General features: G+C 39.9%; 3 protein-coding genes across 3 annotated transcripts in view; all 3 read right to left on the bottom strand.

The window, feature by feature from the left end:
- LOC108990544 (eukaryotic translation initiation factor NCBP) overlaps positions 1-5,113 on the bottom strand; it is a 6,143-nt gene extending 1,030 nt beyond the window's left edge. Inside the window, exons 1-4 of the mRNA XM_018964541.2 lie at positions 4,794-5,113; positions 1,473-1,568; positions 1,263-1,367; positions 1,068-1,145 (exon numbers count right to left, since the gene is read on the bottom strand). Coding sequence (XP_018820086.2) covers positions 1,068-1,145; positions 1,263-1,367; positions 1,473-1,568; positions 4,794-4,988 — 474 coding nt within the window. The 5' untranslated portion in view covers positions 4,989-5,113. The remainder of the gene's footprint in view (positions 1-1,067; positions 1,146-1,262; positions 1,368-1,472; positions 1,569-4,793) is intronic.
- Positions 5,114-19,734: 14,621 nt separating this feature from the next.
- LOC108990542 lies at positions 19,735-25,078 on the bottom strand. Its single transcript, XM_035689152.1, has 6 exons — positions 24,959-25,078; positions 21,291-21,732; positions 20,956-21,196; positions 20,490-20,889; positions 20,091-20,354; positions 19,735-19,788 (listed from the first exon to the last, which is right to left on the bottom strand). The coding sequence occupies exons 1-6, from the start codon at positions 25,076-25,078 to the stop codon at positions 19,735-19,737; spliced, it is 1,521 nt and encodes a 506-aa protein (XP_035545045.1).
- Positions 25,079-50,878: 25,800 nt separating this feature from the next.
- Positions 50,879-61,604, bottom strand: LOC108990545 (poly [ADP-ribose] polymerase tankyrase). The gene is made up of 6 exons (XM_018964542.2): positions 61,286-61,604; positions 52,115-52,206; positions 51,939-52,017; positions 51,756-51,850; positions 51,366-51,461; positions 50,879-51,283 (listed from the first exon to the last, which is right to left on the bottom strand). The coding sequence occupies exons 1-6, from the start codon at positions 61,455-61,457 to the stop codon at positions 51,200-51,202; spliced, it is 618 nt and encodes a 205-aa protein (XP_018820087.1). The 5' UTR covers positions 61,458-61,604; the 3' UTR covers positions 50,879-51,199.
- Between the last annotated feature and the right edge of the window lie 10,485 nt (positions 61,605-72,089).

The raw sequence follows: 72,089 nt of genomic DNA, 5'->3' as shown, positions 1-72,089 counted from the left end.
AGTAAGAGTAAGATCCCCAAAGGTATAAACAGTGAAAAGATGCTACCAAAGTTTGTATGTTATCTTGGACTGAGTTTCCATGCTTCTACCATAGGTTCAATTAACTAAGAATCTTGAAAAAAACAAAATACTGGAAATGGAGCAAGCAATCGTGCACGAAGCTCATGATTACTAAAACTTGTTCACTACAATAGATACTACACATGTTTTGATAGATATGTCTGCAGGCCATAAGCATCATGGAAGACATACATGCAAAGTTAACAAAGCCCTCATATGCATACCACATAAGAGTGGCAGACAACTGAAAGTCTCCGGATTACAAGAAAGACAAGGAGAAACAGAAGTTGAAGCCAAGAAAACACACTGAAAGTTGCTAGATTATGTTTCTATCCTGATCCAAAGATCAGTGTATCAAAACACTTCACATTTGCCCATCTAGAGCTAGTTCTTATATGTGCAATTGTGCAAACAGGTCTCCATTGTCTTTGAAATTTCATGATAAATTCAGTTTACTGAAACCGGCACTGCTTGTAAATTGGCATAAGTCAGTTCCAATTATTAAATGATTTTCTTGGGACACAGGAATTGTAACGTCCCAATGGAAGACCCAAGTCACATGACCTATATTCCAAAAGGACTAGTGAATGATACGATACAATTGAAGTCCCATTGGAACCTTATAAAGAGCAAGAACCTCTCATTCTCAAGCAATGTGGGATCCCATACACCACCGGCTTATCATATGGGATATCACAGGAATAAAGTTCCAAAGATCAATATCAGTAAGTGCAAAAACAAAATAGTACTAAATTAAGAGTAAATCATATTCTGAAAGAACAGTCAAAATTGGGAACCCAAAACAAATATTTGTTGACAAAAACCATTTGGAACTTATAATAGCAGCATGGCAACAACAAAAAATTATGAAAATATATTTTTTTGAAAGGTGAAAGAAAAACAGTTTTGGTTGTTGCGAAAGAAAGGCAATTAACTTCTAATACAGATATAGCGTGACAAACTGTACACTTGAGAAGAAAGAAAATTAAATCAGGCCTTCCCCTTACCAAGTCTTCCCAGAAGCGCCCTGATACAACCTTTTTGAATCGAATTATCCACTTACCCCCATTACAGTTAGCAGAGTCCTGAGAAACAACAAATCTTGCTCAGGTTGTGCGCACTTCTGATAAATTCTTTACAAATAAATAATCATAAATAAAGAGAGAAACAAAATAATTCTAGCTTAGGCTTTATATGTACACCTCCCATAGAGGGCGGATTCCCTCCTTGAAAAGATGCAAATCTGTTGGACTTGGCAAGGAGGAAGGGCGAGCTAAATGGCAATAGCAGACCCAGAAACCTTCAACCTGTGAAGGAATAATGTTAAAAGTGCAAATGAAAACAATGGGTCAAGAAAGTAAATTTAACATGAGGTAGTATTCAAACCTCATCTGCATTTGTCAAGATCTTACCGTACTGAAGTCAACAATCTTCTTTATGTTGTCCTCGTATGATGTTTGCGTTCTAACTCCAGGGGTTCGGCGAGTGTACCAAAATACAAACTTGTACTGATCACAAAGATATGAAAGAAAAATAAACACTACTATACCATTGCGAAAAAAAGTTGACAAAAAGAAAGTTTTAAAGGATGCTTGGGGAATGAAATGAGATGAAATGAGAATTTTGTGGATAGTAGTAAGATGATTTGTGAATAGTAGCAAGATAGTTTGAGTTAAGTATTTATTGGGTTTTGAGAAAGGAGAGAGAAAAAGTTGAATAAAAATATTATAAAATTAAAATATTGTTAGAATATAAATTTTTTAATATTATTTTTATTTTGAGATTTGAAAAAATTGAATTGCTTTTTATTTTTTATTTTAAAGTTTGGGAAAGTTGTAATGATTAGTTTGAAAAAGATGTAATGATTAGTTTGAAAGTGGTTGTGTTTGAATGATGTTTGGGAAGGAAATGAGATGGGATGAGATGAAAAACTTTTCCAAATAACCCCTTAGATCTCAGACATGAAAAGAATAACAACATCATATATAAGTACTTAGTCAAGCATTCAGTCAAACCTTTTAGAATAAATTTCAAAGCAAATTAGAAATCTTTATAGGGGATAATTATAGTCAAATTGAACCTCTAAGATAGCAAAATATAATCTATCTATAGGAGAGGCAATGAAGAGCCACCTTAGTTGCCTGTTCTTGGTAAAGTTCCCATTTCGGAACTTTCATTGGTATAGGGTTTAATAATTAAAAGTGTTTTAGTTCAAAAAATAAAAATAAAGAAGTTTTGTTCTATGTATGAGAGAGAGAGAGAGAGAGAGAGAAGATGGAAATGGTTAACATGATGCTAATATATCCTTGCTTTATAAACAAAATTTAAGAATAACAGCGACAAAGGCAAAAAATAATGACAATGATAATAAAGTCCTCACTTGAGAGCCATACGTAACCTCTAAAAGTTTTTTTTTATAAGAATTTATTAATCCACATGATTCGGCAAAGCCCAAGTACACAAACATGTAACCTCTAAAAGTAAGATGAATGCATATGCTTTGTGAAATATGTAAACAAATGCATATGAGCAAGGTTGAAAAGAATAACTAATTTAATTCAGGATGCAAATGGGCAGGACATAATGGATCCTTGCTTGTTGCACCTATACCACATAAATGAAAAGAAATTCATATCATGAAACTTTTAGTGGTGCGACTAGATTCACAGAGTTAGTGTAAATATATTATTAGGACAATTATCAATTTCAGGCTGATTACCCAAAGTCATCATCTTACATCATAAACGGCAGGACAGATTTAGAACAGGTCACCTAATCTAAATTAGACATATCCCTATGGTCATTACAATCTCTAAGGGGTTGTCTTCTCAGAACTGTAAAATGATGTTACAAGTTAAATTCAATTTATTCCAAACACATTTAAATGACCTTACAGTTCTAGTTCAATTATTAGGAAAATTTAGTTTCCATGTCTGCTTAATATGCAGATATAAAGCAAAATGTTAAAAAAAGAAAAAGGAAAAGGATTTTTTCCCAGTCTGTCTATTTAAAAACCAAGATAAACCTTTTTTGTTCGATGGGGACTAACCAAGATAAACCCTCACATTCGAAAGCACATGCATAAATTTCAAAGCTTCCAAACTGAATGAGTTCTCAATAGCTCAAGATCTAAGGCCTAAGCGTCACACAAATTAAAACTCTCAGTTCCCAAGATTTTTTTTTTGATAAGGAATAATCATTTCATTAAACACTAAGTCCTTGTTTGGGAACACAAACCGTCTCATCTCAAAATTTCTCATAATTTCCTTTCCAACCATCACTCAAACACAAACACTTTTCAATTTCAAATCTACAACTTTTTCATCAAATCATTACAACTTCTCAAACTTCTAAACAAAACACAAAAAACAATACTCTTTTTCAAAATTCAAAACAAAAATTATATTAAAAAATTATATTCTAAACAATATTTTAACTTTACAATATTTTTATTCAACTTTTTCTCTCTCATTTTCCAAAACCTAATAAAACATCTTAACTCAAACCATTTCACTACTATTCACAGAATTATCATCTCATCTCATTCTCCAAACACCCCCTAAAATGCGCAATTGATGAACAAGGTGTTTGCAAGAGAGTCATCAATGTAGAAATAGAAAGGGATACAAGAAAATCATGTACAGTGAACATTAAAGTCTATGGATGTTGTCCAGAGAAGTAGAGTGCTGAAAAAAAGAGCCATGAGTTCCACTATCGTTTGTACCGATTCTCAAAGTTCCTACCACTCCTCTCCCTCCAGATACACCAAATGAGACAAGTAGGAACCCTTTTTCACACTAGAATTTGCGACACCTATTCCTCTCGTGAGTCAAAAAGATCTACTATGCTTCTAGGCATAACCCACCTAACCTGACTGAAGATAATTCCATGGAGTACTAGCCATCTGACAGTGTAATAAAGATGGTCCACAGACTCATTGCTCCATTGTTCATGAATTGCAACTGCATTACAAGGGATTGTATCCCTCTCTCCAGAAGACCAAGTACTGTCTCCTCATATTATCCATGGTAAGAATCTCCCAAGAGATGCTAAACAAGCAAAAACTGAGCTCTTGGCAGTACTTTTGCCTTCCATATTTTCTTCCATCGAGTTCCCAAAAAATATAAAATTTAAAAACAAGCAAAGAGAAAAGTTAAAACTTAAGGTTTGCCTTGACCCACATCCTAGGATGAGAATTGCATATTTTCGAGCTTAGTTCTTCAACTAAACACTTGCATCTTGGACCCTCACCTCAAGGGAAAACCCCTCAAGGGAAAACCTCACGTACTTCCTAAACCAGCAATTCGGTCCCCTCCCCCTATCGTCTATTTACTGAATATCCGTAACAGTTCAATACGAAAGACTTGGGTTTCGAAACAACAGAAAGCTCCTAAGCTCCCACAGACGTGAAGGTATTCCAGCGTGTGTATAGTAAAACTACGTTACTTCATACATAAGATTAGCAAACAATCCAATCTCTGAATGAACTAACAAATCTTCCTAGGTCAACGCTGAAATTGGGTTTGAAAAAAGCCCAAATATCATAAAATTGTCAACCATACAGCCTAGCATTAGTCCTTTTCAAGCATTACTTGAAACCAAATCCGAGGCTATTGTAGAGCACGAAGAAGAGTTTGCAACAAAATAATTCAGTTATTACACGACATATACGTGTGTGCGTAGTGAGAGAGAGAGAGAGAGAGAGAGAGAGGCAGGGGCGACGGAGCGGAAACCTTGAGGGGATGAAGGCCAGCTTTGAGGTCGCGAGCTTGGCGTTCCTGGGCTTCTTTACTGATACTGTTGCTGGTATTAGTGTTATCAGTAGTTGCCGACAACGAAGAAGAAGAATAATCTAGAGTTTGCTGGGTATTTTCACCGTTGCTGTCGTTGAGGATCTCCGATTCCTTCTTCTCTGCTACCGATTCCATTTTCAGCTCTCTCTCCACGAGCCCTAGTTCTTTCTCTCTCCTCCCTCTAATAACCACGGAGAACTCTAGATTAAAAAAACAAAACAAAACAACAAAAAAAAAAAAATCCACAGAGAGTTAGGTTTGGAGAGTGTGTCGTGATTGAGTTGAGATAAAACATAAAAATTAAATAAATTATTATTATTTTAAGATTTAAAAAAATTAAATTATTTATTATATTTTATATAAAAATTTGTAAAAATTATAATAATGAGATGAGTTGAAAGTATTTCTTAATCCAGCCGAATAGTTGAATATTTAAAAAGTACAATTTTAAAGATAATATGATTTTTCTTTTATTTTTGACCCATTATTCCCAAAGATTAATTATTTTATTTTAATTTGTGTTTGGGTGGCAAATCTACTTCAATTTATTTTAAATTAATTATTAATAGGATCTACTACTTTTTTAACTTTCTATAAAATTAATTATTTGGACAACAGCCCAATCTAAATCATAGAAAGCTCGTAGTTGTAGCTTGGATGAACTGGGAAAGAAAATGCCTTGTCCAGGTGTGGATTTAAGATAGCTCAAGACCCTCTGAACTGCAGTAAAATGAGGTTGGCGTGGCTGAGCAAGAAACTAACTTAGAGTGTTAACTGAGTATGCTATGTCAGATCTAGTAGTAGTCAAATACAACAGTCTGCCTATAAGCCTCCTGTAAGATCCCAGGATCTTATAGGTGAGAGTTTTAAATTTTGCTCTATAGGAAATTTGAAAGGCTTGGTGGCTAACAAACCAAAACCAACAAGAATCTCCAATGTATATTTGCATTGGCAAATGGAAATGCCAACAGTGGATCTAGCCACTTAAAGACCAAGAAAGTACTTGAGGATCCAAGATCCTTGAGCTTGAATTTGGATTGTAGAAAAGATTTCAAAGAACTCACAGCATTTAAATCATTATAAGCAATGACAATATCATCCACATACACAAGAAGAGCTATGAATATGTAAGAACATGATTTTGTAAACAAAGAATAATCTAACTTTGATTGAGTAAATCCATATTATAGCAAGGTTGATGTAAACTTTGAAAATCATTGCCTGGAAGCTTGTTTTAATCCATAAATGGATTTGTGTAGTTTGCAAACCCATGTATCTCCTGGTTTTGCAAAACCTGGTGGCACTTGCATGTATACTTTCTCATTCAATTATCCATGAAGAAACACATTATTTACATCAAGTTGATATAAATACTAATTATATATAGCTGCCAAAGCTAGAAGACATCGAATGGTAACAATATTTGCAACATGGGAGAAGGTATCAAAATAATCATTACCTTCTAGTTGAGTGTACCCATTTGCAACTAATCTAGCTTTATAACGTTCTAGAGTCCCATATGAGTTAAATTTGCATTTGTACACCCACTTACAGTCAATTGCTTTCTTACCAGATGGTAAATTAGTTAAAAACTAGGTTTATTTTCTTCAAGAGCATTTATTTCAGCAACCATTGCTTCTTTCCAATGTGAGTGTTTAATAGGTTGACTACAGTTTTGGGTTCAGAATGGGAGGAAATTGATAAGGTAAAAGCACGATGAATAGTAGATAGCTTTGAATTGGAGAGAGTAGAAGAGATCAGATATATTATACCTGTGTTATGTGAACCATCTCCTATGATGATTCTACCACCATCTGTTGTCTTCTATGTAAAATCGACCTTCTTTGTGTAGGAGAAGGATCATTATTATTGTTAGATGGTAATGACTGAAAATAAATATCTTCTATAATAGGTGTAGACTAAAAATGAATATCTTCTATAATAGGGGAATGAATGACTAAGAATGGATCTGAAGATGAAAGTGGTAATGATAAATGAAAAGGAAAAAAATCCTAATGAAAAATAACATCTTTGGAATTGAAAACCAATTTGGTAGAAAGGCCAAGTACTTTATATCCTTTTATTCCTAGAGGATAACCAAAAAAGACACAAGATTCTGCCCTTGCATCAAATTTTGAACGATGAGAAGCAGGTATAGATGCATAACAGAGGCATCCAAAGACGTTAAGGTGATTATATGAGGGTGGTTTCTAAAATAAAGTTTCCAAAGGTGATTTATTTGACAGTAATGGAGTGGGTAGTCTATTTATGATGTAAATTGAATTAAGGATATAATCAGACCAAAAACAAAGTGGAATATTTGATTGAAATTTGAGAGCTCTAGTAACATTTAAGATGTGTTGAATTCTATCATATTGAATTCATAGCCATTATCAGATCGTAGAGCTTTGATTTTGGAATTGAACTGTGTTTCTACAAGCTGAAAAAAAAAATTGGATATATTGTCTGGTGTCAGATTTATGTTTCATGATACACCCAAGTGTAATGACTAAAATCATCTACCATAAAAATGAAATAATGAAAACCTTGGTACGAGAGGTGGAAAAGGGACCCCATATATCACACTGAATGAGATCAAAGATAGAAGTAGATTTTGTAATACTATTTGGAAAGGAAGTTGTTTTTGCTTAGCAAGAGGACAAATATTACAATGGGTATTATTTGAAAATCTAAATGCTAGAAAAACAGAATGTAAAAGCTGCATTCTAGAAGAAGATAGGTGGCCAAGTCTACAACACAACATACGGTGAGTATTATTAACAGAATTGAAAGTACATGAAGACGCCAAAGAATGAGAAGATATTGTTCTTGTAGAAGGAGCCAAATCTTGCAGCAAGTAGTATAAGCCTTTAAAAGATTTAGCCACTCTAATCATCTTCCAGTTGAAGTGGTTCTGCACAAAATAGTATTGACAAAAGAAAAGCAAACAACAAAGTGAATTTGGGGTTAGTTTGCTTACATAAATGAGGTTAAATTTGAAAGAAGGGACACATAATATATTCTTGAGTATTAAGGAGGCAGAGATTCGAACTATGCCTCTATGAGTGTAATGCCCGTCTTTGTGGTGGGACTTTTTTCAAAATATTTTTATAAAAAGGACGACAGGAATTACCATCATGTTTAAAACTTTTCACTTGCATACCCAGGGTGCGAGACTCCACGTTTATAAATAAAATGTGCTTTGATAATAAAAGACGGTTACAGCGAAAAACATAAATCTTATAATAAAAAGACCTCTCGTACGTTTAAAACTCGTGCCTAGACTTCCGTGCTCTTCCCCATAGGCCGTGTCCGTCCCGATCATGCAATTCCTATGGGGGGGACATGTATAAAAACTAAAATGAGTCGAAGACTCGTAAGCATTACTTCATACAGTTAAAATATAACAACATAGGTTTTCATTCATGCATTCATTATTCATACATACTATTACGTGCGTGCCTACGTGTCTTGTATGCGTTCATTTGAAAATGTCACTGGATGTGGCTTTTCTTTCAAAAGGCTTTCCTTTATTTAAAACGTGTCCCCCGTCAGTGTCTTCATTTCTTCAAGAGCCGCTGTCCGGGGTTTTACTTTAAAAAAAGGCTTTCTTGTCGTAAAACATTTCCCCCGTCAGTGGCTTCATTTCTTAAAGAGTCTGTGCTCTTGTGCTCTTGTGCATACATGTGCATTTGTGCGTTCGTGCAAGCGTGCATACATCCATTCTTTCTTATCACTTTCATAGGCCAGTACACACTATTACACCCCGTGTGTCTAAGGTTAGCGGTCTTCCTTTGGACCTGGATTCCGCCCGTGGCCACGTGTTGGGAATCCCTTTTCATAGGGGGTAGCACTGGGTGCACTTCCAGCACTACTTACCCGGCATTGCAACCTGCCCATTCATCGGTACCCTTTTTATTCATGTCATGTGGCCGTTACGTGTCTTCATACATTCATTCTTTCATTTCTTTCTTTCTTGCTTTTCATTCATTCGTTCATGTCAGCTCGAAAGAGCTGAAGCTTTCGTTCAGTTCGTTCTTTCATTTAACAGTCCTTTCTTTTTATGAGAAAACATTTCTTTTCGTGAGAAAATATCGTTTGGGGCGTGAGCCCGAAAATGATATTTTCGTCTTTCAGTTCATTTCAGTTCTATCCTCTCTTTAACAGTTCGTTCATGGAAAACTTTGTTTAAGAACATACATGGGCTAAAATGTTAGCTTTCGTGGTATCCATAAGCGTCACCTTGAATGTCGTCAATCATGGCATCCACGAGTGTTACCTCATAGCGCACATGAGAGCGTCGGTTCGTAGGATTCACAAAAACATCAGTTGTAATGCCTTTCATGCATCTTCATCAGTTTATAAATTTTCTTAGAAAATACAAACAATAGATACAGCGTATAGTCATCCATTCACATGCGTACAATTAATACTTTGGATGCGTAAAAAGGGGCTGCCAAGGAGGGGCCGTACATACTTATACCTTTGAACACTTAGCATTTTATTTCTTAAAGCATCTTTTGTTTCTTTTCGTGAGCATCTTAAGGGAAAAACGTTTCTTGTATCTTTGAAGACTCTAGAAGAGGATGAACGTAACACTTACCTGGACTCCATGCTACTTGCATGTCATTCAGTCCGTTCATGTGCTTGTCAGATGGCAACCTACATGCATACACATAACCTTAGCATCATTCTCTATCTAATGCATAAGTAACTTAAACTATAAATAGAACTATGCTATACTTAGAACACTCTCCTTCTATCCCGTGCACTTACGTGCCCTTCACTATGTTAAACCCTTCGGGGACCACTTACGATCACTACAACTTCTAATTCAAAGTCTTGCCTCGAGTGCTCAACCACTAAGGTGAATCCATTATTCACCTTAGGATTAAGACACTAAGACATTCGTCTTACTCTTCTTACAACCACATTCGACGCATGATTCCGACCGATGGAATCACACATCTCAATCCTAACGATGCATCCGTCACTACCTTCATGCATCTTAGTCCACACTAAATCCTCATTCCCATCCATACAAGACACATGGCTCTAAGCCAACTCTGAGGCTTAAGCACCGTGCAACTATGCTCATGACAGATTACCCATTACATATGGTGAATCCGTCCGGCACGTGTCTCTCACCATATTACACAGGTACCTTACCCCTTTATAACCTAAGATCAACATATATAACACGATCACTTGCTCGTAGGGACAAGGGCCATACTCCGATACCAATTTTCTTTTAACCCGACTAGCATGACTCTTCACGCTACCCGTTCCTTTTGACAGTTCATCCCAACACTTAACATGACAAGACTCCATTCATAACTACATTTCATGTCACGTTATATAGCCCATGATTGCTCCAGAGCTACACTGTGACCTTGTCGTGTTATCCAACATTCTACTACATCGACTCCTGACTCATCACGAGTACGGTTCCTCACGTACTCCCATCACATCGTGACATCTCGTCACTTTCCCGTTACAACATTTCTACATTTTAACACTTCACCCATCATAAGCATGACTTCCAATAACCGCGTCACTTCGTGATGTTGCCCAGTCATGCTTCCGCTGCGTACTCTTACACTTATTTTACTACTTCGCCCATCACAAGCATGACTGTCAATAGTCATGTCACTTCGTGACATTCCTCAGTCATACTTCCACTGCGCACTCTTATACTTGTTCTGATACTTCACGCATACTCCTAGCCATAAGTTCATCACAGTGACACTTGTCACCTCAGACTATAGGCTATATCATAACTACTTCGGGACACTGTTCCACGCTCATCAAACACATAACCATCATTATCTCTACGACATGCCATACAGAGTGTCGCTGCCACGTGGAGTACACTCCATGTATACTCCCTTCATACACTCTACGACACATCACCATTATGGCATCCCTGCCATATGGTGCATCACTATATCACATGGAGTACATTTCACATGTACTCCCCACATATACAATCACACCACATCACCACTATGGCATATACGCCATATGGTGCATCTCACCATCACATGGAGTACATTCCATTTGTACTCCCCACATATACCATACCCCAACATGGAGTACACTCATCGTGTACTCCCTTCATACACACTACGACACATCACCATTATGGCATATCCGCCATACGGTACATCATTCAACTACATGGAATACGCTCTGCATATACTCCATGCACGTTACGCCACATCACTACTATGACATACATGCCATATGGTGCATCTCACCATCTCATGGAGTACATTTCATTTGTACTCCTCACATATACAACACGCCACATCGCCACTATGGCATATCCGCCATATGGTGCGTCACTATATCACATGGAGTACACTCCTTGTGTACTCCATCCACATGCATTACGCCACATCACCATTATGGCATACACGCCATATGGTGCATCACTCCACCACATAGAGTACATTCTACATGTACTCTTCTTACACGCACTACGCCACTGAGTACACTCCACTTGTACTCATCTCGTTCCACAATACGCCAGGAGGGTATATTTTACATATACTCTCCTTATCTCACATTACGCCACACATAAAGTACACACAGCGTGTACTATTTTCATTTCACATGCCACATCACCATTATGGCATATCCGCCACATGGTGCATTACTCCACCACATAGAGTACAGTCCACGTGTACTCCTCACATATACTATACCCCACACAGAGTACACCCATCGTGTACTCCCTTCATACACACCACGGCACATCACCATTATGGCGTACCCGCCATATGGTGCGTCTCACCATCACATGGAGTACATTCCATTTGTACTTCCTACATATACAACACGCCACATACACACAGAGTACACTCAGTGTGCACTGTATCCATTCCACATACACCACGCCACCATTATTGCACATGTTCCCCAATCACACTACACAGCACGCTTCCCAATTACGCCCAACACTTCATAGTACATTACACCGCACAATGCACCTCCATGCAACACAGACAAGCCCAACACTTCACTACACAGAATGCCCAACATTTCATCACAATGCCACAACTCCACAAATACTAACAGCACAGTCCACAACCTAGTCAACTACTTAATATCCAACATAATTAACAAGGATAGAGGGTTATACCATCGACGGGATAACCCGTGCGTTGTTCGTTGACCGTCATAGCCGATGATGTCGGAAGAGTCGTACGTGGCGGCTAACTCACGTATGGTGACTGTTTAGGTGTTTGGATAGCTAGGTGTGGTCTTGGAAAGGCTTGTGAGGCCTTGTGATCATGGTAAAGAGCATAACACGGCAGATCTAGCCGTGTACAGTGGCGGTCAATCACATGCAGTGACTGTCCATCACGTGCAGTGGTTACCCACCACATAAAGTGATGGTTTGGACCTAGGGCTTGGCTAAGGGAGGTGCGGTGGATCTCGTGGTGGCGTTGAGGTGGTGCCACGGTGGGTCATGGTGGACGATTTGGCCTACCGTGGGGGAGAAGTGGTGGGAGAGTGAGAGAGAGTGTGCTCTCGTGGGTGGCAGATTAGGGTCATGGGAGGTTGGGTTGGCTTGGTGGCGGCCTGAGGAGGTTGATGGTGGTGGTTACCAGCCGTGGGTGGCAGTGCACGGTGGTGCACGGCGTGCAACCCGTGCGTGAGAAGGGGAGAAGCCGTGAGGTGGAGGAGGGGGTTTCTGGCCATGGGTCACGTGGAGGAGCTCGGGGAGGAGCCATGGTGTCGCTAGGTGGCAGTGGGTGTTACGCATGGCGGCGCTAGGGGCCGCGCACAGTGAAGCCGTGCGTGGGTCTCCTTGTGTGTGCGTGTGTGCGACAGAGGGAAGGTGGCTGCATAATAGAGGCCAAGCTCACTGGGGAGTGGTGGCCGATGGTAGGGGAAGCTGCCGAGGGAGTGGTGGCGTTGGAGGGTGGCGCTACGCGCACCAAGCCCATTCGGGCTGTGCAGTTCTGAAATGGAGAAAGGGAGAGCGTGAGAGGGAGAGGTTGGCATGGATGGACTCGCCGGAAGGAGAGCAAGCCATTGGTGCCGGCGGTGAGGAAGGGTGACGCACGGCGGCGCCGGGCTGAGGCCTTAAGCCGTTCGGGTGTGGGGTGGATCTGCATACAGCGTACGCCGAATGAGAGAGGGAGGAGAGAGAAAAGGTTACGGGGAAATGAGAGGGAAAGAGAGGGGGTCTGGGTATTTAACCCAGTCCCTTCGTCTGAGGATCTACACAACTATCTAACGACGAGGAATTAAAATACTGATTTGAAGATGCGTAAATGTTAACTTAATTAAAAGCACTTAGAGGAATTAAGGTAAATATTATTTTAAACTAACTTTAGTTTATAAAATAATATTCTTCAACATTAATAAAATGATGAAGTCTCACTTAACATATTTAAAAGGGTTAAACAATTTAATTAATAAAAGTTCTCAACATAATTTAAATCTCATAATATCTTAAATAATTGAAATCATTTTAATAATAATATTAAAATGATTTCCGGCAATTATAATTTTTTTAGAGCTTTTCAATAATATTATGATTGTCGTATTTATGATCAAGTCTTAATTCAATAATGATGGAAATATTCCTTATAAATATTTCCAGCATATTTAAAACACTGGGCGTGCCCTAGAAGTCACACGATATCTTTCGAGACACGCCATCATGGTTCGGCATGAATAACGTGGCTCGCAGTCGCTAGTGAGAAAGGCAGATGATCACATAATCTCTGCCTTCGGAATTTGCTTACATATCAAGACGAGACATACGTCAGAAAGGAGAAGCGTACGTAAGAAGAAGGAGCTGGGTATTACAATGAGTCACAAGGACAAAATGTCCATTTGGTAGTTTGATGTTGGAATTAATAATAGATGTAGCTAATGTATACAAGAAAGGAGAACTGATCATATGATCAGTTGCTATTGAATCAATTATCCATGAATTGATAAAATGATAGATTGGCTGAGAGGAATAGAATTTAGAATGATTGAAAGAATTGGATATACCTGAAAAATGTGGAATTAAATATTCAATAGCAAAATCTGAAAGAGAACTACTAACATGACTTACTATGGGTTGATCATTTGAGGGAGGTTCAATTGATGGGGTAGCCATAGGTTGATTTGATTGAGATTGAATAAAACTAAGAATTTGCTAACATTGCTCGTGTTATTGGTAACACTAGAGTCTTAAGATCTTGAGCACCTGGAAAAGAAAAATTGAAACCTGGTGAGAAACCATGGAGCCTGTAGCACTTATCAAAGGTATGACCCTTTTTACCACAATGTTGACAAAGAGGTCTGTCTTTGCCACGGTATGACCAGAAGTACTAGTTCTTGAAAATTTTTTAGTGGAACCACTCTTACTGAACATCAAAGCAGATTCTGGAATGTTGGCCGAAATAGTGATGGAACGTTGACGTTCTTCTTGAAAAACAATTGAAAAAACTTTGTTTATGTGCGGTAAAGGGTCCATAAGCAAGATCTAACCACAAGCACTAGCAAAAGATTCATTTAATCCCATCAAGAATTGTAGAACATATTCCTGTTGTTGATAATCATGAATTATTTGCAATGCTCCACAAGTACATTTAGGCAACGGACATAAATTTTGCATTTCATCCTAGTAACTTTTCAGACGAGTAAAATATGAACTAACATATTCTTGATATTGAATCAAACTGGAAATGTCTTTCTTTAATTGAAAAACATGAGGACCATTAGCCTAAGAAAGTCTTTCTTTAAGATCTTTCCATATAGCTTCAGCCGAGTCAATGTATGATACTAGATGCAATTTCTTTGGACAAAGAATTAATAATCCGAGATAAAACCATAGTAGTGGCACGAATCTAGGGAACATACAGAGAATTAGTTGTAGGAGGTTGAGTTAGACTTCCATCAACAAAAGAAAATTTGTTCTTTACAATCAACGCCATGGTTATTGACTGGATCCAAGTGTGAAAATTCTCACCGATGAGTGGCTGTGAAACAAGAGGGCTCCAGGACTATCACCTTGATGAAGAAAGTAAGGGTTTGTAGGATCATCAATTGCGTCAGCCACGGACGAAGAGGGGCAAAGCGAAGGGTTTTCTCTTGATACCATTCTAGAAGAGAGTACAGTTGAGGGAAAAACTGTTTAATGATATTATTGACATAAAATAGAAAATACAATGGGATGAGCTTATATACACATGCAAGGGTATAAAAGGAATAACCAACATATCTAAAATGCTAAGTAATATAGAATAAATAACATTTGTACATATACAAGTCTGATAATACCCACCCCCGACACACGGACGGGGGGCCCCACCCCCGCATCACAGGGACGAAAAAATGTTCCGAGCAACTAAGTGATTAAGTTGAAACACAAAAGTCAAGTATAGCAATATGTCGTAAAACATGCATAATGAACATGCTATTTACACTATCTTGTTATGTGAAATGTTTTGTTGAGATATACTACACTTGAATTTTAACATTCTTCTTGTGATGTGATTTCCAAACAATACATCGATTTGCAAAACCAAATGAAGAAATTTTGTAAAATGGATGGTTAGTGGTAATTAGTCACATGCTAAGCCACAAATTCACATTTCCATATGCAAAATTACTTCACTTTGGAAATTAGGTAGACTTCACTAGAGGAGGAGGAGGAGACCTATTGTGGTCCTCGGACTTTTACCACAAAGATGATTTGTTAGCTTTGGTTATTTTGATCATTGTTAATAGGCATAAGGGCCAATTTGTAAGTGAGTAAGTTTTATGAATAAAATGAGGTTTTGTGTAAACTAGTGTTCATAAGATGTTCAATTCCATCTCATGTAAGTTTTTGAGCAATGTTCTCGTGTATGCATTTGTAGTAGAGACTAATTGGAATATAGTCATCTTGCTAAAGTCCCAGTTAGGGATGTCACATGATCTTATCAGAGTGAGTCAATTCTAAGCTATGATGAGAGACTTTGGGGATGTTTGGAAACATATCTCATCACATCCCATTTCATCCTATCTCATTTCCTTCCCAAACATCATTCAAACGCAAACACTTTCAAACTAATTATTACAACTTTTTCAAATTTTCAAACAAAAAACAAAAAATAATTCAACTTTTTCAAATCCTAAAACAAAAATTATATTATAACAATATTTTAACTTTATAATATTTTTTATTCAATTTTTTCTCTTTCATTTTCTAAAATCCAATGAATACTTAACTCAAACTATATATCTTACTACTATTTACAAACCATGTTACTACTATTCTCAAAATTCACATCGCATCTCATTCCCCAAGTATCCCCTTAGGATTTGAAGCTAGACCAAACCACCAAAACTTAGGCTCTTATTTAGAACATGATAGAACACCCGTAGGAAAAGGATAAACGGCCAATTCGACAAGCTTCTAACTTAGAAACAGATGTTATCCGACTATGTCTTGGAGAAGTACCCTTTTCCTAAGGGAGTTGTCTATAATAAGGATTTTTCACTCAAATATGGAAAGGAAGAGCAACCATCTCTGATTTACCAGCAAGGATTCCAAATGAATGCCATACACTTCCATCTTTTGAAGTAGAACTTATGATCACAAAAAAATGAACGAGCTAGATACCTTCTATGCATATAATCAAACTATTAAATGAAATGCGTGTCCTTTCACAGGATAATGATGATAAGTAGTTGGCCGAATGAAATTGTACGTAGATGAGAGTGGCAAAGACTAGTATTGTAATCGGGAGCAAATCCTAAAAAATGGCCAACACCACACAAATGTTGGTAAGCATTACTTAGCATATGGCTGAAGATATCGTGTCACACCTTTATAAAGGAAATCATGATGGGCAGAGGGGTTGCTCATTCAAATTTCAATGTAATAGTCTTTTTTTATTGTTATGATTTTGTTGAGACCGCCCTCACTCAAGGAGGTAAAAGCTACTATGGTTGCCATACCCATTGAATCTTCCCCCAGATGGTTATTTGAGCTATTGGAATATTGCTACTGTGATGGGGAAAAAATCATTGGCTTCGGCCCACGACAGCTGGGAGTGTTAAGTGTAGGAGTTAGGCCATCGATAGGGCCCAGTCCGGCCACAGGAGCCCCGAGTTGATAAAGCAAAGCCTAGTTTGGAACTGGGATAAATGGATCGGGTCGGGGCAAGAGATTCGGAGGGAGGCCGGAAAGAAAGGAAAGAAAATTGTGACATGCCTCACCAGACAAAGGGGGAACGGAGTAGAGGCCACATTGCATTTAATGCGGCCCAGAGCAGAGGCCACATCGCATTTAATGGGGTCCAGAACAGAGGCCTTGTCGCATTAAATGCATCCCAGGGTGTAGGGTGTGCGGCATTGAATGCAGCCCAGGGTCCGAGAAGTAAACAAAGAAGGCCCCAGGGCCATCGCTGCTCGGTAAGAAAATAACGCTAAGGCTGCTTGTCAATGAAATATGAAGGACAAATCACCCATCTGACCCAGAACACCGTCGTGGGAAAATCCAACACGGTAAATATGAATAGGGGTCAACCCAACGATAGGTAACATATATAAAAAAATATACTATCGTCTTGGTTCATGTTTTTTTTTTATCAGGTCTTCTAACTGGTTCCATATATTAACTGATATGAACCCGCGGGAAATGAATCCCTTGAACCCACAATCAATTTGAAAACTCACCCAAGAAAGCCAAAATCAAGTCAATGGATGGAGAACCTAGACCTGATGAGAACTCGTTTCAAGAACCAAGATTATATTAAAATCTAGACCTGTTGAAGAACCCGTCTCAAGAACCCAGATTACAAAGGAGAAATGCCACAAAAGGTTGTGATTTACCTTTGATAAGTTCAAAAGTTCAATTAAAAACAAGAGGAGATAAGCTCAACTCACAATGAATAAATTCATCAAATTTCATAAACTAATAAAATATGTTCTTTAAATGAATTAAATAAGTTGAAAGCCTTCAAGTGCCCAACTATGGTTACTTGACTTGCATTTCCTCTTCTAATTCCCAAGAGGCTTCACTGATAGCATGATTATTCCATACCACTTTAACCAATGAATAGTCCGATTACGCAACACTTGTTCGTTTCTCTCTAATATCCGCACCGGCTCTTCTGTATAAGTCAGATCTTCCTGAAATTGAAGAGGCTCGTAATCAATAACGTGGGTGGGGTCAGGTACATACTTCCTCAGCATAGATACATGAAATACATTGTGTACACCTGAGAGTGCGGGTGGTAGGGCTACTCTGTAAGCCACTGGTCCAATCCGATCAAGAATCTCAACTGGTCCGATGTACCTAGGGCTCAACTTACCCTTCTTTCCAAACCTCATAACTCCTCTCATGGGTGCAATCCTCAAGAATACCTTATCCCCAACCTCAAACTCTTATTGGCGACGACGGTTATCTGCATAGCTCTTCTGTCGACTCTGAGCTGCTCTCATTCTAGCTCGAATGGTCTCAATCTTCTCTGTTGTCTTATGTATGATTTCTGGACCCAAAATTTGTCTTTCACCCACTTCGTCCCAATATAAAGGAGATCTGCACTTCCTACCGTAAAGTGCCTCATAAGGTGCCATCTCAATACTAGCCTGGTAACTGTTATTATAAGCAAACTCGACCGAAGGCAAGTGTCGAATCCAAGTCCCCTTAAAATCCAGCATACAAGCTCTCAACATGTCTTCCAAAATTTGAATGGTCCTTTCCGACTGACCATCTGTCTGTGGGTGAAAAGCCGTGCTGAAATTTAACTTAGTGCCCATGGCCTCTTGTAAGCTTCGCCAAAATTTCGAAGTGAAACGCGGATCTCTATCTGACACAATGGACACAGGTACCCCATGCAACCTCACTATTTCCTGTATATATAGCTCGGCTAGTTTCTCTAACTTATAAGAAACTTTGATAGGTACAAAATGAGCTATCTTTGTCAAACGGTCAACTATCACCCAAATTGCATCTTGTCCTGTCTGTGTCCGTGGAAGCCCTGTAACAAAGTCCATAGAAATATGCTCCCATTTCCATTCTGGAATCTGAAGTGGTTGCAATAACCCTGTTGGTCGTTGGTGTTCTACTTTCACCTGTTGGCAAGTTAAGCACTGTGCCACAAATTGAGCAATCTCTCTCTTCATGCCCTCCCACCAAAAAGACTCTTTCAAATCTCGATACATTTTCGTACTACCCGGGTGAACTGTGTAAGGGGAGCGGTGCGCTTCTTCAAGGATAAGTCTTTTTATTACAACACTGTCTGGCACACAACATCTATTTCCAAACCTTAATACTCCATCTTCAGAAACATTAAACTCAGGTTTATCCCCTTTTTCTACTTCTTCGATTAATCTCGCCAACTTAGAATCTTCTTTTTGGGCGAGCTTAATTCTGTCTATCAAAGCTGGTTGAACTATTAAACTGGCTATCAATGCCTGCTGGTCACCCACAACTACTTCAATAGTAGCTCTTTCCAAGTTCATTAATAAGTGGGGCTGAGTGGTAAGGGTTGCAATTGCTGGTCCCACTAGCTTCCTGCTAAGCGCATCAGCTACAACATTAGCTTTGCCTGAATGGTAGTTAATGTTGCAATCGTAATCCTTGACTAGTTCAAGCCATCTCCTCTGTCTCATATTCAGTTCTTTCTGAGTGAAGAAGTATTTCAAACTCTTGTGATTCGTGTAGATTTCGCACCTTTCACCATATAAATAATGCCTCCAGATTTTAAGTGCAAAGACAACGGCGGCGAACTCCAAATCATGTGTGGGGTAATTTTGCTCATATGTCTTCAATTGCCGAGAAGCATAAGCTATTACCTTTCCATGTTGCATGAAAACACACCCCAAACCCAATCGTGAAGCGTCACTATAAACCACAAATCCTCCTCTTTCGCTAGGGACTGTCAGAACTGGAGCTGTCACCAATTTCTTCTTCAATTCCTGGAAGCTTTCCTCACATTTTTCGGTCCAAACATACTTGTTATCTTTCCTAGTGAGGGTGGTAAGGGGAACTGCTATTTTTGAGAAATTTTCTATAAATCGACGATAATAACCAGCCAAACCCAAGAAACTCCTAACTTCATGCACATTGGTTGGTTGAGTCCAGCTAACTATTGCTTCAATCTTCCCGAGGTCTACTGAAATACCATCCCTTGAGACTACATGTCCCAAAAATGCAATAGACTCAAGCCAAAATTCACACTTCTTCAACTTGGTAAATAATTTTTTATCCCTAAGTGTCCCTAGTACTTGTCTCAGATGGTCTTCGAATTCAGCTTTGCTCTTGGAGTAGATTAATATATCATCAATAAACACCACTACAAATTTATCTAAGAACTCATGAAAAACCCGATTCATCAAGTCCATAAATACTGTTGGGGCGTTGGTTAAACCAAAAGGCATGACTAAAAATTCATAATGGCCGTACCCGGTCTTGAAAGCTGTCTTAGGCACATCCTCTGCCTTGATCTTTAATTGATGATAACCCGATCTAAGATCAATTTTAGAGAACACCTGCACACCTTGCAATTGATCAAATAAATCATCGATGCGGGGCAACGGATATTTATTCTTTATGGTCACTCGATTCAGTTCCCTGTAGTCTATACACATCTTCATTGTCCCATCCTTCTTCTTCACAAACAAAACTGGAGCTCCCCAAGGTGACACACTAGGTCTGATGAAACCTTTGTCTAATAAGTCTTGCAACTGTTCTTTACGCTCGGCTAACTCTGATGGTGCCATTCGATAAGGGGCTTTGGAAAGAGGCGCCGTGCCTGGGGTTAAGTTAATAGCAAATTCTACCTCCCACTCAGGCGGTAATCCAGACAAGTCTTCAGGAAAAACTACCGGATATTCCCTCACAATAGGACTTTCTTCAAGTTTCAATTCTTCCTTTGGTTCATCCACCACAAAGGCCAAATACCCTTGACACCCATCACGTAATATCTTGTCAATCTGAAAAGCAGAAATAACTGATGGAGAGGTACGCACTCTAGAACCCATAAACCGAAGTTCCTCTTCTTCCGGAAACTTGAACACCACTTCCCTTTTAAAACAATCAATACTAGCATAACTGGAAGCTAACCAATCCATCCCCAAAATCACATCAAACCCAGTCATAGGAAAGACTATCAGGTTAGCTGGCATTTCCTTCCCGCTAATAGTTATTGGACACTTGAGTAAAATTTTGTTACAAGTCACTATATCACTAGTTGGGGTAGAGACCCTCAAATTGTAGTCCATCTCATTAGCAACAATGGGGCACAACTTAACATAATCCATTGAAATAAAGGAGTGGGTAGCCCCCGAGTCAAATAAAACAATAGCCTTATTGAGAAATAAGGGAACAATTCCTGGTTACGTCATATAATCCAAAGAGATAATAAGATAAATAATCCTTAATTCTCAAACTAAAAAAAATGTGAAGGGACGGTTAGAAAATTATACCTGTGATGACATCATCCTTGTCCTCAGCTTCTCCCGGTGTCAAAGCAAACACCCGTGCTGGTACAGTCCTTCGCTGATTGTTGCCTTGGTTATTCGGCCTAAAGTTTTGAGCTGGATTGGGCCTTCTGTTGTTCACCGCAAACAATAGACATTCTCTAATGAAATGCCCATCCTTACCGCATTTGAAACATGATCCCACTTCCTTTCTGCACTCTCCATGATGTATGCGGTCACAGAACTTACAGGGGTTAGAGGTATGATTTCCCTGTATCTGTCTCTGACTTGAACTGCTTCCCTCATTTCTCTGTTTCCATTGCCCTTGATCCGAACTAGGGAATCCTTGTGGAGCAGCTCTCTTCCTATGTTCTTGCAATTCAGCACCCCTCTTGAGATTCTGCTCAACTAGCATCGGCTTGTGTACTAATTCTGAAAAATTCTGAATCTGAAATATCATCACACGTTCATAAATCCTATAGTTCAAACATTCCTCAAACTTCCTAGTCTTTTTCTCCTCATCGGGAATCAAGTATGCGGCGAAACGTGATAATTCCGCAAACCTTGCAGCATACTGGCGCACAGACATGGTCCCTTGCACCAAGTTAGCGAACTCACGAGCTCTTGCTTCCCTATCAGCCTTAGGAAAAAATCGATCAAAGAAATTCTGCTTGAATTGAGCCCAAACAATTAACCCAGTCCCCTCAGTTTCCCTGATAACTTTCTCAGAATTTCACCATCTCTTTGCTTCTCCAGATAGTTTGAAAGCTGCGAACCTGACTTTTTGCTGATCGGTGCACTCCAAAATACCAAATATTTCTTCAATGTCTTGTATCCAATCTTCCGTAGAGTTCGCATCGCCTCTTCCATCAAATATGGGAGGATGCGTTCGATTAAATTGTTTGAACGTGCAACCCCCACCATTGCCATCTTCGTTCAAATCTTCAAGAGTTCGAACTCTACGACGAGCAGCCATCCTGAAAGTTTAAACTCGGTGAAACGTTCTAAAATAATAGAAAACAAAAATACCGGATAAATAGAATAAAATAAGAAGATAAATAAAATATACATATAAACACATATACATATATATATCATATAGCTATGTAAATCTGACATCACTTAATACACGCATATATCACTAGAATCTATAACCTCAAAGTTCCAAATTCAATTCCTAACATCAGCAAAATCTAAAACCTCAAATCCCATCAAAATCAATCATAAGGTTCTTAGAACTCAAACTTAAATATCTACATGGCACATCGTATATTGAAATCAATATAATCCTCCAATTCCTATATTGAAATTTCCACATCGTATGAACCCACAAATATCTAAACCTCCAAGGTCTACAGTATGCAGAATTCAAACCTGGCTCTGATACCAACTGTAATGCCCCGTTCCCGAGGGTCCGGAGAGTTAACTCATATAACCTGATAATCAACTCTAACAAGGCTAGAGTATTTCCAAATTCAAGAATATATATTTTCCCAAACCTCAAATCAAACGTAAATACTTCAATTAAATAAATCATATAAACTCATTTATCCAATATTCAATCCAACAACCCAAATAAAATCAACTCTTCTTCATGTCTCAAATAACAACTAGAAATAATATAACATTAATATAAGTCTCCATAAACCGTCTAAATCCATTGAAGCAAACTTAAGAAAAATAATTAACCTCCGACACCAGCACTAATATCATGAGATACCCAACAACAAATCACTGCTAATCTTCTCCATAGACTCTAATACTGATCCTCAGCTGAACCATCGATGTCATCTGAAATATTATGAAGATTAACGGGGTGAGTTATCAACAACTCAGCAAGCAGAGAGCATATACTAGCATGTAAACATGAGCATTTATAACATTTGATAAGCCAAACAAAACATTTACTTTCAGAATGTAGAAACAAAACTTGTACAAAAACATTAGAGCGAAATTTTCAGAAAAATAAACTTATTCCAAAAAGAGAATCCGTTGGCATTTCTAAACTGAAACATTATAATCATATCATCGTTTAATATCACATCGGGACAATACCATGTTTAACCCCCGTGGTAGGGTTATAAACCACCATTATACCCGTGGCAGGGCCATATACCATGTTTCACCCCCGTGGTAGGGTTATAAACTACTATTATACCTGTGGCTGGGCCATTTTCCATGTTTCACCCCCGTGGTAGGGTTATAAACCACCATTATACCCATGCCTAGGCCATTTTCCATGTTTCACCCCCGTGGTAGGGTTATAAACTACCATTATACCCGTGGCTGGGCCGTATACCATGTTTCACCCCCGTGGTAGGGTTATAAACCACCATTATACCCGTGGTTGGGCCTTAACAAAAATATAACAGATTTCATCGAAAATCCAATTACAATCATATACAGAATCAGAACTTCATGCCAAGGTTCTCAGATGACACATCATTTCAAAACAAAATATTGAAAAGCTTCAGATCATTTCACATGTTCGAGATAAACATAAACAAAATATTCTCATTTGTTCATAACAAAACTTCTAGATTTTCATATTCGCTCTTTTACATAGTTCAGAAATAAAGTGCACAAAACTAGCTCATGTCTACACCAGTCATGACAGAAAAACACTTTCTCTTATATAGAATTTATGCATATGCAGAATAAACATCTGAGGTTGTTTTCAGATCATCTCTTTCAAAAAGAAAATAAACACATTTATTCTCAAAGTCAACCTCCTTTTATTTATTTTATGCAAAACTAGTATATGAACCCCGCTTACCTGACTTCTTCGTATTATCAACACCTTGAGCCGGAACTCTAATAGTAACACCACCTAAACAAAAAGAACATATATCCAACATTTAATAACCAATCTAGTAGGCTGCTATTTATTGAGTAATAAATCAAAACAGTCCCTTCATAGCTCAATAATTATCTAACAATTAAACCTGAACAACTCTCTCTTCAAACCATTTGCATTTAAAATCCAAAACAACCACCTTCTATTAACACCAAACCAACTATAATTATTTCCAAAACCAACAACTGTAACTCCAATAATTAAAACATAATCCAAACCAAACTTCACTTCCAACCCTCGAATAAGACAATTTCAGTGTCCACATCAATACTCTAATCATTCAACAATTCAAAACTTGCACGACAGTTCAATACAACTAGTTCCAAAACACCCATCATTTTACACCAAAAGTCTCAAATAAAATTCAACAATAGTCTCACAAATCATCCAACATTATATTCCTCAACATCCATAATTCCAACACACTCCACCGTTCCAACAAATAATACATCAACCCAAAAATAAACTTCACAAAATCTTCTACTGAAAGAAACTAGTGGTCTGCGCAAAGGGGAAATTATAACTAAGTGTGATGCAAGGCCAAACCAAGCAGCGTGTGTGTGTGCGATAGACAAACCGAAGGAAAGAGATAAAATGATTTATGGAATGTGTAACAGCAAGCAAGAATTAAGAGAAACTAAGGATTTAATGGGTGGTGGAAGTTACCGAAAATAAATTCAAAATCAAAGGCAACCACGGCGCCCATACTTGATGCCCACGGTCTATTGCAAAGTGCCAAAATCCAAAGAAGCAACTCACGATCAGATGCTGAAGCCCGAAAAGAAAACATAGAACGAGAGAGAGAACGATAGCTCACCTTCGGAGAACCAGAAATCTCGAGACCCACAGAAACAGAGATGTTGGCTAAGGATGAAACACCAGTCCACGCAAGAGAGAGTCTGAGTGGTTCGGAATTGTGATGAGGAAGACACTTCATATGCGGAACCGAAAATGAAATCGTGGGGCGTGGGAAGCAGTTGCACGGGAAAGGGAGAAAATCACGGAAGCAAACAGAGGAACTCAGCGGGGAAGAAGAACAGTGCAAGGAAGAAAGGGAATTTAATCCCTCTCCAAAACGACGCCGTCTGTCCCTCCTCAAGTGATCCTGGGCTGGCCTCCTACATTCGGTTGCCTTCAACGGGCTGGGCCTAAAGCCCGGTGTTACAGCCTACTTTTTGTTTTTTTTTTTCTAGAATAATGAAACCCTAGAATTAAATTTAAGGATACAAGAATTAAAAGATAGAATCATACCAAATTGAAAACCTTGCTCTGAATACCAAATGATATGAACCTGCGGGATTGGAATCCCTTGAACCCACAATCAATTTGCAAACTCACCCAAGAAAGCCAAAATCAAGTCAATGGATGAAGAACCTAGACCCGATGAGAACTCGTTTCAAGAATCAAGATTATATTAAAATCTAGACCCGTTGAATAACCCGTCTCAAAAACCCAGATTACAAAGGAGAAACGCCACAAAATGTTGTGATTTACCTTTGATAAGTTCAAAAGTTCAATTAAAAACAAGAGGAGATAAGCTCAACTGACAATGAATAAATTCATCAAATTTCATAAACTAATAAAATAAGTTCTTTAAATGAATTAAATAAGTTGAAAGCCTTCAAGTGCCCAAAGCCTTTAAGTCATGTTGTTGCCCTTTCCATAGCTTATGAAATGAATCAAAACTGAATCTTCATCCTTTAAGCCCTTGAACTTGTATTTGGCCCATCTGGAATTTGTAACATATCTTTAAGACTAGGCCCACCTTGGTTCCCATCACTAACTCAAGCATAGGAGGATTAAAGGACCACGAGGTCCCTTTTCTCCTTTTAGACTGTGCAGGATCGCGCTTGGATACTGGGGGCGAGAAATTGCCCAGGCCTGCGAAACACAACATCAACAGTGGCGCCGTCTGTGGGATATTTTGTTATCCCATAACTAGCGTGTCCTTCGTATGCTGGCAACAACCCGCTCCCAACATTCACAACGTGAAAAGATGCAATCCGAAGCGGTCGAAGCAAGGGTTAACCAACAAAACGAAGCAATACAGAAGCTCATGGCGAATATGGAGACCCTCTGACGGGAGAATATAGTGTTACAAAGGAATGTCGAATAAACCGAAGCGGACCAACAGAGCCATCATTCTGGGGAACCTAACCCGATTACTGCAGAAGAAGAGCGAAGTAAGATAAACATGCAGATCCAGATGGAAGTGGCAAAACAGATGGGCCAGCCTACCACGATGGATTAGTTGCTCACCAATGCGGGACTACCATATAGTACCAGGTTCTAGCAGTACCGATTCCTCCGAGATTTAAAGTCCCTCAGATAGAAGCTTATGACTGGAATAAAGACTCGTTTCCTCTACAAACTAGCACGACGGTTCTTAACGCAGTTTATGGCTAGCTGGACGAGGAGAAGGCCGGCCGCCTATCTGCTAACTGTCAAACAAAGAGGAGATGAGAGTCTCAAGTCGTACCTCTTCTGCTTTAACAAAGAACGGATGACGACCGATGACCAAGATGAAAAGATCATGTTGGCAGCATTATTGGGATGAGTCTGGCCCCGTAGTCCATTTATGGCAGAGATCGCCCGAAAGACACCGTCGACTTTGAGGGAGTTTATGGACTGGGCGGACGGATACAGAAATGGGGAGGACACACTCCAAGCACTAACAACACCGTGGAAATGGCGGATAAGAAAACAACGAAGCGACGTCGAGAGCCAGACCAAAGGACCCGATCGAAGGGGCTAACGAAATCAAAGGCAAAGGGAAGCATGCCCCACGCTTGCTTTCTAGCTTGGCAGTAGAAGCGGAAGAAAACCCAAGTCAGCAGGAAGAGCGGAGATGAGACCTGCCGCCGCTGAAATACTGTTCATTTCACAAAAGCAATGGGCACAACACCCAAGATTGTTACACAAAATGGGAAAGATTTGACAATCCAGAAACCCGAACTGGTTGGCATGATGATGAAAGGAGTGAGTCACGACAAGAATATCGCCCTAACTCCTGGAGGAATCAAGAGAGGAGTCCCATCCGAAGGAACCCAAGATGGAGCCCAATTTGGAGAAACTGAGACCAGAGTCCCACTCGAGGAAATTGGGATCCAGCTATCAAAAGTTATAGCCCAGTTCAAAAAGACTATGGTTCTGCTCGGAAGAAAGATGCAAGTCCTGACAGAAGAAAGACTGCTCGCTCCCGTAAAGAGGAGCTATACCAAAGAAATTCGAGAAAGGAAGAACCCCTCGTAGGGGAGATCAACACTATCGCCAAGGGGTACGCAAGGGGAGCGACTTCCTCAGCTCAGAAGGCTCATGCAAGGAAGGCCAGGTACTGAAAGGTGTTCTCCGCCCAACGACCGCACCGTAGAGACCTTTCCAGGGAACAACTAATAACATTCAGTGAGGAGGATGGGGAGGGTTTGCTGCAACCCCATGATGACGCATTGGTGGTGACGGCACAAATAGCCAACTATCAAACCAGAAGAGTATTGATTGACAATGGCAGTTCCGCAAACATTCTCTTTTGGGAAACTTTCATCAGAATGGGAATTTTAGCCGATCGGCTACGGTTGGTGCCAACCCCTAAAAGGCTCCACCAGGGATACCATCCAGTCGGCTGGGGCGATCTCCCTATCTGTCCTAGTAGGCGTGGCCCCCAAAACTGCATCCCTCATGGTAGACTTCCTGGTGGTCGAGGCCCCTTCATCGTACAATGTGATACTTGGGAGACCGTCATTGAACCAAATGAAGGTTGTCACTTCCACATACCACCTCAAAGTAAAATTTCCCACAGTGTGCGGGGTGGGAGAGATGCGGGGTGAGCAGCAGGCCGTGAGGGACTGCTATACCAGGGAAATGAAGTCAAAGGTGGTAATCATACAAACTCTAGCTTCAAGCAGTGGGACTAGCGCCCCCCATTCGGACAGAACAAAAGCTGAAGGGGGAAGGCAAAGAGGCGCAAGCACTAGCAAAACTCGAAGAGGCAGCCCAGTCGCCACCCCCGACAGTGACCAATCTGGATCGTGAAGTAAGGGATGAAGAGGCACTAAGACAAGCAGAGCCCGACGAGCCCCTAATCTTGGTGCCGATGGATTCTGGGGACCCAAAGCGGACGATACGAATGGGATCCAGAATGTCCGATGAGCTGAGCCAGTCTATGAAGCAGCTGCTTCTGGAGCCATGAAGAAATGCTAGGTATCGATGGGTTGGTGATAGAGCACCGGCTCAACGTGAACCCTGAGGCAAAGGAGGTCAAGCAGAAGCGCCGCAGTTTTAGTTCAGAGAAATACGTAGCTATAGCTGAGGAAGTGGAACTCGTCCTCGCGGTCGGTTTCATTCGAGAAGTTTACTATCCCGAATGGCTCTCCAATGTTGTACTGGCGAAGAAAGCAAATGGGAGGTGGAGAATGTGTTGACTTCACCGATTTGAATAAAGCGTGTCCAAAGGACAGTTTTCCTCTCCCAAGGATTGACTTGATAGTAGATTCAACTGTCGGGCATTCATTACTTAGCTTTATGGGTGCATGCTGGTTACAATCAGATAAGGATGAGTCCTGACGAGGAGGAGAAAACAACGTTTATCACCGACAGAGGGCTTTATTGCTATACGACGATGTCGTTCGGTCTAAAAAATGCGGGAGGAATATGGAAGTCTACGTGGACGATCTGTTGGTTAAAAGCAAGAAGGCCGAACAACATCTTGCTGACCTTTGTGAGACTTTTACAGTGCTGAGGGAGTACAAAATGAAGCTTAACCCACATAAATGTGCCTTCGAAGTATAATCAGGGAAGTTCCTAGGCTTCATGCTTTAAGCTCGAGGAATCGAGGCTAATCCTGAGAAGATCAAGGCCATTATGGATATGCCTCCGCCTAAGAACATCAACGAAGTTCAGAAGTTAACAGGGAGGGCAGCCGCCCTGGGCCGTTTCATTGCCAGGTCAACCGACCGGTGCCTTCCTTTCTTTAGTGTCCTCCGAAAGGCACGGGAGTGGGATGAAGACTATGGTAGAGCTTTTGACAAACTAAAGGAATACCTGGCTCACCTGCTGTTGCTCAGTCAAACTACCTCGGGAGAAAACCTGACCGTGTATCTGGCAGTGTCGCCTAGTGCAGTGTCTTTTGTGTTAACCCGAACAGAGGTAGGAGTTCAACGCCCAGTTTATTACGTTAGCAGGGCCTTTCGAGGTGCATAAACCAGATATCCCATGACAGAAATGCTTGCTTTCGCTTTGGGGCCCTATTTTCAAGCCCATCACATAAAGGTCCAAAATGATGTCCCTTTGAGGAAGATACTACAAAAACCCGACATCTTAGGCCAAATGACTAACTAGGCGATTGAGTTAAGTGAGTTCGAGATCGAATACCTCCCTTGGACAACAATAAAAGGACAAGTGCTAGCAGACTTTGTAGCAGTTCACAAACTTCCCAGAAGAGGTGATTATTGCACCCCAGGGTAAGCCATGGCAAGTGTATGTCGATGGTTTGTCTTGTCGGACAGGCGGCGGAGCGGGAGTGCACATAGTGACAGACTCAGGTGAGAGGTTTGATTACGCTCTCAAACTCGGGATCAAGGTCACCAACAACGAGGCGGAGTATGAGGCACTCCTATCGGGACTAATGCTTGCCAGGTCCCTTGGCAAAACTGAAGTTGAAGTAAAGGTCGACTCACAAATAGTGGTAGGGCAGGTGACCGGGCAGTTCCTCACTAAGGGTGAGAATCTAAAAAGATATCTCCAACAAGTGGGAGAAGAACGAGATCACTTCCAGTATTCTACCATCTACCAAATTCCCAGAGGAGAGAATCAGGAAGCGGATCGACTAGCTAAGGCTGCTTCAGGGCAAGAAGATGTCCCTATTCCTGACCACGTGGTTGCCCGAACAGTTGATATAGCAGCAGTGGGAATTCGGGTGTCAGCTATTGAGGTCTTACAGCCCCCGAAATGGGTAGCGGATATTTTGAAGTTTCTTCGAGAAGGGATTCTCCCCAATGATGGGGAAGAAGCCCGAAAAGTTAGGAATCATGCAGCCAGATTTACGTTAGTAGAGGGAATCCTATATAAAAGGGGCTATGCCGAGCCTCTGTTAAGGTGCATTTCTACCGAGCAAGCTCAGTATGTGTTGGCAGAAATCCATGAAGGAATTTGCGGCAATCACACAGGTGGGAGAGCACTGGCGTTATGGACTACTCGTGCAGGGTACTACTGGCCTAATGCTCACAAGGATGCTGATGAGTTTGCCCGAAAGTGTCTTAAATGCCAGGAGAATGCCCCTATACCTTAATGCCCGCCTGCAGAACTTACCTCAGTCACCGCCCCGTGGCCCTTTGCCCAATGGGGATTGGATCTCATCGGCCCCCTCCCGACAGGCAAATGACGGGTAAAGTTTGTCATAGTAGCGGTGGACTACTTTACCAAGTGGGTAGAGGCGGAAGCCCAAGCAAAAATCACAGCTCGGGCAATAACTAATTTCCTCTGGAAGTCCATAATCTGCCGTTTCGATATTCCCCAAAGCCTCATCTCCGACAACAGGCGACAGTTCAATTGTTCTCATTATCGAGAATGGTGTTTGGAACTCAGGATAAAAGCCAAGTATGCCTCTCCAGGACATCCGCAAGCCAACGGTTAGGTAGAAGCAACCAACAAGACACTACTCAACATGCTAAAGAAAAAGTTTGGAACCTAGAAAGGGGAATGGGCTGAGGAACTTCCGAGCACGTTGTGGGCCTATCGGACGTTGATAAGAACCCCAACTGGAGAAACACCTTTCTCCCTAGTCTATGGAGCGAAAGCTGTGATACCAGCAGAGGTGGCCATACCCACGTACAAGGTGCAACAATATGACCCAGATTGGAACAACGAATGAATGAGGGAGAGCTTGGATTCCCTAGAAGAAAGAAGGGAAGAAGCTACCAGCCGAGCGGCAGCCAACAAGCGAAGGGTGGATTGGTCCTAAAGCAAACAGGAGTTACGACTCAAGAAAAAGGCAAGCTAGGTCCCAAGTGGGAAAGACCATACTTAGTAGCAGCGACGAGAAGACCTGGCTCGTACCGATTAAAGGATCATGAGGGGAACGAGCTGCCACACCCGTGGAATGTAGAGCACTTAAGAAAGTATTTTGTGTAAAAATGATCTGAGCCAGACTTAAACGAATGTAAAACCATTATCAGATAAAGGCTTTATGAACTAATATTGAAATGTTGTGCTGCTATGTCTCCCTGAAATAGCTCAAGTGTGCAAAAGAAAGATAGAAATGCATTGGTAAGGGAGCAGGGCCCTCGGGCTCTGCTAACCTATAGGAACCAATCCACGAAGTATAAAGCACAGGAATTGAGTCATGAGCTCGGGCCTGCTAATAGCTAGTCTCAACGCAGTCTAAATCACTTGTCGAGTTTCGTGCAAAAAGAAAGAAGGAAATGCGTTGGTAAGGGAGTAGGGCCCTCAGGCTCTGCCAACCTGTTGGAACAGAGCTCGAGCCTGCTAACAACTAGTCTCAACGCAGTCTAAATGACTTGCCGAGCTTCGTGCAAAAAGAAAGAAGGAAAAGCGTTGGTAAGGGAGCAGGGTCCTTGGGCTCTGCCAACCTGTAGGAACCAATCCACGAAGTATAAAGCACAAGAACCGAGCCATGAGCTCAGGCCTGCTAACAACTAGTCTCAACGCAGTCTAAATGACTTGCCGAGTTTCGTGAAAAAAGAAATAAGGAAATGCGTTGGTAAGGGAGCAGGGCCCTCGGGCTCTGCTAACCTGTAGGAACCAACCCACGAAGTATAAAGCACAGGAACCAAGCCATGAGCTTAGGCCTACTAACAGCTAGTCTCAATGCAGTCTAAATGACTTGCCGAGCTTCATGCAAAAAGGAAGAAGGAAATGTGTTGGTAAGGGAGCAGGGCCCTCGGGCTCTACCAACTTGTAGGAACCAATCCACGAAGTATAAAGCACAGGAACCGAGCCATGAGCTCGGGCCTGCTAACAACTAATCTCAACGCAGTCTAAATGACTTTTCGAGCTTCGTGCAAAAATGAAGAAGGAAATGCGTTGGTAAGGGAGTAGGGCCCTTGGGCTCTGCCAACCTGTAGGAACCAATCCATGAAGTATAAAGCACAGGAACTGAGCCATGAGCTCAGGCCTGCTAACAACTAGTCTCAACGCAGTCTAAATGACTTGCCGAGCTTCATGCAAAAAGGAAGAAGGAAATGTGTTGGTAAGGGAGCAGGGCCCTCGGGCTCTACCAACTTGTAGGAACCAATCCACGAAGTATAAAGCACAGGAACCGAGCCATGAGCTCGGGCCTGCTAACAGCTAGTCTCAACGCAGTCTAAATGACTTTTCGAGCTTCGTGCAAAAATGAAGAAGGAAATGCATTGGTAAGGGAGCAGGGCCCTCGTGCCAACCTGTAGGAACCAATCCACGAAGTATAAAGCACAGGAATCGAGCCATGAGCTCGGGTCTGCTAACAACTAGTCTCAACGCAATCTAAATGACTTGCCGAGTTTCGTGCAAAAAGAAAGAAGGAAATGCGTTGGTAGGGGAGTAGGGCCCTCGGGCTCTGCCAACCTGTAGGAACCAATCCACGAAGTATGAAGCACCATACCCGTGCCATGAATTCCAGCCTGTTGACAGTGATTGTCAAAGTAAAAACAAGGGCGGAACAGAGCATGAAAACCTGTAGACGGAAAAGTAGATAAAGTCCTTTATATATATATTGAACAGAGTTACAAGTGTAACAACCAAGGAAACCTTGCATTGTAAAGAAAATAGGAGGCAAAAAAAGGGGAGGGTTCGACTACAGAGTCATCACAAGGATAAATGCCGAAACGCTAGGAAGATGGACGTCCTATGGACTCAGCAAAGTCCATCCCCTCTTCTACGAGGGGAAGATGGGAGGAGCTCTACCAAAAGTTTCCCAGGGATGAACTGGGATTGAAGGTTGAACTGGGGGGGCGGCAGTAGTGCGGGTAACAGAAGATCGATGGGCAGACAACAACCAAGGCACGACTGTCCCCCTCGACGCATGTTCCAACCCTCCTTAGCTGTGGCCGTCGCGCCTCTACCCTGATCGAGCATCGACCGGGACCAGTGAGATGCATGTTATGGTTCGCATGCTCATGGAGGTTGGCTCCCGTAAGCAAGGGGGCAAGAAAAAGTGAGGCGTCGTAAGCAAGAGGGTAAGAACAAGGAATGTATGGAGCTCACTGTTGTTCTACTAATGGAACCCCTACCAGCAGTACCACCAGCATCCCAGGAACCAGAACAGAACGGGTCTACCTCCCTTAGGCTGTGGAAGACGGGGGAAAAAGGTCTAGATAGACCGACAGAGATTTTAAAGAAAAGAGAAGGCAAGGCCAGCCACACCCGAACAGAAGATGAAAATACCCCTTTTTATAGCTGGAAATGACTCGAGGTACATCCAGGGCCCCACGATACCTAAGAGCCTCCCCCTAGCTCCACGTGTCTGGGGGAATTTAGGGCTTTACCCATGCGTCCCTTGTGGAGCGCGAATCCCAAAGGACGGTGGACAAGGAGGATAGAGCATGGGAAATCTTAGCCGATGCAAAAATGAGAGCATAAAAAGGACGTCTGATGGAAAAGTTGAGTACGGAACTTGAGCCATGAATATAATAAGAGCACCTGGTGCATTTAACCGAAGCTAGACGATGCTTGAGCCGAACGGGGAAGAAAGGAATGTCAGAAAAGAGCAAGCCAGAAAATTCACGAGGTCGGCAGCAAGTTCAACCGCCCACGTGTGTAAAAATTATGGCAAGCGGCTTGGTAGATACTAAAAGAAGGGCGATCGTTATGCAACCGAATCACAGATAGAAGTCCAAGACTTAAAGAATCACCGAAGATGAAATAATGCCGCCTGTCTAAATCAATATAGGAATGCAACGGAGAGTTAAGTCAAAATGAGAAAAGGCCTTGCGACGAATGGTGACACCTTGGCACCTATGAAGTACACCTCCCGGTGAAAAGCATGCTAGAATAAGGAAACTTGGAATGCGTCGTGCTAAGTCTAGTGGGCGGACCCGGACTAAAGGCCTTTGCCAAGGAACGCTACCCGGGAGGAACCCTGCGGCATACTCTCTCGCATAGAGGGGCCTAGCACCCCATTCGGTTAGATCGGGCTCTACATCAGGAGGTTACGGAGCACAGTACAAAAGCAAAAAGAAGTAGGCCAACCAGAATGAAATAATTAAAGTCGTTACTCTTTATGTTGTTCATACATTAATAATAAAAAAGGAAGATTACAATGAGGCAAGGGGAAGACCAGCTAAGGGGGGGCTGGAGAAGGCTAAGGGCATCTCTTTTGTGCCCCAAGTCAGCATCCTCTCATAGGCTTTCACGTCCGGAATAATCTCCCTAAGGTTCAGAGTATGGAGGTCAGTCCAGGGTTCTGAAGAAGCAGTCCCTGGAGGCGTTCAAGGCCTTCTTTGTACCCATTGATCCAAGCCTAATTGCGGAGAGCTGGAGCCCTCTTGATTTGGGATTCCAGCTGGGTTGTGTGGTCTTGGGCAGCCTTCAAAGAAGACTCCATGCGGGAGACAGAGGCATGGGCCAGAGCCTTCATCACATCCACAGACTTCATGAGCCCCATGTACCAGTGGAACATGCGGTCCCGGATCTGGTTGGAGCGCTTCTTTTGAGCCTCCAACGTCCCAATGGTGGCCTCATTCTGCTTCAGTGCCACTTGAGCAAATTCCAACTCACGCTCCAGTTCGGCTACAAGCCTTTGTTCGTCTGCCAGGGCATCGGCGACCCCAATACTCCTCTCTAAAGCCTCCCAAATAGATTCCAACTCGCGCTTTAGCCTCAGTGCCTTAGCGCGGGAACTCTCCCCCTCGGCCAAGAGAAGGCCAGATTGGGTACAAAAGACCTTCAGGTCCTTCCACGTAGACTCCAAGTCAGCAACCGCAGAGATCAATCTGACTTGGAGTCTATCCATTTCAACACCCTTCAGCTGGAGCTCCTTACGCTTGAGGTCAAGCTCCAGGCTCATGACCTTCATTATATCGGCCATATCCTTGTTCAGCTTCCTCTATTCGCAGACCTTCTGGAGACAAAACGCATTGCTCTCCCACAGTGACTTGTTCTCCACCTCCAAGGATTGCTTCTCGCTTAACGTCTTCTCCCCGCAGAGGTTTAGAAGTCTGTTCAGCGCCCTTTGGGTTTTAAGGTCCTCTTCTAGAGCCTATTGCTCTCAAGAAACCAAGTCGGCAAATTCCTCAACGGCCTGAGGGGTTAACAGCAATTCATCTCGTTAAAAAAAACAAAAAATAAAAACAAAAACAAAAACAAAAACAAATGAATAATGGTAGTAAAAAAAAACAAAAAGGGTGGCCGCGCGGAAGAACACTCACGTGGGTAAAGAGTGGCTTGAACTTTTGAAAATACAACTCGAAAAGTGCCGTCCGAGTCCTGACATGGCCAGACTCGGAGCCCAGTGAAGCCCCTGGCTCGGAAGAAGAAGGGGGCTCGGAGGGCACCAGAGGCAGAGCAACCTCGCTCGGGGGCAAAACCTCAATGAGAGGATCCTGCGAAGGGACTGAGCTTTCCCCAGGAGCTTCACCCGCGTAGGAGGGGCTGACACTTGGGGAGGAATCATCCTCCACCACCACCAGGTCTGTGTCTGGTGGCAAAGTAGGGGAGGCAAAGCATCTAGAACTTGGGGCTCCTGAGTGAAACAAACAACCTAGTGTAAAGAGGGATGACAAAGGGGGAACAAACAGAATAAACAATTGATAAATAATAAGAGAAACAGAGAAGGAAAGACCAATACCGGTGTGACCTCCTCTGGAAGGAGAGTCAGTTCCGAAGCCGTCAAAGGGCCTGACTCGGCAGGCAAGTCTAATACCTGAACAGGCATTGGGATTTCGGAGTGACTCGGGGTTGCGATCTCGAAAGAGCTTGGTCCTTCAACCTCTGATCTAGGTTGAAGGACGTTAGGGTTTTTTTCTGAGAACTCTGGGAATAGGGGCTCCCACAGGGTAGAACCCCTTCTTCAGGAAGAGGAACCGTGGGGACCGAGGATTCTCCATAATGGGCCAAGTCCACATGCCCGGGAGCAGGGGCTGGAGGGTACGACAGACCACCTACGAAAGACGTGCCGAACTCAACAAGCATCTCCCCAAAGGAGGATGGCCATTCGCGTTGGGGCTCCTCCTCCTCGAGAAGGGTCTCCACAAAGGAGACGAAGGTGTCCAGCGCCTGCGCCGACCTGCAAGGTTTAGGGCCCTCGAAGGCCGAAGCAAATAGAGAGGCAACAGTGGCTCCGACGTTTTCTTCTTCTATAGGGTCTGTTCGGGAGGAGCAAACATGATTATCAACAGTTCAAACAAGAAAAATATGTGCAAACGTGGAAGCCTATGATAACCTACCTCCAGTAGGACCAACTCCCTGGAAGGGTCGGCTAGCCCTCTCCTCGATCTTGACCGAGCCGCCATTGCGAGCAGCCCGACTAGACTCTCCCCTGGATTCCACTCGCCAATAACTCCTCCCCTTCCGCCGGGCAGCTTCGGGCTAGAAGGAAGGGGTAGAGCGATGGGAGGTTCTTCGGAAGGAGTAGACCGAGGAGGGGTGGGAGCCTTCTGTTCAGTACGCTGTCTTTTGGAGCGTTCCACTTCGGGAGAGGAAGGAGCGAGACGTTTGTCCCCTGTCGAGGAAAGCGGACCCAATAGGAAGTCCCTGCCCAGCATGTGGTTACGGGGCGAGATGACAAGGAAATGACGAATATAGTCGTCGTTCAGAAGCGCATCCGTCTCGGACAAGTCTGAATGGGCTAATACCCAAGACACGACGGAAGCGACTCGAAGCTCCTCCCTCTCCGATAGGGTAATGGCCAGTGATTTGGTAGTCGGGACCTTGCCCCACACTGACCGAACATGGAATTCCCCGTATTCATTTTCCCCCTCGGGACACTTCCAACTGGTGCCCCTTATGAAGAAGAACCGCCGATGCCATTCCTTTATTGAAGAGTATCGCCTCTCCAAAGATGCGAAACGACTTTCGGCGGTGTAAGATTGGAAGCTGCAACAGTTCCCGGCGAGTCGAGTAATTCGGTACACACTCAGAAATTCGCGAGCGGTTAAGTTAGAGTAATCTTCTGAATCGGACAGAATAAGGTGAAAGGCCATGCAACTGGCCAAGAGCAAACGCCAAGCGTTGGGATTAAGTTGTGCGGGGGCAAGTTTCAGGTAGTCTAGGATGTCGCGGACCAAACGACAGAACATGAGATGGAGCCCGATGGAGAACATGTGGGGGTAGAGCGCCACTCCTGGCGCCAGGCCTTGGCGATCTACCATAGTGACGCGAGACGATGGGACCTCGACCGAAGTCCCGTCGAGGAGGGGAAACTCTCTACAAAAAGTACGAAGCTCTATCTTGGTCACTGACGAAACCCACCGATGTCCTGCGAAGTAGTTGAAGCGAGATTCGTCGACGACTTGTTTAGTCATGGCGGAAGGCGAAGAGGAGAAATCGAAAGGACAATCGAGAATGTTCGACTAAGGTATCAGAGAAGGAGAGAAGTAATCGATGAAGCATAAATGTAAAAGAGAAGCGGTGTCATAAACAACCTTTGAAATAAAGAGACATTGTAGAATCTGAAGAGGCATCTCGATAACAGAAAGACGGCGTGGCATTATCACTGCATGCGCATAAAAGAGAAGGTGAATGAACCGACGCCGGATTAAGAAGAAATGACTTATTTTAAATTTCCAGCCCACAAGTGTGCTTAAAATTCACGTGGTACTGTGATGGGGAAAAAAGTCATTGGTTTCGGCCCACGATAGCCGGGAGTGTTAAGTGTAGGAGTTGGGCCACCGATAGGGCCCAGTCCGTTCACAGGAGCCCGAGCTGATAAAGTAAAGCCCAATTTCGAACTGGGATAAATGGATCGGGTCGGGGCAAGAGATCCAGAGGGAGGCCAGAAAGAAAGGAAAGAAAATTGTGACATGCCTCGCCAGACAAAGGGGGAGCGGAGCAGAGGCCACGTCGCATTTAATGCGGCCCAAAGCAGAGGCCACATTCCATTTAATGCGGCCCAGAACAGAGGTCCCATCGCATTAAATACATCCCAGGATGCAGGGTGTGCGGCATTGAATGCGGCCCAGGGTCCGAGCAGTGAACAAAGAAGGCCCCAGGGCCATTGTTGCTCGGTAAGAAAATAACGCTAAGGCTACTCGGCAATGAAATACGAAGGACAAATTGCTCATCCAACCCAGAACACCGTCGTGGGAAAATCCAACACGGTAAATATGAATAGGGGTCAACCCAACGACAGGTAACATATATAAAAAAATATACTATCGTCTTGGTTCATGTTTTTTTTTATCTGGTCTTCTCACTAGTTTCATATACTAACTCAAGCATAGGAGGATTAACTGACCACGAGGTCCCTTCTCTCCATTTAGACTGTGCAAGATCCTGCTTGGATACTGGGGGCGAGAAATTGCCCAGGCCTGCGAAATACGACATCAACAGTTGCACTAGACTATAACACTTTGTCCCTCTATAGTTATAAAAGTTAGAGATACTGAATGTTATTAATCTTAAAATTAATTTGCATCGAACCAGGTATAAAAGGTCCCATTATGAAAGTCATAAAACCAAAATACTTAATTAAACAATCTCAATCAACATCATCTTCATACCATACATAATATTAAACCTCATAGAAACATACATTCCCTAACCTCATCCTTAATGGTCATTACACATTATTAACCACCATGTGTTAGGGTTAGTGACCCTTGCAGTCTTGGTTCTACTTGAGGCTAGCGGGTTAGAAGCTGGCCCTTCTCATGAAAGGGCATCACTAGGTGCACCGCCAATGACACATTCCATTATTGCAGTCTGCCTCTTAACCTCATGCTATCGTCTTCATTGCCACAGCCAGATCATTTTACCACAATAGTCACGTACAATCATTCATTTCTTTTCCTTTATTTTCCTTTAGCCTTACCTCTTTCATTTATTTAAAGTATATAGTCATACGATAATACCATTCAGTCACATCATCAGTCATACTTTTTTAATCCACACACATCACATCAATAATAAAGGTTCATGGATAGAGACTACTAAGAATGGTCATACATATATCCTTGTAAACGCGTACATTACTATAAAGTTATGAAAATGACTCTTTTTAGTTGAAATAAAATGATTTAGAAAAATATATATAATCATATAGTCACTTATCTCAATTATTTTGCAAAATAAGCTAAATGCATGAATCACAAAGCGTCAAATGGGACCCATAAATATTTATACGTACAGTCAGATAAGTATTGCCTCATGTTAACTTAAATATGAATATGCAACATTCAACTAGGTCTAAAGAGGCTACCCATGACGTTTAAAACTCCCTTAAATTCAACACTAATTATAGGTACGACTCTTCTTTTATTGGTCACATAAAACCACCGTATGACCTTAGAAATCACGCAACTTATTCTTAGATCATCAACATAAAATAACGAGCTCTAAAAACTCAACCCCCATCAAACTCAACCCTAACGGCGGAACTAAATTATTTTAAAACTTCAAATATTCCTTTAAGTTTTTTTCATAATGCTATGTAAATATAAAATGGCCCCCCTAAGATTTTATATTATTCATATGCTCTCCAAAATGTTTTTAAAATTTCTATAAAAATGCCTCTCTAATTTTTCCTTGTCCTAAAATTTTATATAATTCCTACATATTATCTATTTTCTATGATGTGGCCCCTACAAGATTATATTAAAACTAAGTTTATAGGAAATAATAACCTTATTAATATGGATTACAATTTTTTTTTATTATATAATATAAGGCTTCTTAATATGGAATGAAAAGTGAAATATATAAAAGAAGAATCATTTAATATTGATTATTTATACGAAAATTAGTTTAGAAGTTTAATCCTCTAGCTAGACTTCATTTAGCAAGAAATATTTTTTTTTATTTAAGATCTCAATTGTAGTATTATTATATGCTTAATATGACACTATAATATCTAAATTTTACATGAAACTTAATAACTAGAATGAAAGACAAGCTTCTAAAATTTAATTGATTGTTTCAAAGAAGAAAAATTTCTAAATATTCTATTAAAAATAATAATTGATGAGTTTTATTTTATGAAACACTGTCGTTAGAAATGTGAAAACATATCTTAAGTTATGTTTTAAGAATTTTATTTCTACATATATATGGAAAATTATTGAGATCTAATTTTTATATATAATTATTTTTTTATAATTTTATGTGAAATTAAGATTAATATTTGTCTCTTTTTACTTTACATAAATATGTAACGCATTAGAAAAGTTGGCCCCCCTTAGTAAAATTCTTGGTTCCGCCACTCCAACACTCTAACCCAAAACACAATTAAGTCACACTCAACCCATTAAACATACACTCAACCCCTGTGATGCTTGCACACCTTGAAACCCGAACCACATTCATGGACACATCAACTTATGACCGTGTGATTTTGAGAAAAGAGATAGAAGAAATTGAATAAAAATATTATAAAGTTAAAATATTATTAGAATATATATTTTTTATATTATTTATTTGTTTTGAGATTTGAAAAGTTGAATTATTTTTTATATTTTATTTGAAAGTTTGGCAAAGTCGTAATAATTAAGTAATGATTAGATACAAAATTTAAAGATTTTGGATATTAAGATAAGATGAGATAAGATAAGATCAGACGGAAATGTCTCTCTATCCAAACCAGGCCTAAGTCAAATTGCAACTACACGTGGGACATAAGCTCACATTTTATGCATATTCCAACTCTTCCACATGAGGAGTCCTTGTATTATAATCATATGTCTAACTACACCATGCTCTTGGACCATCAAGCCACTCACTCACGCGATCTGTATATATACAACCCGACCAACGACATGCATGTACTTGATTTCACTTTAAACTCACACATGAATATATATACACTCTCCACTTAGTTTTCACTTCATGTATGACTTGGTTATGGGTCTAAACACATGCGAGGAAGGGTAAAAAGTGTCATATTCTTAGAGGAGAGGCCTAGATTACCACAAGAGGATGCTTGATGTGGTCGATACAAGGTTTGTTGCTCCTATGCTTTCTACAATCTACTATCAGGGCTGATTTCAATGTTTAACCGCCATGTCAAGGAATAGGAAAGGCTAGACCAGGGGTGGAAAAGATCTCAAGCTCACCTGGGCTAAATACTGACCACACGGTGGCTGGTGGTAGGAGGACGCGGGAGGAGGAACTGCTACAATTTGCGTAGGGCTGATTGTATTGTTTTGATTATGGTTTTGTGAAATCTTTGTTCCTTATTGCTAGTCATCAATCACGGAGGTATGAGGTTGTGCTGGGAGGCACTTTAAAGAACAAAAGGAGGTTAAAATCAAAACTATTGTGGTTGGATCAACAAGGTTCCTAGGGACTACCTATTGTGCCGAAAAATGTGAGTAACGTGTAGCGGTAAGGGGCCTTACTTAGTGATGATGGGCAGTACTTGAGGCTAGGCGTTGCGTGGAGGAGACACCAAGAGCATGGCGCTTGGTGGCAAGGTGGGTTGATAGCAAAGCCCTAGAGGCAACAATGTGTTTTAAGGTAGAAGCACCCTCGCCGTGCAACAAGAACACAATGATGGTCAACCTTTATTATGGGTTTAAGGTTTCGCAAATGGACTTCTATGACAATTTGAACCTAGTATAGCATCTGGAGACTTTCAAGTCCCATTTGACCCTACACAGATTCTAGGGAAAATGGCAGGCAGTGCCTTCCTTTTGACCCTCAAAGGCACAACTAGAGGGTGGTTTGGGATTCTACAAACCAAGTTAATCACTAGTTGTGAGGAGATTGATCGGCAGTTCCTCACACAATTCATGCCTAGTAGGAAGAGGAGGTGGTCGGTTGCCTACCTCCCCATAAAAAAGCAGTGAGAATATGAAAGCATAAAGGAGTACATGGTCCTGTTCAATGAGGAGTGGCTGACAATAGACAATTTGGATGAAAAGATAACGTTGCCTACCTTTCTAGGTGGCTTATAGCCTAGGAGTCCCTTCATGTTGAAATTGGCTTGTAAGACATCGTTGACTTCACTAGAGTTCATATTTCAAGCAAATGACTTTGTCAATGCTGAAGATATGCTAAAAAGATCGACTGATTTACAGAAGGCGAAGCTGGACAATGCAAAGAAAAAGGGAAGGAAGGCACCAGGAGCCGAAAGTGACCAACAGACTAAGGAGGAAAGGGGAAGGGAAGGAGTGGGCGAGACAGGCGAAGGTGAGAAAATGGTTCCAACACCTTCATGCAAAACACAAGATTAGTGCATTCTAGCATGAATGTACAAGGAACAGTGAAGCGCAAGCCAGTGTGGGCGATGGAAAAGGCATAGGCGCATAAAGGTCTAACAACTACTATACCTATCATAACTCGAGGAGTCATAACACTGAAGATTGACATAACCTCAGGAACCAAATAGAGGAAATGCATAGGAATGAAGTGTTGGAACGTGTTGTCGTCAAATACTAGCCCCCACCAGAAACACAGTTGGCTGGAAAGTGAATGAAAAGATAGCCTAGAGCCCAAAGGAGGAGAGGTGAGAACCCAAGGAGGGAGAAGAAACCAAGGAGATGGCGCACTCCACTCCACCTTTCCTTAGAGGGGTTGCTGTGTGAGGTGTAGATTGTCCCTCCCAAAAGCATAGGTGTAAACTAATGACATAACACATAAGGTAAGGTGAAAATAGGCAATGTCTTGATAGAGATAAAGCAATAACATCTTAAAAATTCACATCCCTACAACTCTGAAAATGGACGCTAATTTGGACCTAAATATCGAAGGGGATTATATACAATAATTGACTGACCAACAATCTACCCAACAATCTACATTCGCACAAAAGGACTCTTAGATGGAAATTAAGGATTGGAAATCCCTTTGGACATCTAAGGTCCAAGTAAAAACAAAACTTCTTATGGAACGCTTGCTTGGAATGTCACCTATATATATGATGTCACTTTACCATAGTAATTTGGCAAAATTCCTATATGTATGAACACCCAATAATTTGCAACTAAACCCATACAAACCAGATAAGAATGATCCTGAACCATAATCAAATTAATTCCGCTACATCTCATTTCTTAGCTCGACCCCCTAATCAAGATTCCCTCCTCCCTTAATATATTCTATTTGTTTCGTAAATTTCAGTTACTTTATAATTATCAGTAGTTAATAAATTTTTCAAGGGTCAATAGCTAATAATATCAAATTAATATAAATTAACAATCTAAAGAGATAATTCATTAGATAGATATAATTGGTCCTAAATGGACTCTTTGGGTTGTATTGTATTGGAATGAATTAGGTGCCTATAATTATTAGTTACAATCTTAATTCTTCTCTTTGACAAACTTTTCAACAACATAATTTCACATTCTTCCACAATGCCATCGTCTGAGAGTTCCTGCCATGTACTTCATCTTGTGAAGTTATGATTCGCATATTTTTCCAAGGTGAATAGATAACTTATCGGATTATTAGGCTTAGCTCTTGCATGTGAACTTCAAACATATTAGACCTTAATCGAATGCTAATATACCTTAAATCTAACTTTTCTTCTTCAATGTGCAGTGAATTCAAACAGTACACTTTAAAAATTAAAATTTGTTTAGATCCCAGAATTTCTAATCATCCACAATGATAGAATGGTAAAACTTTGCAGAATGATTTCACATTGTCGAAATTATCTATGTTCATATATAGGTTGAAACTTGACTGATCCAAAAATTTGGATCCTACTTAGGATTAATCCCACTAAATCTCATTGCTTTAGCTAACACTATAATTGGATGTATTATAGATGGCCCCCAGTAACTTCACAATGTCTTCACCTATACCATGAAGATAGTGGAACATGCGAAGAGGATTGCCAAAGAGTTTAATATGGTATTGGTTTTGATAAATTATATTATGTCCTTGATTTTGTCATCCTCTACTCAGGCGTGAGACATTTTGTGATAACCTAGACTTAGCCAAGTCTTTGTTCATATTTCGTTATCAGGTTATGTATGGTTGTTGGGCCAAGCAAGAAGGTAGAAGATACTTAGGAACTTTGGACTTGATACATTAGGCATCTAAGCCTACAAGGGAAGCCCACAAGGCCCATAGATTTCGGACATCACATAGGTTTAGGGTTTGGAAACCCTACTACACCTTAGGGCACAAGCCCAACTCATTACATAGTGCCACATGTCATTCCACTTGTGTCCTACACTAGGTGCAATGAACCTAGACGTGATATGGGGAAAATGGGTTGAGAGACTTTAGGGTTTTGGTAACCCAAAAGCCCCACACGCCTATCAAGGGATGCTCACCTACCTTCTACCACTTATCATGCATGCATAAGACCTTGTTTGAGAGAAGCACCTGACTTGACACTTGTCACCAACCTAGAGGGCTTCTATAGGAAGGAAATGATGAGACACATTGGGAATGCCAAGGATTTCACTCGGCCAACACACCCTCACCAAACCACTCATGCTTGTACGCCACTTGTCAGGATTGTGTGAGTTCCAAGAGAATCCCATGGGGAAGTGGCACCTAGGGGAGTTCAAAAGGCAAGGGCGCAACCCACCAAGAGGATGGAGTTTCGATTTCAAGGGAGAAATGCCAAGTGTCACTCATGCATAGCTTACTAGAAGAGTGAAATGATTGAGAAGTGGAAGAGTTGCATTGGGAAGGGGCAAAAACCTAGTCCCTAGGTTTCAGCCAACACACACATTTCCTCACATGATGCCACTTGTCACTTACTTGTCAAAACCCTAGAGAGAGAACCATGGGGAAGATGAAAAGTTTGCTTGGCAAATGACACTCACGCCCATTGAGGATTCTAGAAGAATCTTGAGATAAGAAGAAGAGAGAGGGTCGGCTAGGGCAAAGAATTATACACGCCACCACCCACCTAGGAATCAACCACACGTTACCCTTGATCTAGGAAGGAGAAAATGTTTTCTTGGGGGAGATGAGAGGATTTTCGACAACCACACACACACGCCCCACTTGCCAAATGTCAAGCATGCACACGTGCAGTTGTCCAAGATTGATCTAGGGTTTGATTTTGACCTTTTTGCCACCAAGTTCAGTGAACCTAGACACATAGAGGAGGGCATAGATGAAATTAGGATTTCAGATTGGGGAAGCCACAGGCCACTTGTCCAAAAGATCTTTGGTTTTCTATCACAATCCCATCATGGGGAAGGTGAAGAGATACTCAACCAAGATGCCAAGTGGCATCCATGCACCAAGACCTTTGGTTTTCCAAGGAGGGAAAAGACGCCTATAAGAAGGGGGGAGTCGAAAATGGGTAGTCCTTTGGTCATTTTCTGATTTTTACTTGTGTCACTCGAGTACACCATCTTCAACACAAGTCTCTTACATTCCACTATTTTCTCTCCACCCAAACACCACACACGCACCTACCTCCAACCACCATTTCAAGCACACTAAGGAGCACCAACACAATCCAAGGGGAAAGAGCACATGAGGTAAGGACCATTCACTTTTCTCTTATACACACACACGGTCAAAGAGAGAAACAAGAGTAGGGTTTCGGGCTTCATGAGTTTTCACATACATGCGAACACACACACACATTCAAGAGGGCTAGGGTTTTTCTTCAAGAGGGAGAGAGAGACCCGAACCACCACTTGCCTTAAGCAAGTGAATATGAAAATTTGAAAAGGAAAGAGAGCCACGACCACTACACTTAGATAAGTTACGGTTTATTTTTTCATGAAGTTTCAGATTTGAGAGTGAAGTCTGAATGTTAATGAGCCCTTCTTGTCTTGGGAATGAGTTTCATGAGCTATGTACACGACACACACTCAATATGCATTTTCAACTTGCTATTTGTAATCATTGGATTTTTGTAAGTAGACATTCAACCTACTTTTGGATAATATGTGTATATGATGTGTGAACTTGCTTTTGCTTGATATTGGATTGGATGAAATCTCTTATCATGTTACATACTTGGTTTTACCTAAATATGTGTTGCCATATTGATCGTTGGTTGAATGAAAACTCTTGTAATACCATACCTTGTATTCGAATCTATATGATTATGTTGCCACGTTTTTTGATGATATTATACTGAACATGTTAGATGTTATAAGTCCTTGTTACTTTTGTAAAATCATGCTTTCAAGTACTATATGTTTCGGCCAAGCGTAGTGAATGAGGTTGTGAATCTATTTTACCCTTTGTTACTTGTTGAATGTCATTGTTTGTATGTGTAAATCAAGTATTCGCATGTTCTAATATTTTTAAGCTGTAACGCGGGATGTATATTGTTTGTATGATTGCATGAATCACGGCATACATGATCCACAAAAAAAACATAGCATCATAAGTCCATGTCACATGCATTGGGTTTGTGCACTGTTTTCAAGAAACGATTCAGTAAACGTTTTGTCACGACCACAAATATTAGGACGGGGGAATGCCCTAGTGGAACTTCTCTGTCCACTCTGGAGTGTTTAAAATAGAGTGATAGCCCCTAGGTCGACGAAGTACAGTCCACAGACCTCGAATGTATTCTTGTGGAAAGGATACCATAGTAGAGCTATACCTAAAGCTAGTGGGTGCTATACGGTGAAGGTGAAATATGCGAACTACCGTAATAAGTATGTTAAAGAATATGACGTAGTCACCACGATCAAGTGGGCCGTTGGATGATGCGGTAACTAATGGGGAACACACGGTGCATATGGGAGCTGTGAGGTATCCAACCATATGCTATAATAAATGAATAAGACAATGAGCTCCAAGACATGATATGTGAATGACCAAGAACTCGAGTTCAATGATATGTTATATGTTAAGAACCAAATATGAAAAGATGGAAAATACATTTTCTTGAAAAAGTTAAAAGGTCTATGTTACATGTTATTTTGAAAAGTCAATGTTGTACATAAGTCAAGTTTTATGTCAAAATGCGTCCATGCATTCATTATGGTTTGCCATTATATGCCTATGTTATCTGTTTTATTTTGTTTGTCAAGAAATCTCACTGTGGTAGTTTTCACTACTATTCCCCACCCGAAATGATATAAGTTGTTACAGGACTACAGGAGAATGACCATGGGAAAACGCAAGCGGCCAGCTCCCCGGATAGTCAAGGAGGCCCCGAAGAGCCATGAGAGCTCATCGGAGCCATCCTTAGTAGATAGGCTAGAAGCTGCCGACCAATTCATTACTGAAGTATTGCAGCTCTTCGAGGAGCTAAGGAGAATTTTGAACAAAGACAATGCCGAATAGAATTGGACTTATAAAATTGTATTTTGGAAAGGGATCATGGAATAGTGGTATTAAAAGTAATGAGCATTTTTTTTGTGAAATCAACTTTTGATGGTCCCTTATTTTGAGAGACTTTTGAAACAATGTCTATTTTGGAAGTACTTTAATGAAGTTTAAAAAATCAACAATTCTACAAACAATCGTCAGGCGTAACCTTTGGTTAACCGGCTTAGCCAATATATTTAAAAAAATAATAAAAAAAGCGGACGAAACATAAGTAAAAAAGGACGGAGAAGTAGAACTGACGTAGTTTTTTATTTTTCACCTTTAGAGAGTGGTCGTGGTCGTCTTTCTGGGTAGGGGAAGCATATCATGTTCTGTGGTCGTGGTTGGTGCTCTTCTTCTTCATTCGTCGTTTGTGGTCGTCGTCGTGGGTAGGATCGAACTGCTTGTTGCAGTTGCTAGCGTGCGTTATTCCAGATCTGGTTTTTGATGTAGATGCCAATGATGATTTGCTTTCCACTTGAACAAAACTGACTGCGAAAGCCTCATACCCCTAAAAGACCCTTCCCTTCTTCTCAATCTTTCCTCCATAGCACAGATTCAGTTCAAGTAAGTGTTCTTTCTTTTCTTTTTATTTTTTTGGCTTTCAATAAGAACACCGATGGTCTTGTAAATAAATTTGGTATCTTTCTTGTTTTTTTGGGGGAGGAATGGATGTATAAACTAAGAGTTTCCCTAGATACTGAAATAATTTTAGAAATGAACAGGGATCATAATGCTTTGATTTGGAAACTTTCACCAATGTCTTGCAAAGATATAGATATTGTTCTATTTTCTGTTGGTTTGATTTGTTCTCTTTGTTGTTACTTTGTATGGTAGCCAGGTCGAGTTTAGACATGTTGGTAAATGAATTCACATCTTAGTTAATGCAAATGGATGCTAATGATACGATTGAGGAGCCAAAGTCGGGGATGGAGTTTAATTCTCTTGAAGATATAATGCATTCCAGGGAATTGTTGTGTAAATTGTCCCTTTTTTCATCACCTTTTTTGTGTATTGAATATGTAATGCAGTGGCTAGTGAGTAAAACATTTAGAGGTTTATGGTCGTTTTGATGCTATGCTAAGATTCAGTGTCTTTTGAAAATATTACAGGAGTTGTTAGAAGGGGATTGACTTACCCTATTTCATCTACAAAGTTTTTTTTTTTTTGCACACTGGATTGTGTCAATTATACTGCTAAAACTAGTATAGGTTATGTATGCCTTACTGTCTTTGCAGTTATTGGAAGACCACATCTAAATTGAAAAAAAAAAGTGATTTGTTGTCCGGCTTTATATTCCAATTAGCACCTCACTTATGCTTTCTGTTTAAGGCATTTTTCTAATGGATTCCTTCATGGAAATGGCGTATGATGGTCTTCTCTTTTCTTTTCCCTTTTTCTCCTCATTATGCAAGCTGTATTTTACTAACAAGAGCATACTAACAACTTTTGCGATCATCCATTATCAAAAGATGAGCATTACAATTTGCACACCCTATCAACAATAACCCTTCAAACCCTGTCAGATATTTCCCCAATTCCTTGAAATACAAAGCTGATTTCCACAAAATTTTAGTTATATCCCTCTTGTTTCAAATGTTTTTCTAAAAACCAATGTTACGGTGTTTGAACTGTATAATATTGGATAGTAATCTGATCAACTTACTCTATATTAAAAAATAATGTTAAATATCATTATACAAATACTAATAAAAGAATAATAATCGAAGAATGAAAGCACAATTAAGGAACCCACGGTTTACAAATTGCATTGTTACAATTTGAAATTATAGTGAACACATTACATTGCATTCATATTGGATGGAAAAAATGCCTATGCTCAAGTAAATTCTATGAACAAGGCAAACTTTCTTGATGTCATCTTTGTTTTGTCTTGGAGTCAACACACAACACCTGGGAACTATTTGGATGCATCCTCCAGGATAAAATTATGGTTCTACCGCCACTGATTTCGATGCATCCAGATGATTAATTTGACATGTTCCGAGAAGAACTTCTGGGGGCTCCTCCTACGTGTTGCCCTGCAATTTTTTTATTGGGATTATAGCAAAGCAATCTTGCCCAAAACAATTCACCAAATGACTACACCTCATGGCCCTAGTTTACTTCATATCTCATAAACTACGTATTAGGAAAATTCAATTGAAAGTTCAGTTCTTTTTTCTCTATATCGTGATTTATCTATGACCTAAATGTTTTTATGTGTAGTGAACGATTTGACTGTTATACTTGTATTAAAAATGCCAGTTCTATGACCAAATTGTTCAGGTATCCAAGAACAAGACTGACCACTCCCCTTGCCACTGTTGAAGATCCAACATCGATTACAAGCTGGTTTCAGACACAATGTAAGGTTATCATTTCAGCACATAACAACCAGCCAAAGAACATCTACCAACAGATTCTGATAAGTTGCATTCCATAATGTAAAGATCCGTTAATTTACCTCAAAATAATTTTTCACACAAAAATAATGTAGATTTGAGTGCTTACCGACCAAACATGCTTTCTTCCCTACACTCTATTCAACTATCCATGATCCCTAATAAATTAATTGAAACCAATGCAAAATCTGAAGAACATGGCCTACCTGTTTCCAGAGGTGGGGAAGAAAACGACTTTGTGGCTCGAAAGATTTGGGGATGACGAGGGAGAGGCAGAGATTCGTGGGCTTTGTGTGAGTCCTCAGACATTCGTCGCTTGGGGAAGACGAAGGGAGGGGGGATTTCATGGGGTAAGGGCTTCGATTTTGTAGGGCTTACAACATGGATTTCATGTTGAAGACAAAGGGAGGGAAGACGAAGCATCGATTGAGTTCGTGAGAAAGACGAAGGGAGGGAGAGACAGCTGGACAACTGAACGAGTTCAAGGGTTGAAAATGATTGAAGGGAGAAGGGATTCCGGGGCAATCCATGACTGAAGGCAAAAATGAAAAGCGTCGTTTTGATAAATATCAAAATGCGCAATTTAATTTTTCATGAGGGCAACGGTTCCCCCGCGGTGCCCCCTTGCGATTGCCCATAGCATTTTTCTTTAAAAATTTAGGATGCTTACACTTTGATACCATGTTATTACACTACCACTGGTCTTATGTAGTTAAGAAAATTTTTCCGCTGCAATTTATTGCATACTGCCAGATCATTAGGTACATTGAATCATAATTGTCATGTAAGGGAGTATGTAACCTTGAATTACATGTTTCGACACTTCGATCACTGTCCAATCTCAAGCGAGGGCCGAAGGCATCACACATTTTAAGTGGTAGAGATATGAAATCATTGAAAAATGTACAACATTAGCAACCATGACTGAGCAATGACAAAATATAGAATGATGAATAACATAGCTAAACGGCCTTTTTCCCTTCCTGCAGAATTAATTTGAGAGAAATGGTGTTTCCTCAAAGCCCAATACTCAGGCTGAATTTCAAGGGGAAACATCTTAGTAATGGTAGCTGCTAGCCTGCTACATGGACAAGGGAAATATGATCCATGTATGGACAGAAACCTATATGAGAAAAATTGCAATCATAGTAAACCCATTTGAGCTCTTTATCTATCAGACTTAAGAACCAATACTAATCATGAGGATTGATCAAGATCTTCAAAATCTGGTGTTAGCTGCTTATACCACAGAGACACAGAAAAACAGTGGCCGCAACATTAAATAATTTATGTTTTCAGCAACTACATCGTAAAGCCTACTCGTGTGCCACAGTACCTCCACCAGCAGCTTCCAATACACTCCTAGCTTCTGTGTCTGGATCAGCTAGCTCACTCGGGGTCTGTCCAAAAATTATTACTAACTGTAAACATGAAATGAAGAAGAAAGAAAAAACCAATTTCAAAGTCCATTCAAATACTAACCCTTCCATAAGTATTTGATTTTGCAGGAGATGCCCCAGAAGCCAGTAACAACCTTACAACATCAACATGCTCACCTCTTGCAGCATGGTGGAGAGGCTGTAAATTAGTGTCAAAATAATGATCAATAACTACTGAAATAAGGTATATTAAAGAAAAGGTTTTTTCTATATCAAAAAAATAAAAAAAGGAAAAAATGAAATCTGAGAAATCCCAGTGCATCTTTGCTGTCATGCAGACAGGATTACAACAGTTTTTAACTAAGTTTTCGTTAGCTGGTTAAATGGAGAGACTTCCAATTAAAACTTTTTTTTTTTTTAATATTTATAAATGACTTCCAATTAAAACGTCTTTTGATAAGTAGATAAGTAGAGACTTCCAATTAATACTCACAGTATCACCTTCCGCATCAACTGATTCTAACATCCTCTTTACAGATTCTGTGTCATTTGCTGTGTTTAAAAGAAGTTGGGATATCTCTACAAATCCTGCAACATAGATGTGAGCATTAGAAATCATGGAATCTCTGGGAAAAAAATCATTGTTATAAAAGAGTTAGGAAGTGGTTTAGCCTACCTCCTGCACAAGCATCATGAAGAGGAATTGCACCGTCTTCATCTTTAGCTTCCAGGTTAGCTCCTCTTTCCAAAAGTAGCTGTGTGGCAAAAAGCATGCAGAATTTACTATTATTGTTATTATTTTGACAGACATTAATTTCAAGAAGTTACAAAGAGAAGTACAAGGCAACTGACCTGAACACAGGGGAAATGGCCATAGAGACAGGCCAGATGGAGAGCTGTGTCCCCATCTTCCACAGGTTCATCAATGCTGCCAGTCAAGTTATCTGCACTTGCATTGATTAAGAAAGCATCAGCAGGAAAATGACCTCCAAACAGGGCTTTAGGATGCCACAAAAAAGCAAAACCATGATGCTCTTTTCCATGGCATTTGAAGGTCCAATTTCATGTGATAGTGTAATTTCTAGAAGCTGAAAATAGCATCCCTACATAATTGTCCAGACTAATGTAATAATTTCATAAATATCACACGTCAAAATTCAAGTTACCATGGACACACTGTTTTTATTTAATATATTACAAGAATATGCAGCATGACCTAAAATATAAATATAGATTACAGAAGGCCCTTTCAATTCTCTTTCTTCTTCACCCTACTTTCTTTTTGTTTCAATCACACCCATCCCCCCTTGCCCAATGGATTTAGATTAGAATTTGGATTTCAAATCAATAGATTTGAAATGCTATGATTTCAAATTCCTTTATATTTAATGTAATTTGAAATCCAAGATTTTGAAGGGTTAAGACCTGGTCTAGATTTGGTGCAAAATCCACGTCCAACTTTTAATACATGATCCAAACAGAGAATTTGGATTTTAAGGACCCATATTTCAAATCCTTCTCCCCAAAACCCTTTTTGGAGATCATCTTCCTGCCGATGCTAACAAAGTATTCTTGAACTTCAATTCATGAAGTATTCTTGGGAATGCTAACTATAAAGAAAAAGCATTCGTGGGAATGAAAGGATGAAACTGAATTGAGTGAACTCTTTAATCCGACCTCATGATGTACAGTTACTTGAAGTCAGCTGAAAAGTGGATGCGTGGCTTGCTTCGCTTAGATTTTAATACCTACATCCTATGAAAAGTCGACAGAATTTGATGTACCAAACTTCCCTCAATGATCTAAACTTTGACAAAGGAAGCGATCATAACCCAGATTTCTAAACATGATCAAGTCAACAACCTATATAACCTTAATATTCTGAACATAAAATCAGTCAATGCATTACTAGTTTCTTTGCGCATCCTTCAAAAGTTGTACCATTTAGGTCATTCTTGTCAGTGCAACATGTCTAACGAACTTGGAGGTTAACCTGTTTGCCTCTCTAGCAAAATCAGTCTCAGCAAGTCCTAACACCCAGCCCTTCGCCCCAGATCCCATATACAAACCTCAAGGGCTAAGACCAAGAAAATAAGGCATAAAAGGCCAGGATACTCAAACACCGCAATTGCTTGGTGAAAAGCTCAAACATAAATAATGATAGCAATTCGGCCCATAAAGATATCTTCTACACTAACCAATATTGATTGCCAGCCATACCAAATCAATCAAATCCAACAAATCTCAAAACACCAAGTCTGTGGTTTCACATCTAACTAATCGTCATTCCAGCCAAAACACACACACACACACACACACACACGAAGACAAGCTAGGTTACTTTCTCCTCGGAACTGAAACCAGCAGCATCCCTACCAGAAGATTGATTACTGGCTAATGTTAGTAAAAGCATGCATAAGCACAAAGAAACAAGGTGAAGTGCTTTGCTTACCAAAGGTGTAGTGCATTTACAAAGCACACTTTTTGTGCAAGGGGATAAACCATAGAAAAGGGTACTTTTGTATCTTTAAAAAAAATTATAGAATATTAGTTCAAGGCCAAGGAAATGATGTAAATAAATACTCTTAAGTATTTAATTGATATTGGAGATCATTTACATATTATTTTGATTGGCAACGGGTGTCCAAGAACAGCATCTCGACTAATCCTGGGGGTGCACAGGCCCTCGGCAAGGACTTTCCAGCAAATGCACCTCCGATAATGCAAAGCAAAAATCCCCAGTCCGATGGCCCCTAGAGATTGTTTGCACCCAAGGGGATTTGAACCATAGATTTGGGAAGAGCATACCCCCAAACCCAAGGCTTTTACCACTTGAGCCAACCCCTAGGGGATACGGCACCACATGTTGTCGTCATATATGATGAATATGCTTTGAACCCACTTTAATAGTCCAAGCTAACTTTATAGATGGATTAAAATTTGATTGCTTATGTTAGCACATAAGTCAATACCTACAATCTTGAGCCTTTTTGGTCATGGTCCTGTTGGTATATTTTGATTCAATCATGTGTTGATGATGTGTTTCGCACACCTCAAATCTAGCGTTCATCCCTAGCAAATAATAATAAAAAAAAAGGTAAATAAGAGAGAGAGACACATGGATTTACATGGTTCTGCATAGAGCCTACGTCCATGGGGTGTTTGGAGGGCAAATCCATTATAATGGGCGTGTTTTACAGTCTCTCATATCTCACAGTACAATGGGGGTCAATGACCACTTTAGCCTAGAGAAGATAATATCTCTAGAGTCTTTTGGATTGAGGTTGAAGAAACCATCCGAGTATTGAGCCAGCCACTCTACTTCCCGAATTGAAGAATATTCCAATTGCTCCACCAGACGACATCAACACGCTTTCCTCATCATATGGCATCACCACAACATTTGTAAAGGATAGCAACTCCACCACAATTGCCACTACCTTGGAATCATCTAGAATAACTTAGAATAGGCTTGATACATGACCTATTGGCTCGTTTGTAATTATCTTGGCTTTGTTTGTAATGCTCTGGCAATTGCTATAACAGACTCTGCTGCAAATGATAATGCACTACAGAGCACACCACATGTTTGTACAAATATCAAAATAAGTTAGGATTCCTTCTTGCATATATATACGAAATGTATACAGCCTTTACAATTAATGAGAATCAAATTATTTCTTCATCTTCAAACTCTTACATGGCACCAGAGCTGGAATCGACCAACGTCTCTTCCTCATGGCCAGTGAAAACTCTTCCTTCTCTAAAAAACATTTTTCCTCCTCCACCACCTTCCAACTCCCAAGCAACTTCTCCCATATCGTTTCAGTCAAGTTAAGCTCAGACAACTACCTTCTTTGGCACGCCCAAATCATCCCTTACCTCCATGGCCAAGAACTTTTCCAGTTCATTGATGGTTCAACTCCTCCTCCACCTCCCATGCTTCCAATCTCTTCTCCCTCCCAATCTGGACAATCCATCTCTCAACCCAACCCAGCCTACCTTATTTGGCACAGTGCTGACCAGCTCCTGCTCAGCGCACTTCTCTCCTCCTTAATTGAACCCATTCTTGCCCAGGCTATTGCCTCCCACACCTCTCATGAACTATTGATCATTCACATCATGTTCACCTCTCAATCCCAAGCAAAGATTTTCCAGCTCACCAATCTAAAAATAGGTTCCCTCTCCGTCACAGATTACTACCGCAAAGTGCATCTTCTCTCCGACACAATGACTACGGCTGGAGAGCCTCTATGTGATTCTGAGGTTGTCTCTTACCTCTTACATGGCCTCAACTCAAAATATGAGTCTGCAGAATTATTTAACCATCTCCTCACCTTTGAAAGTCGTCTCAGCCTTAAGTCTATACAACAAGGGCTACTCCCAACCCCCTTTGCCCTTGTCACCACCACCTTTTCTCCTTCAAATTCCCAATGTGGAGGTTGCACCTTCTATCGTGGTAGTCAACAAAATCAACGTGGTGGCATTCTCGCGGTGGCAAATCCTTCTCAACCCCTCAACATCTATCTCAGTCTTCAAACAAGCCAACTTTCCAAGTTTGCAACAAGGTGGGTCATGTAGCACTTAAGTGCTACCATCATTTTGATCAAGCCTACCAGTTTGATCCACCACGCTCTCTTTCTGCGCACTACACTAGTTCTCCTTCTCTCTCAGACCGTTCGTGGTACCCAGATTCTGCAGCCACCAATCATCTAACCTCTGATCTTCAGAACTTGAATCTCTCAACTGAGCCATATTCAGGTCCCGAAAAAATTCATGTTGGCGACTGCACTCCTCTCCCTATCACACACATCGGGGACTCTCAACTTTCCTCCTCTTCCTCTAAATTTTTACTACGTAAATTGCTTCATGTGTATCATATAACAAAAAACCTTGTGTTTGTTCAACAATTTTGTCATGATAACTCTATTTTCTTCGAATTTCATGCCTCTAATTTCTTTGTGAAGGACAAACGGACGGGCACTCCTCTTCTCCAAGGACCAACTCGTAATGGCCTTTATCTTGTTCCTCCTCCCGCTTCGCCATCATCTGGTCATGTTGCTCTCATTGGTGAACGGACCACTTTAGCTCAATGACATCATCGACTAGGCCATCCTACTCTTCAACTTGTCTCTCAAATACTGCGCACCAAGTGTCTGCCCTTTCTTCCATCTCAACCGGACTTTTTTGTTCAAGTTGTCCTCTTGCCAAGTGTCGGCAACTTCATTTTAAAAACTCTGTTAATCGGTCTTCAAGACCTTTGAATTTAATTTTTGTTGATGTTTGGGGTCCATCCCCTTATCTATCAAGGGACGGTTTCAGTTACTATATTTCGTTTGTTATGATTGTAGTAGATATACTTGGTTTTATCCACTTGCTTCAAAAGGAGATGCTACCTCTACTTTTCTTCTTTTTCAATCCCATGTTGAACACTTATTCAATACTAAAATTAAAAACATTCAAAGTGATTGGGGCGGTGAATTTCAACCCCTAACTCGTATTCTTAACTCTCAAGGCATTTCACACTATCTCTCTTGTCCACATACCCACCAACAAAATGGTTTGGTTGAGCAAAAACACTGCCATATTGTTGAAACGGGTCTTGCTCTTTTAGCAACCGCATCGATTCCCTACAAATTTTGGGCCGATGCTTTTCAAACTGCAGCATACCTCATTAATTTAATTCCATCTCCATCTCTCAAAAATAAATCCCCTCATTTTATTCTTCACAAAAGGATCCTGATTACTCCTTTCTCAAAGTTTTTGGGTCGAATGTTGGCCCAACCTTCGGCCCTATAACAACCATAAAATTCATTTTCGCTCCTAATCCTGTCTTTTCCTTGGATATAGTCCTACTCACAAAGGTTACACGTGCCTTCCCCTTCCATCCATTAGGCTGTATATCTCTCGTGATGTCATCTTCAATGAAAATTATTTTCCTTATGTTGCTTTTTCAAATTCTGCTCCTGCTCTGAATCAAACCCTCTCATCCACACACACTGTCCTGCCCATATCTATTTCTACCACTTTGGGCCCTCTACCTCCCAACCCATCATCCAGCCCATTTCCTTCCTTAAGCCCTCTCCACATGCACGGCCCACTCCCCTCTTCTTCTTCCTCACCCTCTGATAACTCTTCGGCTAATTCACTTCCTCCGAAACCCCCCCCCCCCAAATTTCGATTCAACATCCCTTCCTTCCTCCAATCCTCCCAGATCACGTTTCATAACCGGATCAAAAACCAATTCATCTCGTCCAAAACAGCTTTCCGATGGTCTCACCACCTCCATTGAAACACCCAAAGAACCAACATCTTATACCACTACTTCCCATTTCACTGAATGGTGTGAGGCCATGAAAAATAAGTTCCATGCTCTCCTGAAAAATAACACTTGGACTCTTGTTCCCCCTCCCCCTTCTTCTAACATTGTTGGCTATAGGTGGGTCTTCCGAACCAAACACCGTGCAGATGGGACTATCGAATGAAGAAAAGCCCGCCTCGTAGCAAAGGGCTTTCATCAACAAAAAGGGCTTGATTACTCCGAGACCTTTAGTTCGGTTGTCAAGCCCACTACGATTCGACTTGTTCTTTCTCTTCCTGTCTCCCATGGCTGGTCACTCGATGACTCGATATTCAGAACGCTTTCCTCCATGGTGATCTCCATGAAACCGTGTATATGGTCAAACCGATTGGTTTTGTGCACCCTGAACATCCCCATCATGTCCGTCACTTGCAAAAGGCCATTTACAGCCTCAAGCAAGCCCGTGCATGGTTTGCGCAACTTAGTTCCCAACTCTGTGAGTATGGTTTTATCCCATCTAAAGTTGATCCATCCTTGTTTATTTATTCTTCTAATTCTGTTTTAATTTATGTCCTTGTTTATGTGGATGACATTATTGTCACCAGTTCTCATGCCTCGCAAATTGATCATCTTGTTAGTTATCTTGCTTCTGTGTTCCCCATTAAAGATTTGGGAAAACTGTCCTTTTTCTTAAGCATAGAAATTTCATATCTTCCTGATGGCATTTTAATTTCCCAGGAAAAATATGCTCGGGACATCCTCTCCCAAACCAACATGTTGTCTGCCAAAAGAGTCACCTCTCCAATGGCAACTTCCACTAAACTTTCTCTGTCCAATACTCCATCGTTTTCTGATCCAACTCTCTATCGGAGTTGTGTCGGCAGCCTCCAGTACTTGTCCCTAACAAGACCTGATATTGCCTTTGTTGTAAATAAACTTTCTCAATTCATGCACAATCCCAAAAATCCTCACTGGCAAGTTGTGAAGCGATTGCTTCACTACCTCAAACAAACACTAAATTGTGGACTCTTTATCTCTAAGTCAGCCTCTCTTCAACTTCAAGCCTTTTCGGATGTTGATTGGCCAGGTTGCCCCAATGACTGCCGCTCTACCGGTGGCTTTTGCATCTTTCATGGCAAAAATCTAGTCTCTTGGAGCTCTTGCAAGCAACAAACCGTTGCTCGTTCGAGTACCGAGGATGAATACAAAGCCCTTGCCAACACCACTACTGAATTGTTGTGGATTCAGTCACTTCTCAAAGAGTTATGCATTTTCCTTCCCAAAACCACCCCTCCATTGGTGCGACAATCCCAAGGCTACTTACCTTTCCATGAATCCTATTCCACATTCATGCACGAAACACATGGAAATTGATTTCCATTTTGTGCGTGATAGTCATTGCCAAAGCTCTTCAAGTAGCCTTTCTACCATCAAAACATCAACTGGCTGAAATCCTCACCAAGCCGCTAGTCAACTCATTTAAATTTACAACGGACGAGCCTTACTGTGGTAGATACCCCCTTACGCTCGAGGGGGCGTATTGAGCCAGCCACTCTGCTTCCCAAATTGAAGAATATTCCAGCTGCTCCACCAGACGACATCAACACGCTTTCCTCATCATACAACATCGCCACAACATCTACAAAGGACAGCAACTCCACCACAACTGCCACTACCTTGGAATCATCTGAAATAACTTAGAATAGGCTTGATACATGACCTATTGGCACATTTGTAATTATATTGGTTTTGTTTGTAATGCTCTGGCAGCTGCTATAACAGACTCTGTTGCAAATGATAGTGCACTGCAGAGCACACCACATGTTTGTACAAATGTCAGAATCAGTTAGGATTCCTTCTTGCATATATATACGAAATGTATATAGCCTTTACAATTAATGAGAATCAGATTATTTCTTCATCTTCAAACTCTTACACCGAGTAATCCAACCAAAGTAGCCCCAAAAGTCTCTCAAATTAGATCCCAGATCCTTGGGTAGGAAACCCCCCTTTATTGAGGCCTTGAGAGTAGTTGGTGAGGAATGTCAGCTTTATGTCACTTCATCATTTTCGTTTGCGTGACTGACTTCACTTCCTCCCTCAGCTCTTTGGATGACTTATTTACTACTATGGAGGAACGCTAGATTGGAGCCGTACAATCCAGGGAAAAATCAGCTTAATGGTGGCATAGTAAAAAAAATTCCCATCGCGCAGGCACAACGAGAATTTGTGGGGCAACAGGTGAGGGTTAAACCGCCATAAAGATCTGAAGGAGGCCGCTAAGCGGATTCTCCAAGCCCGGCCTCGTAAATAGAAAAGGCCCGGCACACGAAAGCACATTGCCCACAATTTAGTATTTGAACCCCAAAGGGGCTGAGATCTATCCTCTTCACCCAACGTGGGTTCGGTCATGGAAAGTGCACCAAATTGCTTGGACACCCCTGAATGAGGAAGCTTACTAAGAGCCACGCCACATTAAATGTTCGGATACGCACAATCGAAAGACCTATCCGTGCCAAGATGAGCAAGCAAAAGACCTAGTGGGGTTACCGCATTAAATGTGGCAGCATGGCCCCTTGGGAAATGGGGGGGCAGTCAGGCCATAGGAGGAGTACAACTACTAGACCCTCGAAGGAAGGATATAAGTAAGAAAGGGAAGAGGAACTAGAGGTATGTTCGATCACCCTCTTCCAAAGATTGTCGTAAAATACCCCATCCCTTGACTGACTTGGCATCAAGGCTCCCCTTGGTCAAAGGGGACCGACCGTGTTCAAGCATCTTATCTTATCAGGTCGAACTTTCATGGCGAAGGGAACTCCGTCCTAGGTGTGCGAGACACATCATCAACAATGTGCATATTTAGCAAAGCAAAATATATTAAATAAGAGAAGTTTGAAATCCACAAAGAGATCATAAAAATAAATTCACAAACTGATGTAATTTGATATAGTACACTATCTACTTTATAGTAAAACAAACTTTACAATCTGACATATTACATCAAACTACATCAGTTTGTGAGTTTATTTTTGTGAAATCTTGTTGTGAATGAAACATTTTTCATTAAATAAATAGCTCTCTATTTTGCATATTAAACCCTTTTTATTGCATCTTATGGATTCTTTGTTATTATACATTACTTTTAGAAACGTGCACTTTACTTCATTCAAAAGCGTGCTTGCACTTTGAGCTAGGCTGTAGACGCCACTTATGCTAAGTGTATCAACACTGCAAAAGATTGTGCATAGAATTCAAAATACACTTTTGGTAATTACAATTTAAATAAAAATACATATGCCAATAGTATCAATTTATTTCATTTCAGAACTAAGACTTTTGGTAAATCATGTACAGAAAAAGCAGCTCTACTCATTAAACCAAACGAGCCAATGCGTTTTGCTAACCATGAAAATTGTACATAAGCACTCTGAAGAAAGAAAAATCCAGCTGAAACAAGTTATTAGCTATTTACTACCCCCCAAAAAAAAAAAATGCAATTATTTATCTGCTTCCAGAATTTTACGAAAAAGTAGACAAAAAGCAAAACCACGTCTGCTCTTTTACTTACACATAGAACTTATGGTACCCGAAAGTTCACGCTTAGTTCGAAAGCTATCTAAGATTAGCCCAAAAAACAACCCCGGACAATCGGATAAATCTGACAAACTAAAGCACCAAAGATAAGGTATGAAGAAGAATAAGATAAAGAGTAAGAATGGAACCTAGGGCGAGGCGGAGAGCGTCGAGGTCGCCAAGCTGAGAGGCTGCGGCGAGGTCGCGGAGGTGGGGAGGAGTGTCAGAGTCAAGCTCGATCAGACCCTCTTCTTCGAACAGAGCATTGTCTTCGTTTTCTTCGTCGTCCATCATTCCGTTGAGCCTTCCGGGAACCGCCATATCCTGGGTTTGCTGTCCTTCCCCTCTGCTTTCCCTCTTTCCAGACTCGGCCACGTTAACATGTATGCTAGGGTTTAGCGGACCACGTCTTCAATTTGTTGCAAAGTCCGTGTCAATTAGGGAGGGAACCGATCCCGTTTTAGGTGAAATTTGGAATCAAATCGGTATGTACTGATTTTATATTTTTAATAGAGTTCTTTTGGACATCAGCCCATAGCCGCAGCACATCTATGCTGTGGTTTTTTTTTTTTCACCCAATACATTTAGTGTGCAGCGGTTGTTATGCACAGTAGAGTGCGATTTATATTTTCTCTTTTTAATAATCGATTATAAACCGATTATCCTTCTAAATAATGAGTTTTTATTTACAATTATATATTATATAATATATAATATATAATAGTAGTATAGTATATTATAGTATATAATAGACTATGGTGATATATTATAATATATAATGATATAGTATTGGTATAACTATTAATACAATAGATTATAGTAATATAAGATTTTAAAATTTAATACTATATTAATTAATAATTTATCATATAATAAAAAATTATTTTAAATTATATATAAAAATTATATATAATATAAAAAATTATAATATATATGAATCGGTCTGGTTTGGTCCGATCCGGTTTTAGAGAAAGAAAAACTGGAGTCGAACCAATTTTGATCGGTTTTAAGAAAAATAAAACTGGTACTAGATCGATCCAAACTTAGTAATAGACCAAATCCACCAGTACGATCCGGTCCAGTTTACCAATTCATCGATTTTTTTTACACCCTTAATGTTAATTATAAAAATCTTGGGATTTTTTATTATTATTTATAAATAGTACAAAACGAAGTTTAATTTTGTGAAAGTTATTTTGAACATATGTTTCTATAAAACATTTATAAGTAAAAACTTTTAAGGAAAATTATTATTTAGATTAAAAATAAAATAAAATAAGAAAAAAAAATTTGAAGCGTAGGTGGCAAGTGTACTTGACTCAAGCTAACCAACCATAGAGCCACCCCTGGGGTGATCTATTGTGGCCATCCATCAATGGGTGTGGCCACGAAGGTTCACCGAGTATGGCCATGATGTGTCACCAATGGTATTACTTGTAGGACTGTTCATCTAGCCCGAAAAACATGTTCCGACTAGACCCGATCTAAGAACCTTCTGATTAAGTGGTTACCTAAATAGCCAATTACCAGACCAAAACATACTTTCAAAAACATATGATTTTCTGACCCGACCTTTTTTTTTTTAATTTATTTAAAGATCAGTTTACTAGAAAAATTTGATTACTATTCTATATAAAAAATAAAAATCCTTCTAACCAATTCTTGATAATTTCTTAATGCTACAAAGTCAAGTCGAAGTGCACTCATGGACCCATCAAAATGCATGGCATTTTTAATTTTTAGACTTTTTTAATCTTTAATATGCCGTCACGTGACGACTTTTGATTGATCGATATGTTTATTTTTGGTACATTAATCTTGTGTCGTTATAAAATACAAATGGGAATTGGATGTAAATGAGGAAATTATTGTATTGGCATATTTTGTACACTTGACTATTCAAGAGAAATCAATTACAAATAACACTTATTACAAAATCAATCATTTAATCTCACAGAGCATGAATGAGCCTCTGAGTCACTATTGGTTAATTAGAATATGCATTTTTTGCAGACTCTGGTCAAACTAGTGTTGGTTTCCTTATTTTCCTCCTAAGAAACTATTGTTGTTCTTCAGCCTCCAAGAAACATTGCTAGAAGATCGAGGTCATTGCCCCTCTATTCACAAGCTAGAAGCATTAATCAGGGGTGGCAAACTCCCAACTCAACCAAACAACATTCACTACAATAGATTGTGTTTTTTGAGACAAACAATTTTGTCCCAAAAAACACAATTTTCGTCCCAAATTAGAATTGGACATAAAAAAATTTCGTCTCAAATTTACCTTAGAAAGATTGTCTCAAAAAGCTTTTGGAGACAAAAATCAAATTTCGTCTAAAAATATCAATTTTAGAGATGAAATTGGGCGGATCCAGTCGAAACCGTTCGAACGGATAATTGTTTTTTAGACGACCCGATTTCGTCTCAATATATTGTCCGAATGGAATATTTATCCGTCTGAACGGAGATGTCCATTCGAACAATATGAAATACTCATTCAAACTAATGTCCATATTTGATTTTGTTCGAACAGATTTTATGCGTTCGAATTAATAAATTTTTCAAATGACTTGTGTTTAAACAAAACTTATGTCTGTTCGAACAGAAATTTAATTTTCGAAAATTATATTTGTTCGAATGGGGTTTTGCACATAAATGTTGTTCGAACAAATAATTTATTGTTCGAACGTCCGTATATCTCGTTTGTCGTTTGAATGAGTTAGTTTTTGTTCGAATGTGTCTGTTTTGGTTCGAATGTGTTAATGATAATTTACCATTTAAACTGTATTAATCATATAGATCACAATTTAATTAAAAATATCATACTAATATTACACATTGTAATTCAAACATCATTTGTTCAAAGTAGTGCAAACTTCATAATATAAATGCAATTAAAGAAAAGATAAATTTAAAGACTATGGTGGTGGCATAGAGTTTTGGGACATTATTGACTGGAATTATTCAAACATTTTTTAGTTATTCAACTACATCCTCTCTTCTAATCTCGCCTCCAAATCCACTGCTTGATCTAATCGAGTCAGCAACTCTTTTTTCGCGGACCTCAATCGTTCTATCTCAAGTGCTGCTTCCTCCAATTCTTAAGTCTTGTCGTCATTCGATTTTGCTCGAGAATAGGATGATGATGATGATGAGGATGGTTTTACGTAACGTCCTAAACCCCTCAAATATCCAGAACGTGATCCAAGAACTTGAGAAAAGATCTAAGCATCGTTGACAAATGATGCATCAGATGGATCCGCAGCAGTTTCCATAAGAGATATAATCTTATCCTACCAAAAAAAAACATTAAAGTTAGTATAAGTAACAAAAATATTATGTGACAATGAAATTAAAAAAACTTAAACTTACATAATTTGTCTCTGCTTCGGGACTGGCTCAAACACCATCACGATTTTTATGTGTTTTAGCATACAATTGGGCCAAATCATAGTTAGCGGGACTTTCTTCTTTCTGCAAAAAGAAAATCTATACTAGAACTTAAATCAGAAAATGTGTATTATATATTAATATTTAACAGGTACTAAAATAACTTACTATTTTATTAGACAAATGATGAAAAGATCAAGAACCTGTATAATGGTTTATCTTTAAATTTGATCTATTTGCTTTGTTCACAGTACTCTGTTGCTAAAAGAAAAAAAAATATTAGTCTATATGTTTAATACATCTGTGATATATTATTAAAAAAAGACAGCAGCGATATTACCTGATAAGCAGGATCTTCAAACAATCACAAACTTTCTCCCAATCGTTTGGTGAAATATTTTGGAATGGATTTTAGCGCACCTCTATTATAGTACTGAACTTCTTATAATGTGCATGGCATCGACCTTTGTACCTCCGAAATGCATTCGACATCAGTTCCTCAACCGTTAATCGATCATCTTTTCGGCCAAAATTAAGCTCAAACTCATCCTTTCGAAAATTATAAATAATTACTATAAATACAAAATAACTTGAAAATAACATGTTATATACTTAGTTGCTTGAGATGCAGGTTATTACCAAACAACGGTTTTTTATGTGGTCTTTCATATCTTGGAGAACTTTAAACCAAGATAATGTAGCAATCGGTGCATACGTGCGAGTAAGTGTACCAACATAAGAAGCAAGCCACGCTACCAAATCTCTGGAACCACCGGTGTGATCATTAGGAATATCAACCTTGATTTTACCAACTTTCCTTACTTTCTCTATGCAGACACCTCTCGTAGTACCTCTTCCTCGACGCTTGTTTACAACAGCTATATATACAGCAATTAAAGCATAACTTTGTAATTAAATTAATTTATTTTATAGATATATTACTTAAATTGAGCATAAAATATGACATCTAATTTGACAAAATACTTTGTTTTGGGCCTGGTGATGTTGGCTCACTATTGATGACAGGTGAACCACACGGGGAGTCAATAATGGATGGGGATGTCACACGTGTTGCTTTGCATTTGGGAGGCATATCTATTTGAAATTGTAACAAATTATTATTCAAACAAAAGTTAAAGATATTTATATGTTAATATTACTTACAGAAATTCATATTTGAAATTCATTCACTATCCGTTTTGCTGGACCAGTCGCCCTCATCCTCACTAGACACTTCAGTTGATTCATCTTTTTCCGATATTTCATCTCAATTACTTCAGGTTGAACATCTTCTCTACGCAATGGAACCATATCATACTGGCTTAAATCAACAAATAGATTGATGCCTACTTCACTTTCTTGATATGCTTCTTCATTTGCTGGACTATCAACTTCTTCATGTGGTTCGTCTGCTTCTGAAATGTAATCATATACATTTCTTGGTGCAAACTTATCTACTATCCGCCATGGATTTTCGTACTCTGGATCATCTAAATAAAAAACTTGATTCGCTTGGCAAGCGAGAACGAAATGATCGTCCTCATACCATGTGCGAGATGTATTGACACTCACAAAATAATCATCGTTACACACTTCCAACCTAGGATTTGAGACAACCCATCAATTACATTAGACAACCAGACTATATATCCCCCCACATACTTTAACACTATGATAGTTTCCACAATAAATTCGTTCGAATGAATAAAGAAACTCTATTCAAATGAACAGAACAGTCCATTTGAATAGAGTTTTCTAGTTCGAATAGACTATGTTCTGTTCGAACGAATTATTTCAATTCAGTTCAATATACTATAATTCTTCAATAATATAATTTAAATATTATGGTTAATTATATTCTTACTTTCATTATGGTTAAACAGTATATCAATGGCATCCAGCGGAAGAAAACATGCGAGAGATCAACCTAGCCAAAGTAGTGAATCAGCAGCTCATGCTCCGGAGACGAGGCCTACACTTGTCGAGCGTCCAGTCATTTTGTCTAACTTCTCCGATCTTTCATGGGAGGGATGGAGCATACAGTCCATCTTCACCAAGTAGGGATGGATACCGGTCTATGAACAACGGGGGACTGCATATCCAGAGATGGTCGATGAGTTCTACCGTGCCATGGGAGAACTTAGCGCTGATGCTCTGTTCTACACCATATTAGTCTGGGGATTGAGTATTAATTTCTCTCCCTGCATTATTGCTGAGTTCCTTGACATTCCCCGTATAGCGGAAGCATATCCTACAACGGCTACACGAGGACCAGCGGTTGCACCATCTGATTCCGACACACCGGCCGCATCCTCCACGCTGGCCTCGAATGTAGATTCGAACGCTACTTCGGATGGTAGTAAGGATGAGGATCTACCTGATGATAGTCTCACAGAAGATCAAATGCATCAACTAGTGCGAGACCTATTGACTCCTCCATATGATGGAAGCAAGGTGATCCGACAGGCTGATTGTATAGGATTTTTTAGAATGCTTAATTTGATTGTTGGCTATAACGTCGATCCGAAAAAACACAAGACTGATTTCGGGATCGATCGAGCCAGATTTTTGTTGCGAATAGCACGGGGGGATCCCATTGATCTGGCATTGTATTTATTCATCTGCATTCGATTGGAATCACGCTTTTCCAGTAGAGGTAGTCTACCATTTGCACTGCTGATATCTAACATCCTACTCCGATCGGGAGTTACAGTGTCGACCACTGAGCGGAGGTCGCCACAGATGGGGTCCCTTAACAAGATCACTTTCAGCAAGAGCAAGGGGCACTTGCAGAAGACTGCACCAGAACAGCCCAATGATCCTCCCATAGATCCAACTTCTAGTAGTGCTGCCTCTGTTGAGAGACAGCCTCTTGGGGCTACTTTGGATTAGGTACGAGCTCTGTTTGTGGAGTTCGTTGAGCCCATTATGGAGAAACTTAGGGATCTGGAAGGATCTATTAAAATGTTGCAAGAGAATGTTGATATACTAAGGAATCAATAATTATGATCGTTTTAGTTATTATTTTACTTTTTTTTTATGTTGTATTGAACATTATATATTTGATATATAATTAATGTATGGTTTTTATTTCTCGTGTTTACTACTTTGTTTATTTTTTCCATTTTACTTGTCGTTCATGATAATATAAAAAATGATACTATCTTTAAAGTTATTTTTATATAAATTTAACATAAAAGAAATCATTATAAGGTTTTGAAGTAAATTACATAAAAGTAATTTATGAATTTATAAATATTTTAACTTACCGCAAATCATAATATATAATATATACACATTTTTATATTTTGAAAATGATAACAAATTAATGGAAAAAATATTTATTACTTTAATGGAAAAATATATGCACAAATCCATACTAATAAAAAAATTAATTGAATCTCTATTCGTTCGAACAAAGAAATTTAAGTTCGAACGATTATTAACTTACCCCGGGAAAAATAAATTAATTTCCCGCCAATATTATTATTTGAACAGATTATATACTGTTCGAACGGACATTAATTCCATGTTCAAATCTATTTTGTTCCGTTCGAACGGTTTTATTTTTTGAGACGATTTTGTTCGTTACAAAATATCTTGTTCGAATGGATATTTTTCCGTTCGAATGAATTTAGTAGCTCAGGCATTTTTGGAGATGAAATTTGTCTCCAAAAATGACTTTTAGGGAGAAATTTATTTCGTCCCTAACAAATTTCGTCCCTAAAAGTCAAATTTCTTATAGTGATTAGAACCAAATTTACATCCACAATGAAAGAAAATACTATTATGCCAAGTGAAAAACAATTTCCATTTCTTTAGGGTGACGAGCACTTGGCATCTAAGTACATGAATTTTGTTCGAAGAGTTTGATGCTTTGGTAAAACGGCAACCAATATTTCAATGCCACAAAGCAGGGCCAATCTAAGTCTTAGGCTATTAACAATCATGGATTGTGAACAGTGTTTGGATAGGTTTCTCTTGATATGAAAGACTGTCAACTTCTCTAACAGCCCAGTTTTTGTTGTGACCACGGCCAAACTATAAGTGTAGAGCCCCAAAATCATGTTCCAGTTGCTGTATGAACACGAGAAAGATTTTTCTTAGACAAACAATGGAATTTAGATAAGAACCATCATCACAAAATACCATGATATGTTCAGTGAGTTTTCAGCATCATGATATGTGCAGTGAGTTTGCTTGAAAAAGCTCAATGTAAGTACAGGAGTAAATCCTCACAATATGTACATATATATATATATATATATATATATTATATAAGTGGTTATCAAACGGCTATAAACAAAAATTCTTGTTTTAACGGAGCAACAGTAACTTTCCGTTAACTATTTACAAAATGAACGCAGCTTTGGTCCCATTAAATCATCTTCCCATCTCACTCTCACTCTCACTCTCACTCACTCTTTCTTTCTTTTTCTCACTTTTCTTCTTCTCCTTCTCTCGTCTCTTCCCTTTCCGTCTAATATCTCTCTCTCTATCTACCTCCCTCAAGCCCACTCTCGCTTTTCATATTTTTGGCCACATTTGCACTTCACGATTGTCTATATTTTTGTTTCCATCATGGATTTGCAGGTAAATGAAGAGGTATTTCCTACAGATCTGAGTTGGTGAAGATTTTTTTAAATCATTTTATTTCTATTTTTTTCCTATAGATCTGAACAGATCTTTGTATATTTGAAGAGATCTTGTTCAGATCTCAATGTTATTATTTTTTTTTCTCTTGATCTTTATTTTGTTCTAGAAACTCGCTCGTCCAAATCCAGCTGGGGGGAAAGGGAGCTTCGACTCCTTCTTTCTCTTCCTCTCCTTGCCGGCCATTTGTCTTCTGTGGTTTCGTTTGGTTTTTTTTGTTTTTTTAAGGTTTTCGGCCGAATAAAGGGGGTAGCCATTTCGAGCTTCTCTAGTGACCATCATTCGATACGCACACAATCTGGAGAAGCCTCACCCGCCGATCTTGTGGTCGAGCAAATTCGGAGTCAATTTGAGTGGTACGTTGTGCTGACGCGAAGTTTAAAGGAAACACGTGGGGTTCTCAAACCGCCACGATTCATCTTCCGTTTTGTTTTTTTCAATCGGTTCATCTTCTATTTTGTCTCCAAGCCAAGTCTCTGAAGATCGGGGTTCTCCCCATTTTAGAGGTAAGGATTCCTAACTCCTCTCTCTTTGGTTCTAGAGAAACCTCAAGAACAGAAAGTGAAAAACAAAGAAAATTTTGTTTTCTCATTCTCAAGAAGTATTATATGGGTTGATACAGCATGGTACAGTGTACCATTACATTTCGTTAATGTGTTCACAAAAGGGGGAATTTTTTTGATTCTTGGAGTTTTGTTGGGATTTCCAGAAATTTTAGAATTGAAAAGTATTACTATATATGACATATAATTTCTGTACTTTTTCTTATCACCTCAGTGTTTTTTTCCAGTCTACAAAATATAAATTAATAAAAGAATTGAAATAAGCAATTGAATATGTAAATTAAGTATGTGTGTAAGTGATGCTTAGTGAAACTGTCATGTTGGGCTATGTTTGCTTATTGGTAATTTGACAAGCACTCCGGTTTGGTGTGAGATTTTGGTATGCTAATGTTTGTTTGAGTTTTGGTTAAGGCACTGATGAGTTTTAGTTACTAGTCTTCTGGATTGGCCTGCCATTTCTTTTTTAGCTGTGATGCTACTATGCTAATGGATTTGATTTGATGCATTGCAAGTGTTTTATAAATAGTTATTTTTTGTTTTACGTCACATTTATTGTTGAATACATTCTTCATGAATATCCTCTACAATTATCATAGGATACAACAATGTGATGGAATCGTAGAAAGCTCCTAATATTGCATTTTTTGGTATGGAAAATCCGGAATGTTTTCTGTGGATTTCTAACAAAGGAAAGCCCCCGTATGCCATTTGATTCATTTAAGTTCCACGCATCAATTTAATAGTTGGCTCTTTTTTTTTCTCCACATTGAATGTAGTCTATCACTTGGAGGTCATGAGAACCTTGTGAATTGATATATTATAGCGTGCATCTTTGAGGAGAGTGACACAGCCAAAGATCATCCTAGAAGCGAATCCGCTTACCATTACCCAACAAAAAAAATTTCAGAGAAGTGATATGTAAAAGGAAGACAATAAGCTTACTTTTCTTTTCTAACAAAATAGTATTCTTAGCATGTTTCCTCCTAGCTTCTTCGTGATTATTGAGGTAGGTTTTCTAATGCTTGAAAAAGATTTCAATTGAGTACTCTTGCACCATTCTACATTAGAGTCTATATATAAGAAAATAATTGTATAAGATTGCTTGAGCATATGCCTACATTGGAATTTTGTATTTTTCCATCAATAAAAAATGTTATAATTTTTATTATTTTGCTATCCTCTATTCAGAGTGTTTTTTGTTAAGAACTCGAGAAACTTGGGTGGCTTTTGCAAACCATTCTAGATGGTAAAGACCCAAGGAGCTTTAACTTTAAAATTATGAGCATATGCTCTCTACCTTGCTTTTTCCTGTGGATTATGTCTAGATCCCCTTTCCTAATTTCTATTTGTTGTGGAGAGTTTGATATTTGCTTCTTCTTACATCACTTGATCTAAACTAGGCAAACGTCACTTTAGTGCATCATATCCAATATTTATTGCATTTAAAATTTTTAATGCAAATGTGGGCAATCAATAATCATTGCCAGTTGTGGGCAAATTATAGATATTGTGGCTTCAAGGTCCTTGAATATAGGAACGAGGTGAGGACTCAGGCCAACGCGTTTGACATTAATGAGAGAGGGAAAAGGAGGGGAGATCTTGTTGGTTTGTGTCATGTGGACTTATCCATTGCGGATGATGCGTATATTTTGATATTGTCCAAGTCATGTGCACTTGTACTGTTGTGAATGTTGTACGAAAAGCTAGGCAAGAGTTGTAGAAATGAAAACCTTGTTAACTTGAAATATTGCTCCTATCATTTAAAGGTCAGTCCCGAATTGGGCAAAATACACTGAAGATGCTTACATGGGACTTCTTTAATACACCATTAATAGCCTTAATCTTGCCTTTTATTTTCTAGCTACTTTTCTTGTTATGCAATTGTAAAACCATGCTTATTTGTTATGGACTATGGTAGTCTCAGATTCACCAACTTGAATGCTTGGATCTATGGGCCACTGTTTACTATTTATTTTTGGTAGTAAGTTGTTGAGACCTAGAACAACAAATAGTATTCAAATTTTGCAAAATTGAATAATGTTGTGGGTATCTTGGAGAAATCTGTCTCTTGATTGTGTTTGTTTTAAGTGACTGACACTAAACAAAGTACCTACAAATGACTTTCGATTGATCTTTACTTCGTGAATTTGTTAGTCAACATAAAAGTCATCATTGAATGAAAATTTGTATCATGTCTTCTATTACAATACATTTGAAACTTCAAAATAGATAAAATAGGAGTTGGAAGAAGGGTGACAAGGTAACCATTTCATAAAACTAGGCAAACGTGCTTTGCATGTTGCTCCCGCCTAGTTATATATACATATGTCAATAACAGATTAAGTTG

The sequence above is a fragment of the Juglans regia genome, chromosome 4 (assembly GCF_001411555.2).
Source record: "Juglans regia cultivar Chandler chromosome 4, Walnut 2.0, whole genome shotgun sequence".
Lineage (NCBI taxonomy): Eukaryota > Viridiplantae > Streptophyta > Magnoliopsida > Fagales > Juglandaceae > Juglans > Juglans regia.
Note: the sequence above shows the minus strand (reverse complement) of the source record. Positions and strands in the feature narration are given on the sequence as shown.

Bases quoted from the DNA above. Each gene is read 5' to 3' on its own strand.
- LOC108990542 (XM_035689152.1), bottom strand. From the start codon at position 25,078: ATGAAGTGTCTTCCTCATCACAATTCCGAACCACTCAGACTCTCTCTT. The intron at 20,355-20,489 runs GTTTTGTTTGTG...CAAGGTGTGCAG, and splicing joins TGTCACCTTGGGGAGCTCCA to GTGTTCTCTAAAATTGATCT. The intron at 19,789-20,090 runs GTACTAGGGACA...ATGTGAGGAAAG, and splicing joins TCGAAGACCATCTGAGACAA to CTTCCAGGAATTGAAGAAGA.
- LOC108990545 (XM_018964542.2), bottom strand. From the start codon at position 61,457: ATGGCGGTTCCCGGAAGGCTCAACGGAATGATGGACGACGAAGAAAAC. The intron at 51,851-51,938 runs GTAGGCTAAACC...TCTATGTTGCAG, and splicing joins TCATGATGCTTGTGCAGGAG to GATTTGTAGAGATATCCCAA. The intron at 51,462-51,755 runs GTGAGTATTAAT...ACTAATTTACAG, and splicing joins TTGATGCGGAAGGTGATACT to CCTCTCCACCATGCTGCAAG.